The following is a 71,878-nucleotide window of genomic DNA, read 5'->3' on the forward strand; positions in this document are numbered from 1 at the left end:
GGAGTGCCATTATGATCAACTGTTGATGGTGGGAACCACAATGATTCCTAGTGTAGGAAATCAAGTTCCAATGACCAATACGATGATAGGGAGCTACCCACGAATGATTGCGCCTAGTATGGAAAATCCCAATTCTCAAGGAGTAGTTAATGCCACTCTTTTACAGGCGATACCACCCGTGGCAACTTATCCTTCGCCGATGGCATATCGACAATCTGAAGTACCGATGAATGCAACAATTAACGATTCTAACGAAGCTCTATTGTTAAATCTAATGAAGAAAATGGAAGAATTAGCCGTGCATATGACTAAAGATAAAGAGAAAAGGCATAAACCTTCTAATATGAGACCTAATGTATGGTATAACAACTGTAAAGGGCAAGGACACTTTGATATGGAATGCCCCTCCCCTCATCAGAAGATAGGACAGTGTATGTATTGTGGAGGAAAGGTTAACACTGCCAATTGTTGGTACTTACCAAGACAACAAACAATGATACAACCAACTGTATGGGATGTAAATCAAGTGCAAACAGGAAATATGGGTGGATGGAATGGAAATAGAAATAATAGAGTGAATCGTGGTTTCGGAAATTTCCAAAATCCTAACTATAATCAGCCCTACGGGACCAATATGCAGAATGGTGGCCAAAATCAAATGGGAAATCAACCATCGATGCCAATACAACAGACCAATTCAACAATGGCGACAACTAGTCAACCTGGATCCTTTACTGCACCAACATGGAACCGACCTGGAAGGTATGTCCCGACGGAGACTCCCAATGTACCTGACAGGACAGGAAGAAAACCAGTTCGTTGTTTTCGATGTCGCCAATTGGGTCATTATGCAAGTGATTGCAACAACCCAAGATTTGTCAAAGAATACGCACCTCTTTGTGCAAATTGTAAGCAATCTAGTCATTACCACTACCAATGTAATGTGCCTTTTAATCCAAATAGTAGGGAGCAGCACATGACATCAACAGTACAAATTATAGAAGAAACAAACAAACCACAGGAATCACCGGTACATCGGGTGGAAGCAATTCACGCAGTATTGACAAGAAATCAGCAAAAAAGCAAAGAACCAATTCAAATATTAGAGAAATTGATACCAGCCCCGGTCAACAGACCAATACCAAAATCTGCTCCATTATTGGATGAAGCGTCACCGTCACAACCCAATTCGACCAATATATTGGTGCGTCCACCAATTTCACAAGTACCAATATTACACCAATACAGTGGACAGTCGCACCAGTTAAAGGATCCAATTTTCAAGGAGCAGTTGCAACTAGAAATCGAAGAAGTACCAATTCCTGATATTGGAAGTACCAATATACGGGGACCGGGATCCGAAATCCGTAAGAAAAAAAAGACATTGGGAATCATGACCAATATGGAACCCTATGATATTCTGAAGGATTTAGGTTCAATTCAACTAACAATCACAATAAAGCAATTATTGGCAGTAGCACCAGAATGCCGTAACACCTTAAACTCTTCTTTGATTCGACAAAGAACTCGTCAAAAAGAAATTCGTGAAGTAAGTTTGAATCCGGATCCAGGCGCGCCGACTATTGATGTATCAATAGATGGAGTATTAGTTCAGGGTGTATAAGTAGATGGCGGGGCTAGCGTTAACCTCATGAATGTGGATACAATGGAAGAATTGGAATTGGATCAATTAATGCCAACTACGGTTGTTTTGCGAATGGCAGATTCAAGTCGAGTCCGACCTATGGGTACTTTACGAGGAATTGATACAGTTGTTGCGGGGATTACATACACAATTGATTATATTGTATTCCGATTACAAAGTAAAGTATTGTCATATCCAATTTTGTTTGGTCGATCGTGGCTATATCAAGCTGAAGCTTGGAACGATTGGGGTCATAGAACGCTAACAATTGGAAAGGGTAAGGATAAAATAGTGCTCCAAATGTATCCTGTCCAGTATCACGGAGAAACTCAAATTACCAATCCAGAATATACATCGGACTGCGAACAGGAGTATATGGAAGAAGAACTGGTTGTTTCCAAATCAAAGGCTGTCGAGGCACGGGAAGTTGCAGTACAAAATAGGAATATTTACCATTGTGGAGGACCAGGATTTTAAAGATTTGAAGGGTATTCCAGCTGAAGTTTGTGAGCATCGAATAAAATTGGAGGACACGGCTACACCAGTACGACAAAGGTAACATCGACTGAATCCTAAATATTCGTTGATGGTAAAGGAGGAATTAGATAAGCTTCTGGAGGCGGGATTTATATATCTTGTACCACATAGTGAATGGATTTTGCCGATAGTTATAGTTCTCAAGAAGAACAGGAAAGTCCGAATTTACCAAGATTTTCGAAAGTTGAATGCTGCTACAAAGAAGGATTACTTTCTTTTACCATTTACGGATAGTATCTTAGACGCAGTAGCAGTCCACGAATGTTATTCGTTTCTTGATGGTTTTTTCGGATATAATCAAGTACAAATTGTAAAGGAGGATCAATTAAAGACTACGTTTACTACGGATTGGGGAACTTTTGCTTATAAGGTCATGCCTTTCGGACTTTGTAATGCGCCAGCTACATTTCAGAGGGTGATGATGTAAGCATTCCAAGATGAGCTACGGGTTTCAATGGAAATCTTTTTAGATGATTTCTGCACATTCAGCATCAGAGAAGAACACTTAGACAAATTGGGCCGATGCTTAGGCAAATGTGCTAAATTTGGAATTTCTTTGAATTCAAAAAAATATAAATTTGGGGTACCCTCAGGAAAATTATTGGGTCATATCGTATCGGAAACAGGTATTGCCACCAATCCGGATAAAATAAAAATTATACTAGAACTCTAAATATCCGATACAGTGACAGGTTTTCGCACCTTTATTGGGCATGTTAGCTATTATCGACGTTTTATTTATCTATTTGTTGTTATCTGTATTCTATTGACAAATTTGTTAAAAAAGCAACTATCGGACAGTCTCGAACCAATTTGGACCAAGGAATGTACAGTTGCGTTTGAAACATTAAAACAGAAATTGGTTTCTACACCAATATTGGTTGCCCCTTGTTGGACAAAATCTTTTGAGGTTTATGTTGATGCCTCTAATATTATGATTGGTTCGGTATTGAGCGAGAAGGATGACAAGGGCCACGATCATCCTATTTATTATGCAAGCCGTCAGTTGGTGGCTACCGAACGGAATTACACTACAACTGAGCGAGAGGCTTTGGGAATGATTTATTCTGTCCAAAAGTTTCGGCATTATCTTCTTGGATATAAATTTGTCTTCCACGTGGATCATGACGCTTTAAAATATATGATTAACAAGCCCCAGTTGAGTGGCCGCATCGCAAGATGGATATTGCTTTTACAAGAATTTGATTTTACTATTAATGTACGGTCGGGGAAGTCGCATGCCAATGCGGACCATCTATCGCGAATGTCCAATATATTGGAAAATGAACCTATTCCTGATACATTACCTGACGCTGAGTTATTTCTTGTCGACCTAATTACGCCGGAATATAGCAAATTGATACAATATTTGACTTTTCAAACTTTTCCTTTCCATTTTACGGAGAAGCTTAAGAGAAGATTGGTTTTGAAAAGCGCACCTTATACTATGATTGGAGAAATTTTATATAAACAAGGGAAAGACGGTATTTTACGCCGTTGCGTTTATCAGAATGAAGCACGCATTATATTGGAAGGATGTCAGGCGACAGCACAGCATGCAAAGTTTTACAGGCGGGATATTGGTCGCCGATAATGTTTGCGGATGCTCACCAGTTTGCACGTCGTTATGACCCGTGCCAGCGAATTGGTCGTCCTACGGGTACATCCGCGATGCCGTTAGTTCCAATTCTGGCACAGGCACCTTTTGAAAAATGGGGTATTGATTTCGTGGACCCAATTGCACCTGCCTCTCGCCATGGATAAAAACAGTATATATTGGTTGCCACAAACTATGTTACCAAATGGGCCGAAGCGAAGGCAACAAAATCTGATAGTGCTAGTGATGTAGCCACATTCTTATATGAAAATATTATTACACGGTTTGGCTGTCCAAAGAATTGGTCAGTGATCGAGGAACCCATTTCATTAATAGTACAATTGAAGCATTGACTGCTAAATATGAGATTAAACACTGCAAGACAACACTGTATCATCCCAGAGCAAATGGCCAAACAGAAAAGACCAACGGCATATTATGTACAATTATCACCAAGACAATATCTGGTGCAGGCACGAATTGGGACACTAAATTGTTTGCCGCTTTGTGGGCATACTGTACTACATATAAAGTTATGACTAATGCCACACCCTTTCAATTAGTTTATGGTCAGGAAGCAATATTACCTATCGAATTCGAAGTTCAAAGTTTGCACATTGCACTGGAGGAACGATTGGGGGATACGGAGTCGTTACAAGTTCGTTTCGTACAATTGGAGCAGTTGGATGAAACTCGAACCAATGCCCTATTGAGACAGGAGGCCACTCAAAGGCGACGGAAAAGTTGTTATGATAGTAAATTAAAACCAAAATTTTTTATGCCCAATGATTTGGTACTGCTTTATGACAGTCGTTTTAAAAATTTTCTAGGAAAATTTCATATTCGGTGGCATGGGCCGTATAGAGTCATTGAGGGTTTTCCCAATGGCTCTGTCCAATTGGAAGACTTTATGGGTGCTAAATTTACCACGCGTATAAATGGGAATCGGCTACGTCTGTATGCTACATAAACCCGGGACGGGTTTTATATCGGTGGGGGGGAGAGAGAGAAAGCCAATTTAGTATTGAAGTGACAGCGCAAGAGTTGTGATGGGAAGAGAAGAGCGTGTGATGATGAGATTATGGACGGGTTGAGTGAAGGTGAGCCGTCAGGAAGACACTAATAGGATAGGTTGTTATAGGCCTGTTAGGTTAAGTCATATCAGGAGGAGAACCAGGATAGAAGTTAGGAGTGGGGCTCTTAGCTGGCATTGTTTATATTGTAATTTCTTGATTCATGTTGCTAAGCACAGGTTTTAGAGGATTATCGTGAGTAGTAAAGATGGTGATTGAGCGTAAGAAGAAGACAGCTACGAGAGAGGAATGACAGCGTAATGTCAAGACGAAGGGAGCATTGCCACCAATAGAGTACGTGATAGTGACCAGCATGGAGCCGGTCACTATGGACATTTTTTGGTCGCAAAGGAGATAGAGAGAGTTTTGCACAGCGCAGATGTATGGATTTCTGAAGTTTTCGCAGAGGCTACCACCAATAGATATAGCATTGTTAACGGAATATGTGACGAATTATGATCTGGAAGACGGGTCCAGTGTGGTTCATGGGAGAATTATTGGTATAGATGAGGTGACGTTGAACAAGGTTCTATATCTTCCCATGGATGAGCTACCGGTATCGGGAGACTTAGAGTCTGATTTTGTTCCAAGCAAGTACTTCAAGTCGGGAAACGAAGCGTTTGAGAAAAATCAAGGCTGGAAGACAACGGATGCGCTTACGCCGGAGCTGGGAGAATGGATGCGGTTTGTGCAGAAGCGATTAGGGCTAAACCGACATTCGACGTATATGGCAAGGAGGTTATTGTTTTCAGCAATTGCGACGCTAGAGGGGAGGGTCTTCAACTGGGCAGCGTATGTTGCGACCAGAATCCATGCGGAATTGGACGTGAAAAGAAGAACAGGGAAGGTTACCACGATGTTATGTTCCAACTACGTGTGTGAAGCAATTAGATATCAACTGAAGCAACCTTCAATGGTGGAGAGACTAGACGCTGTAGCAACAGAGACAAGAGTAGAGTCAACGCCATTGCCATCAAAACAAGTCGAGGAAGCGGCAAAAGTGAGTGTAGCCAAGCTAGAAATTGCGAACGGACCAATGTCAGCTCGTCAACTAGAGAATTGGATCGTCCGAGTACCAATATGGCCGTCACTCCACCAGTACTGGTAGAATATTATCAACGGGTGGGTTTATCGGGAGTTGGCCAGCAGGCAAGAGAACTCAAGGAGTTAATCTCGGCACAAATTACTCAATTACAGATGGCCGTTGAGAAAATGGGCAATGAGTTCAGCCTTAGACAGGTACTGGAGGAGAAAGACAAGATCATTGAGGATCAGAAGAAGGAGATTGGGGATTTATAACGTGCTTCAGTAACGGACGCTCTCAAATATTCAAGATTAGAGCACCAATTCAAGGAGACCCAAGCGGAATGGGCCAAGGAGAACAAGTTGGCAAAGAGTCTGATGGAGCTTACCAAGCAGGAGTGTATGGAGTTGCGGAACCAACACCAGGAGGAGAAGAATAGGGTGGCAGAATTCGAAGCCGGGAGATCCAAATTGGAGGACAATTTTCGGAGACAATCGGAGAGCTCGAAGACGGAGAACGAGCAATTGAAGAGAAGGATTGCCGAATCGGAGGCAGAAATGATTACAGTTACCACGCAGCAAGGAGAGGTCAATCCAGCAAGTACATCTTTACGGGAATTAGAGAAACAGGTGCATGCCGTGGAGGAGCAACTGTAAGAGCGAGACACCCAAATTGCGCTTTTGGAGTCTCAGGTTCAGGAATTGGGAGCACTTAACGAGGACTTGATAGCTTTATTGAACGGAGAGCAGGTGGGAGAGGGAGTTGGAGAAGAAGCTCAAGAAGTCGAAACCAATCTCACTTATAGAAATGATGAAACGGACCAAGGCAGATCAGAGGTTCAGACATTGGAGGAAGCCAATGATGTGGTGATATTGTAAAACGTAGTACGAGGTGATTTGCGAGGACGCTGCACAGTAAGGAGTGGGGCTATGTAGAATGTATAAATGACTTTTCTGGTTCGTTATCGGTTAAATAGTAGTAATGTTGGGATTTAGATGAATGGTTAGTTCGATTAGTTGTTAATAGTAGGAAGTTAGGAACATATGCGGTTAAGAAGCAAAAGTTTCACAACCTGTGGAATCTGCTGAATGCCGATTCATATTTTGGTAGGATATAGAGGTTGAAGAAGAAGGAATGGAGGCCAGACTGTCATAGTCATGAGCCAAAGTAAAGCTTGGAGCTACCCTTTTGTTTTCTTTGCTTTTGTATTTTTCTTTAGTATTGGATTTAAGAAAAGGATTGCTGAAACTGTGATTGAGATATTGAAAATTATGAATTCGAATTAATTAATTTGGAGAAAGAAAGTGTGATTGTGATAATAGAGATTATTACATTTTGATAGTAGTATTGGAAGATTGAGTAAAAGTAAAGGAATTGAGAATTGAAGTACTATGGAAAGAGATTAAGCATCGTGTAGATGTCAAGAATGTCAATGATATTGAGTAGCTGCAGGGCAATGAACGATTGTAGAGATTGTGAAGGGATTGAATTGAGATGAGGAAGAGAACTTTGGAAGTTTTAGATAATTAATACATAATCAATTGTGACATAACATATCCAATTCATACAACGAGTCTTTCCCCGAGATCGAACCCACCTATACTGATCAAATATCTTGGCATTTTGAGTTCCAGTCAAACGATGATTATAATTCTATTTTTAAATATATCTCAAAATTCACATATATGTTGAAAATTGAGTCTTATACCTATATACATAAATTTCACCTCCATCCAACTAACAGATTACTAAAAATCTTACATTTCCCACTCACCCTCAAAATCATGTATGTGTGTATATGTATATGAATTCATATATGAATGAATCCATTAAATAAACTTACCTCAAAAGTGATCATAGATTTGCTCACAGATACATATCTACATAAATATGTACGTACATCTCGATCCAAAAGAGGCTGTGAATGTAGTGAACTTGGAGTAGAACAAGAGTGGGAGAACATTGTCATGGTGGGTGGAGTGCCAGTTTGTGGTGCTCACCGACGCCGCGTCCGACGCCACTCTCGCTTGGATCGCAGAGCAAAATTTTGCAGTGCTGTTGCTCCCACACAGCTTACTTACTTGCTTCTTTTCCACAGCACCTTGCTTCTCCACTGCTCACATTTCCAACTATCTCTTGTAATTCTAGATTTTTACCATTGCTAATACATTTGTGGGCTGTCTTTTTGGGTATGACTAAGTTGAGTTGAGTCGAAATTCCTTTGAAAGTTTATTTTCTTTGCGCTTTTGCTTCATTTCTAAGTGCATTTAACTTGAAAAGCTAATGTTAAAGGGATAGAATCTTGGCGTGCAAGAAATTTGAGAGAAATTGAATGGTTGGATCAAGTGATATGAATTTTTGAAGTTTAAGAAGAAGAAATCTTTTAAGGAAAAAATATGTTTTGAAGAATTTTGCTACAATTTGGATATTTTATATAAAGTGAAGAGGTTTTGAGAGCCAAGACTTTATATTTAAGTTGAAGGTAGAATAAATCACTTATTGAAGCTTAGACAGTAAGTTAAAACTAAACTCTCTACAACTAAATATCTAGTGTATTCTCAGATTGTAAATCACCTCAAACGACACTATTTTGTTTGTCCATCAATTTGAGGATGAAAAGCCAAATAGAGCTTTATATCCACTTTTGAAATCTTAAAAAGGATTTTCCAAAATCTTGATATAAAATGAGTCTCCTTATCCAATATAATATCCTTGAATAATCCATTATAGTAATAGATGTTGTTAAAAAAAACCTTAGCCGTTTCTTCACTTGTGATAGATTTTGTACATAGTATAAAATGTGCCATCTTGATAAAATAATCTACTATCACAAATATAGAATCATATGAACCTAAGACAGAAAGATTTGTGATAAAATCCATAAAAATAAAAGACCATGGTTGTTTCGGAATAGGTAATGGCTAAAGAAGTTAATAAGTTTGATGATGAGGATTTTTAAATCTTGACCAAATATCACATGATTGTACAAAGTCTTTGACCGCCTTCTACATATGAAGCTACCAAAAATTTCTAGATATTAGCTCCAAAGTCTTATTACATCTAAAATATCCGATTGCTGGAAAGTCATGACAAACTTGAAGAACATGTAATTGTGCTCCACCTTTTGGAATATATAATTGTCCTTAAAAATAGATTCTTAAATTCAAACTTAGAAGTATCAAGAGACTCAAAAGGCTTATTTTTGATATCATAAACAAGAAGATTAGAAGACATACTTGATTGAATTTACTTAACAAATGTTGAATCAACAATCAATGTTGATTTATTGCTTAAAAGTGAAAATGCTCCCACTTCAAGAGAATCATTCTTTATTGATCAAAAGTTTTATCTCTTTCTTTTGGTGTAAGATAAGAACATCTAAAAAGGCATCTAATAAATCTTATTATTTTAGATGACTTTAAAATCAAAGCTTGATAAAGACATATTCCAACAGGCTTAGTAATAATTCAAAACACCTGCCAACATGAAGTACTTTAGGTTCTTATGATCCGTATACATACTAATTGGACTAAAATTACCTTCTAAATAATGATGCCATTCTTGAAATGAATCTACAATTGCAAGAAGCTCTTTGTTGTGGATCTTGTAGTTAATCTTGGCTGTTGAAAATTTCCTAGAATAAAAAACTACGAAATGGAACTTATCATCTATTTTTTTTGTGATAAAACAACATCCATAACAAAGTATAAAAGTGTTTATTTCTATGAAGAACGCCTTAGAAAAATTGATGTGATACAAAATTGGTGAAGAAATAAATGTTGTCTTCTAGACTTCAAAAGATGTTTCAACTTCTTTGCTCCACTCAAGTTTATTTTTACATGTGAAACATGTAAGAAGAGTTGCAATTTAAGAAAAGTTCTTGAAAAAGATTCAATAATAATTGGCAAATTCCAAAAAATATGAACTTCATATTCATCATGTGTTAGATGATTTTATTGTCTATTATTTAGATGACATTGTAATCTATTCTAAATTCTTATCAATATATTCTTTTAGTATAGCCAATTCATTTTCCAATAAGCTGTAGATCGGTCTGAATGGTTGTTGGGCTCCTTCTTATAGATAAATTGAACAATCATAGGATCAATGCTTTAGAAGAATATCTGCATTCTTCTTTTTGACAACATCTTAGAAATCTTAATATCGACTAGGAATATGACTTGTTGTCTTTCTACCATCAAAATTATGTCTGGTATATATAGCAAAAGTGTTAGGGACATAGTCCTTAGAACCTTCTAGAGACAAGTTTCTAGAAGCTTCCTAGTTAGTAGAAGTTGATTGAGAAGGTTCCTAAATAGGAGTATATATTGGAATCGAGGCTGAAGAGTTCTTTAGTCTCGACAACACATCTTTTGGAGCTCTAGCTCACCTCTCTGGTATTGTTCTTGTATTCATCTGATTAATCTAGTTCTTGTCAGTTCTTCTTGAACTTCTTGTTAGATCTCGAGCCTGTATTTCTGTGTCCGTGACAGTTTGTCGAGATTTCACTCACCTCAGATATCAAAGTTAGTTTCTTCCTTGTTAGAATGCGGATTATCCCTCTGCTTGGAAGTGTACTAGCATTTTAGAGGTTGCGAATTATCCTCCTCTAAATTGATACTTCTATTGTTACAATATTGGAGTCTTATTCTTCTTGGAGAGAGTGGATTACCCCTTTTTTTGAAGCTCTTAAGGCATTTTAGAGTTTGCAGAGTACCCTCCTCTAAACCAATATTGTATTCTTGTAGAGTCATTTCTGTCCTTCTCTTAGAATGGCCAGAGGCGAAGATATTAGTATGATGGAAAGTTTGGATTCCAAATTGGATGCTATCATGAATGCCCTCGCTATGTTGTTGCAAAGAATTGCAAAGATTGAAGGAGTCATGGCAAGGCTTCATAATGATGGAGCATCTGGGATGGCACAATCTAGGTTGCACCAGCCTCAAACTTCTACACTTAGAGAAGCAACTTTGCCTCAGGTTCGACAAGCACTGCTGGTTCTACAACATAAGGAGCTCCGAGTTAGCCTTCCGGACAAGTTCGATGGTACGCATTGTCATGTTGTAACACGAGTATACCGTGAAAATATAAAGAAAGGGGACTTTTATTAATATTCAGTTACCTCGAATATTGGGAGCAACGACCGATTCCAGTGCAAATACTGAGAGGCTAGGTTCAGTCACCCCGTTACAGTCAGCCAGGGCATACTGAAATGCTCCATTCGATTCCAATAACTGGAGTCAGCAGGAAGGGGAAGGACCAATTCAACGACGGGTGAGCCTGGTTTGAAGAGCCAATTGGATCCAATTTCAAGACATCCAATCCAAGTCCTCTTACACAATATGAGACCTGAATTGGTCGGGCAACCCAATGCAGTCTAATTACGAGAAAATCTAGGTCTTACTATGGGCCTCAGCCAATCTGACGTAAAGGACCAATTTTATCCAATTATGGGAACATTCGGGTCTTACTACTGGACTCTTACCCAATATGAGACCTGAATTGGTCGGGCGACTCAATGTGATCCTGATTACGGGGCGCCGATTCCGTTTCAGGCTGTTCCGTCCTTTGTGCCATTCCACGAACGTCCTTTCGGTAAAAGGATCTCTTAAAGGTAAAAACGGAGGAGAAAGCTCTGACGGCGAGAGCCAATTTCAGATCTAAGCTCTGACGGCAGGAGCCAATTTCGGATCCAAGATGGAAGATTGAAGAAATTCAGAATTAAGGTTAAGAAAGGAGAGAGGAGAGAATAAGTTTTTGGGGGATTTTTGAAGGATCGAGAGAGCTAATTTCATGCTTCGGGCAGGGAAAGAAGACAGAGAATTGGGTTTTTTTTCTTCATAGGGTTTTGGGAAGACTGAGGCAATCGTTGTTGAAGTCAGTGTTGTAATGGTGAATCAGGATTTTTAATGAAGTGGGTTTGATTACTCTTGATTGTTTTGTGAAATCGAGTTACGTCTGTGATGAAGAATTAAAAGGGTGTCTATAGGATTGAGTATGCGGAGTGAATGAAATTTATTGGATTAATCTAACGAGATAGTCAGTGGATACAAGATCGTGAGTATAAAGCGGTACGGAAGATTAGCAGTTTGGGTTATTCGGGAACATCTCCAATCCAAATTTTGACATCTGGATAAGCTCCATATAATTCGCCCCGTGTGTTATTAGCTGCTCGTATTGCCCATCCATGTTCCATATCAATTAGCCATTTTTCCTTCTTATAAAGATCTTTAGACATGAGATTTATTTCAGAACCATAGTCGATTAAAGCAACAATTGGTTCTTCTATATCTCCTACTTTCACCAATACCTCAGTAGTTGCCCTTGCTCAATGCTTTCGAGTATAATGACTCAAAGCTTCCATTTCCTTATCACTATAATCTTCGAAACATACTCGTTGATTATACCCATTCTTTTCATTTGTTGGTTGCTTGTAACCAATATCAACCTCTTCTTCATCTTTATATATTCTTGCATCAATAGCATGACTCATTCCAGTTTCACCCATTAATTGCCTCTTTCGCTTAATGCTGTCAATGATAACATCATGAAACTCCTTCTTTGCAATTCCCAAGACTTCTTTCAATGTGAATTCCACCTTAGCGTTTAATATATGTTCTTCTAACACCCCTTTCAAATTTATTGCCGCTTCAATGTCAGAAAGTAACTTATAAGCAATTGATTTGCCCTTATCTTTTGTCTCCTTTGTTTTTTTCTCCCAATGATGCTGAGGTATTCTTTACAGGCAATTCTTGTGAAGCTGCCTCCCGAGCCTTGTCTCCTCGAGTTTGCCTCTTAGAAGAATTTCCTTCTCTAGTATTATCAAAATTTCCTCGTCTCTTTTCTTCCATCAAAGCTTCATGTTGGCTCTTAGCAATATATGCATGAACTGAAAGAGATTCAACAGGATCCTCCGAACCTGTTCTACCTCATATTGTAGCTACAGTCCTCAATAACACTTCTCGAGGTAATTTTCCTTCTTGCATTGTAGAAACGACAGAAGTCCAAAACTCACTAGTTTTCGTTCTTCCACCAATTTCATCATCTACTCTAGCACCATAACTTGCACTTTCTCGTGCTGCTGTTTCATGCTCTTTTAGGTAATCTTGAACCAATGCTCTCATTCCTCCATTATCCAAATTGATTTGAAGAAGATCCTCCCTATCTTTTAATGCTATCTTCCCATCTTTCCAGCAAATAATTCCTTGCCGTATCATATTATTAAATTCATTGCAATCTTTTCTAGTGTGCAAAGCGTCATCACACCAAATGCATCTTTGTATATATCCTTGTTTTGAAACATTCTTCGAATTATTTGTAGAAGTATTCTCTTCAAGTCTGGCCAATTTAATTTGAAGATCTCGCATTCCTTCCATCATCAGACAGCCGGGGCTCACTGAAATGCTCCGTTCGATTCCAATAACGGGAGTCAGCAGAAAGGAAAAGGACCAATTCAACGACGGGTGAGCCTGGTTTGAAGAGCCAATTGGATCCAATTTCATGACATCCAATCCAGGTCTTATCCAATATGAGACCTGAATTGGTCGGGCAATCCAATGCGGTCTAATTGCGGGAACATCCAGGTCTTACTACGAGCCTCTTATCCAATATGAGACCTAAATTGGTTGAGCGACTCAATGTTGTCCCGATTACGGGGCTCCGATTCCGTTTCAGGCTGTTCTGTCCTTTGTGCCATTCCGGGAATGTCCTTTCGGTAAAAGGATTTCTTAAAGGTAGAAACGGAGGAGAAAGCTCTGACGGCGAGAGCCAGTTTCAAATCTAAGCTCTGACGGTGGGAGCCAATTTCGGATCCAAGACAAAAGATTGAAGAAATTCAGAATTAAGATCGAAGAAATGAGGGGAGAGAAGATAAGTTTTTGGGGGTTTTGAAGGATCAAAGAGCTAGCTTCATGCTTCGGGTGGGAAAAAAAGACAGAGAATTGGGTTTTTTTTTCTTCATAGGGTTTTGGGAAGACTGAGGCAATCGTTGCTGAAGTCAGTGTTGTAATGGTGAATCGAGATTTTTAATGAAGTGGGTTTGATTACTCTTGACTGTTTTGTGAAATCGAGTTACGTTTGTGATGAAGAATTAAAAGGATGTCTATAGGATTGAGTATGCGGAGTGAATGAAATTTATTGGGTAAATCTAACGAGATAGTCAGTGGATACAAGATCGTGAGTATAAAGCGGTACCGAAGAATAGCAGTTTGGGTTGTTCAGGGTTCTCTGTAACATCTAGAGACCTATCGACTGGGACAAAAAGGACTTCGGCGAGCAGTTGAAGGGCATCCGTATAGATTTACGGTGTATTCTTGCAGTTGTTTATATTCCAATAGTCAAAAATCGATAGACTATTTGAATATTAGCGAATCTCCATACTACCTTCTACAGCTAGACGCCCGGCGGGTTCTCGAGCGGGAAAGCACGTAATACGACAACGTTCCAAGTTTTGAGGATTTATCAATCAAATCAGGTTGATAACAGTATTACAGCCTCAACGCTATCCTATGGAGGAATCACGTGTTGAGCTTGTTGGAACCTTACTTATAGGACAAGCTCTATCATGGTTTGCTCCTTTGTTTGAGAAATGATCGTCTATACTAAACAACTTTGAAACCTTTTTAGAGGCATTTGTGGAAGCATTTGGTGAACACAACAAGGTTTGATGGGCTACAACAAAGATCCAGTCACTAAGACAAGGGATGCGCTCTATATCAGTCTATGCATCGAACTTCAGGCAATTAGCATGCGACATCAATTGAGACGAAGAAGCGTTGATGAGTCAATTCTATTAGAGTTTAAGGGATGATGTGAAGGATTTGCTGTTAACTCTTCCTGATCCACAAATGCTCAACGAAGCTATTAGCCAAGCTGTGAAGTACGATAATCGCCTATTCCAACGCCGCGAAGACCATCGTTCAAGACAACATACGGTTTGTCATGCCCCAACTATGTCGGCAAGCAGCGTGAATTCACATTCAGAGGTAGAAGATATGTAAATTGATGTGGTACGTGTCAAATCTCTTACTCTAGAAGAAAAAAAGTGGCGCTGTCGTATTACGTGCTTTTCTACTCGAGAACGCATCGGGCGTCTGGCTATAGAAGGTAACATGGAGATTCGCTAATATTCAAGCAGTCTATCGGTTTTTGATTGTTGAAATATAAACGACTACAAGAATATACCGTAAATCTATACAGATGTCCTTCGACTGCTCGCCGAAGTCCTTTTTGTCTCAACCGGTAGGTCTCTAGACGTTACATAGAACCTCGAACAACCCAATCTGCTAATCTCCGATACCGCTTTATATTCACGACCTTGTATCTACTGACTGTTTTGTTAGATTAACCCAAAAATTTTCATTCTCTGCATACTCAATGCTATAGACACCCTTTTAATCCTTCAATCACAGACGTAACCTCGATTTCACAAAATAGTCAAGAGTAATCACACCCACTTTATTAAAATCCCGATTCACTAGTACAACACTGACTTCAACAACGATTGCTTTAGTCTTCCCAAAACCCTATGAAAAAAAAAAAAAAAAAAAATCCAATTCTCTGTCTTTTTTCTCTGCCCGAAGCATGAAGCTAGTTCTCCGACCCTTCAAAAAAACTTATTCTCTCCTTTTCATTTCTTAACCTATCCTCCCCTTTGACCATAATTCTCCCCTCTTTAATCCTAATTCTCTCCTCTTTCAAACCCTAGCCTCTGAATTTCTTCAATCTTCCATCTTGGATCTAGAATTGGTTCCGTCGTCAGAGCTTTCTCCTCCGTTTTTACCTTTAAGAGATCTTTTTACCGAAAGGATGTTCCCGGAACAGCACAAACGACAGAATAGCCTGAAACTGAATCGGAGCCCCGTAATCGGGACCACATTGAGTCGCCCGACTAATTCAGGTCTCATATTCGCTAAGAGGCTCGTAGTAAGACCTGGATGTTCCCGTAATTGGACTGCATTGGATTGCCCAACCAAGTCAGGTCTCAAATTGGGTAAGAGGCCCGTAGTAAGACCTGGATTGGATGTCTTGAAATTGGATCCAATTGGCTCTTCGAACCAGGCTCACCTGTCGTTGAATTGGTCCTTTCTCTTTCTGTTGACTCTCGTTATTGGAATTGAACGGAGCATTTCAGTATGCCCCAGTTGACTGTAACGGGGTGATTGAACCTGACTTCTCAATATTTGCATTGGAATTGGTCGTTGCTCCCAATATTCGAGGTAACTGAACATTAATAAAAGTCTCCTTTCTTTATATTTTCACGGTATACTCGTGTAACAACACGACAACGCATGGAAGAAGGTCTATGCTTGTATTACGGTGAAGAAGGCCACAAAGTTGGAAACTCCCCCAAGAAGCAAAATCGACATATTGTCAGGACTAGGAGTACGTTTGTTCAAGAAAACGAGGATGCCCAGCCACAATAAGAACCGTGCGGCTAGACAAAGAAATATCGCAACAACAACCAGGTTCCTTTCTTTCCACTCAACCTGCTCTTTGCTTTACAATCCCTTTGCTTATTGGTCCTCAGAAACTGAGAACCTTAGCATTATTAGATTCAGGAGCATCTGCTTGTTTCTTAAACGAAGAATTTGCGAAGCGTCATAAGATCCCTTTAGTACAAAAATCCAAACATGTTCACGTTAAGGTCATAGATGGACGACCTTTATTGTCTAGTAGTATCACCCATGAATCAAAATCTATAGAAGTGACGTTTAAGGGCCATAGTAGTCATATTATTTTCAATATTATTAGAACTCCATCAAATCCTGTTATTCTTGGTCTTTCTTGGTTGGAAAAGCACAACCCATCCATAGATTAGAGGTTGCAAAAGATGACCTTTCCCACAAAACCACCTTAGAACAAGCCTAGTAGAAAACCCCGAATAGAGAAATCTTTATTCATTGAAGCAAGAGCGTTTATAAGATCGTCCAAGGAAGGCACACCGTTTGTCATTTATGCGGCTCTAACTACCGAGGAGAAGATCTCGACAGCAAGTATACCTGAGCAATATAAGGATTTTAAAGACGTGTTTCAAAAGAAGAATGCTGACATGCTACCAGAACACCGACCATATGATTGTGCCATAGACTTGCAGGAAGGAGCACAACCGCCTTTTGGCCCAATCTACAATCTATCGCAGATGGGGTTGGCGGAGTTGCGGAAGTACATCGACGAGAATCTAGCGAAGAACTTCATTTGTCATTCAAAATCGGCAACTAGAGCACCCATCTTATTTTTGAAGAAGAAAGATGGCTCATTGCAGATGTGCATGGACTATCAAGGCCTCAACAAGATAACAAAGAAGAATCATTATTCGTTATCCTTGATTTTTGGTCTCTTAGAATAACTTGAACGTGCAAGGATCTTTATAAAAATTGATCTAAGAAGAGCTTACAACCTCGTACGAATCAAGGAAGGAGATGAGAGGAAGACAGCGTTCCGTACAAGGTATGGCCATTTTGAGTATAATGTCCTGCCCTTTGGTCTTACCAATGCTCCAGCGGTCTTTCAACATATGATGAATTATATTTTTTGAGAGCACCTTGACGATTTTGTTGTCATCTATTTGGATGATATTTTGATATTCTCCAAAAACGAGGAAGAGCATGAAAAGCACGTTCATTTGGTCTTGGAGAAACTATGCGAGCGAGGACTATATGCCAAGTTGGAGAAGTGTTTATTTCACCAAATAGAGATGGAATTTGTGGGTTTTGTTGCAACTACGGAAGGCTTAAAGATGGACCCCAAGAAGGTGGAAGCAATCGTGTCCTGGGAGGTTTGGAAGACGATTAAAGACGTATAATGTTTTCTTGATTTTGTCAACTTCTATCGGATCTTCATCAAGAATTACTCTCAAGTTGCTGCTCCTCTCACTCAGTTGACATGCAAGGATAAGCTGGAATGGAGACCTCTAGCGGAGAAGGTGTTTCAAGACCTGAAGACCGCATTTACTACGGCTATAACCTTGGTACATCCAGACTTTATAAAGGCCTTTTATTTGGAAACTGATGCTTCGGATTTTGCTTTGGGAGCTGTACTTTCACAAATGGGAGAAGACAAGAAGCTCCATCCGGTTGCATTCTATTCTTGAAAGTTCTCTACTGCTGAAATCAATTATGAGATCCACGATAAGGAGCTTCTTGCTATAGTGGATTCTTTTCAAAAATGGCGTCACTTTCTTGAAGGAGCTGCACACCTAGTGATCGTATATATAGATCACAAGAATCTAGAGTATTTCATGTCGGCTCGAGTTCTAAATCGATGTCAAGCTCGGTGGAGTATGTTGCTATCTAGGTTCAATTTTGTTATCACTTATCGACCTGGAAAGCAGCAAGGACTATCTGATACCTTATCGAGGAGATCGTATCTTGTACCATAGGCTAGAGAAGCAGCGTTTGATCAACAATGTACGACATTATTGAAGCCAGAGCAATTTCAGCTTTATGCTACTATTATGCCAATTGATGCTGACTTCCTGAATCAGGTACGTGCCGTGACCATTGAAGATTCAGTAGCCATTGATATTAAGCAGTGTACCAATGACGACAAGTTCAAGGTGGAGGAAGATCTTTTATACTTTGAGGAGTGGTTGTATATTCCAAAAGGACCAGCACGACTCCGAGTTCTTCAATCTCGCCACGATTTTCCAGCTATTGGACATTTTGGATTCAACAAGACCTTGGAGCTTATTTCTCAAGATTTTTGGTGGCTCCAAATGTGAAAGGATGTGAAAGATTTTGTCCTATCTTGTGACATCTGTTCAAGATCTAAGAATCCTCGGCATCGCCCTTATGGACTCCTACAGCCATTGCCGATACCACATCAACCATGGTCTTCAGTTTCCATGGACTTCATCACGGACTTGCGATCATCAAACTCATTTGACAGCATCTTTGTCGTGGTAGATCGGCTTAGAAAGATGGCACACTTTGTCCCTTGCAAAAAGACATCGTCCAGTGAAGTCACAGCAAGGCTCTTTCTCGATAATATGTATCGATATCATGGACTACCAGATGATATCATATCAGATCGAGGAACCCAATTCGTATCAAAGTTTTGGAGATCTCTCTTTGAGATACTGAAGGTGGATATCAAGCTTTCTTCGGCTTTTCATCCTCAAACTGACGGCCAAATGGAATGGATGAACCAAGTCTTGGAACAATACTTACGATGCAGCATCAACTATTAGCAAGACGATTGGACTACATATCTGTCGCTAGCCGAGTTTGCATATAACAACACCCTCCATGCATCAATTCAATACACACCATTCTTTTCCAACTATGGATATCATCCGAAGCTTGATTTATTAAGTCCGTCAACAAATAACAATCCAGCAGCTGAAGGATTTGCGAAACAACTATCAGAGCTTTAAAATATGTTGAAGCTTCAATTACAATCCGCTCAAGAATCCTACAAGGCATCTGCATATAGATTTCGGAATCAAGCACCTACTTTCAAAATTAGAGATAAAGCATGGCTTCTTCGACGGAATATCAAGACCAAGTGATCATGTGATAAGTTGGACTATCGAAGATTGGGACCATTTATGATTCAGAAGCAAATCAATCCAGTGGCATACCATCTGGAATTACCGGCTTCTATGAAGATACATCCAGTCTTTCATGTTTCTCTGTTGGAGCCTTATCGAGAGTCGTCTTTTCCTGGAAGAGTGCAATGTCCACCACCTAGTATTGAGATCGAGAACCACGAGGAATACGAGGTTGAAAAGGTGCTGGATTCACGGCGAAAGTGGGGCAAGTTGGAGTATCTTGTTCATTGGAGCGGCTACGACATTAATGAACAAACGTGGGAGCCAGCTGAAAATCTTGTCAATGCACCGCAAAAGGTACATGAGTTTTATCAACAACATCCTCATAAACCTAAGCCGGTTCGACAATAGCTTCCTTCTAAAGCTTGCTCACCCAAGAATATAAGAAAGAAGGAGAGTACCACTAAAAATTCGAAGTCGATGTAGTTATTTTCTCTAAGATAAAGTAGAATTTTTTTCAGTAGCCATAGTTTGGTCTTTTGATATGGATAGCCAAGAGATAGATACTATACCAGTCAGATTATCTCAACCAACTAGCTCACGAAGGCGACCTCGAGATAAAGAATCGCCTATACTATGATGACGACGGAGGATACTGAGTAACCGATTACTGGTGATTGTATTTGAGTTCGAGCTTGCTTACGATGGTCAGCCAGAAGGCGTGTTTGCAGAATAATTTCACAATGAGGACACATAAGTCCATGCTTGGTCAGAAGTTGAAGGAGAGGGCTACTACTGTTGGCTTCAAGGGCCGATGAACCACTTGCCTCGTGAACAACAGTTGGAATTCATAGCAGATGTTATACGACAGATCTTCATTTTCTTGCGTTGATACTGATTAACAATAACATTGCTTCTTAGAGACCTCGAAGCTAAAGGAGGGGGTGATGTTAGGGACATAGTCCTTAGAACCTTCTAGAGACAAGTTTCTAGAATCTTCTAGAAGTAAGTCTCTGGAACCTTCTAGAAGCTTCTTAGTTGGTAGAAGATGTTAGGAACATAGTCCTTAGAACCTTCTAGAGACAAGTTTCTAGAACCTTCTAGAAGCAAGTCTTTGGGACCTTCTAGAAGCTTCCTAGTTAGTAGAAGTTGCTTAAGAAGCTTCCTAAATAAGAGTATTTATAGGAATCGAGGCTGAAGAGTTCTTCAGTCTTGACAACACATCTCTTGGAGCTCTAGCTCACTTCTCTGGTATTGTTCTTGTATTCATTTGATTAATCTAGTTCTTGTCAGTTCTTCTTGAATTTCTTGTTAGATCTCGAGTCTGTATTTCTGTGTCCGTGACAAAAAGATGATCTTTTTTTTGCCGCACGCATGAAAACTCTTCTACCTACCAATAAGAGTTTGGATGTATTAAGCTTATCTATTTCTACTTTATTATCAAAATTTTGGATTAAACTATAAAAAAATTTAAGGTTACAAAAAATCCAATCTATTTGAGGGTTATATTTTTTTAACTATAATAATCCTAAAATAACTAGATTGGAGGGAGATCTTATCACATTAAATATTACTACACTATTATAATCTTTAATTGCTACATCTAAAGGAATAGTCTCAAGAGTAACGTCTCTAGAAGTCAACGAACAACCATCTATGACTTTTATATGTATAGGTTTAGTTTTCTTGACTAAAGGTATTTCTTATTTTTTAACAAAGTCTTCATTTATAAAACTATTGAAAAAAAAATATAGGAGGCACTCTCCATAATATTTACTATAGACTCCAATAATTACCATAGCTATAGTATTTAGAGTCTAGTGGAGAAGTACTGTTTATCTTCTCCTCTTTTTTCTTCTTATATACGAGATACAACCAAATGAATAGATTTTGTGTGTGTGAAGCTCTCTCTCCTCAGAAACCCTCTTGTGTATATGACTTACTACTACTCTTGTGTGTGTGTATGACTTATTATTACTCTTGTGTCTTTCTAAACATTCTCAACACATTATCAGTACGACTCTCTTCTACACACTATCACAATTTTTTGCTCTAGTCTTTGACTCTTCAAACCAGTTGCTACCCTTGCTCAGTGTCTGCCTCATGATCTTGTTCTTCTTGCTGGCCCCTCACACATTAGCTGCTTGCTTAGAGCACTTGTTCCACTCTCTGCCTTGCTTGCTTAGAATACTTGATCCAGTCCAACTCCACCCCAATTTGCTCCCTGCTGCCTACTGCGCCCCGCGCCTGCCGTTGAACAGCCATCGAGTTGTCGCCAAATCTGCCACTACAGCTGCTGACGCTGCCACCCGCCATTGTCGCCGCCGTAACGCCGCTGTCACCCGGCGTTGCCCACCGCCACTCACCACTGTTGTCCGCTGCTACCAACCGCTGCCACCTTACAGTCCTATCGCTGCCTGCTACTACCATCTTATTGCTCTTTTGCTGCCTTAATCTACAATCTCCTAAATATATATATATATATATATATATATATATATATATATATATATATATATATATATATTTTTTCAAGTTCAAGTTTATCATTTTATTTGACTTTATATTTTAAGGTATGTTTTACTCAATTTTTTTACTTGATCTTGTATTTTTTTTACAGATTTATTTATAATGAGTGCTTCAACATCTTCAACTCCTTCTACTATGGTTCCAACTATTACTAGTACATCCCAATATTTTTAAGCTCTTTTATTTCCACCATTAAATATGGAGGGAATCAATTATCTATTATGGGTAAAAATGGCAAAAGTAAATTTATTTGTAGAACAACTCTTGGATGCCATTATGTTTGAAGAATCTCCTACAACAAGTATTTCTATATTTCCTACTATTCGTTGGAAAGCACTTCTTTTCCTTCATCGTCATCTTGTACTTATATTACAACATCAATATTTGAAAATGGAAGATCCTGTAAAACTTTGGAAGAATCTTAAATCTAGGTTTGATCATCAAAAGACCATTTTTCTTCCACGTGTGCATCATAATTGGATACATTTATGTGTCTTGGATTTTCCAAATTTAAATGCTTTCAATAGTAGAATGTATAGTATTGTCTCACAATTACAATTATGTAGACAAAGCATTTCTGAAGAAGAAATGATTGAGAAAACTCTCTCTACATTTTCTCTTGTATCTGCTATGCTTGCACAACAATACAGGAACATGAAATTTCAGTCATTCTGATCTCATGTCCTATCTACTTCTTGTAGAGAAGCAAAATGAGCTACTCTTGCACAATGTGGAAGCTCATCCTATTAGAACTACAGTTCCAAAATCTCATGCATTTAATATTTCAAAGTCTAAGAAGAAATTATATAAACATGGAAAACGTGCTCATAAGTATCAAAGTAGTCATAGTCAAGACCATTTCTATCCATATGGAAAGAATAAACATTCTACTATTAATTATAGTAAAAAACAAAAATCAGAGATGCATTCTTGCCATAAGTGTGGAATGATTGGACATTTAGCACATGCATGCTGTACTTCAAAATATTTTATTAAAATGTTCCTAGAAAATAAGAAATTATGAGCTGAGGCTCGTGAAATTCATACCATGGATGCGTCCATGGATTCAATTGGTGTTGATGACTTAGAGGCTTATATAAATGATAGAACCTCTAATGATGAATCAAATGATGCGTCCATGGATTCGATTGGTGTTGATGACTTAGAGGCTTATATGAATGATAGAACCTCTAATGATAAATCAAATGATGCACTCATTGATTCTACAACAACACATACTATCTTGCAAGATAGATGATTTTTTATTAAAAAATCTTCAACTTGGCAAACTAAAAATATGATAACCATGGCTGGAGCAAATACGTTTTGTTTCTAAGAGGGCACAACAATGATAAAATTACCTACACGTTCCATCATAAAATGTAAACATGCGATGTTTGTACCCTCAGCACCTTGGAGTCTATTCAGCTATCGACATGTTCGTATTCATAGTTATCATCTCTTGACTGCCACTTTAAATAGAAAAGAGATTTTGGTTCTTGCAAAGAACCATAAAGTTGTTGAAAAAGCTTTTGCTATAAAAAATGGTTTATATCAAATTGTGATTCGGCCTCCCATTATATTTAATTTTGCATCATCTATCTCAGAGAGTCGTGTTTCTCTCTGGCGTGGACAATTGGGACATCTAGGATCCACATTATTTAGAAAGATTATTCCATGTATAACTGGACACATTTTAAAGCCTACAGATGTAGACTCTATGAAATTATGTCGTACATGCATATAAGGTAAAATGATTACTCGGCCTTCAATATGGAAACTTCCATTAGAATTACCACCAATGCTTGAAAAATTGCATGGTGATATTTGTGGTCCTATTAATCTAATATTAGGACCATTTCATTAGTTTTTGGTCCTTGTTAATGCATCAGATAAACAATCACATGTTTCATTATTATCAACTCAAAACATGGTGTTTGTCAATCTTATATCTATACTTATTCGCTTTCGGGCATATTTTCGTGATTATCCTATAAAAACATTGCATATGGATAATGCAAAAGAATTCACATCAAAGTCTTTTGAAGACTATTGTACTGCAATAGAAATAGAATTGACATATTAAGTTCTATATAAACATGCTCAAAATGGACTTGCAGAGTCATTTATAAAGCATATACAATTCATTACCCGACCACTCCTCCTTCACGCAAATCTACCTGCATCTGTGTGGAATCATGCAGTTTTACATGTTGCAGCATTAATACGCCTCCGTCCTTCTTCTCTTGAAATTATTTCACCACATGAGCTCATTTTGGGTCGTGTTCCAAATGTATCTCACTTACAAGTATTTGGTTGCCGTGCTTGGATTCCAGTACGAGAACCTCAATGGTGTACTATTGGAGCTCATCGACAAAAAGGCATATATGTTGGTTTTGATTCACCAAGCATTATTTGTATTATTGATCCATCAACTGGCACATTATTACGTGCACATTTGTAAAATTGCCGTTTTGAAGAAAATGTATTCTCATCTCTTCAAGGAGGAGTATCCAATCAACAAAGAAATAAAGTACTCATATTTGAAGCACCAAAAATGTTTACAATGAATCCCGATCCTAAGACATCTTTGGCAAAAACTGAAGTTGCTAAGATTTTGTAATTAAAACGGATTGCGGATGAAATACTTGATGGCTTCAATGATGCACCTAAAATTACAAGAGTTCCTATTAATGAGGCTTAGAATGCACCTGCTTAGATTGCAATGCCATTGACTATAATACCTCAAATTATAACAACAACAACTAAAAGAACTTATGGACCAGATAAACAACCACGTAAGAAGAAAGCTATAAAATTAACTAATTTTGGTATTATTTTTCAAGAAATTGCCACTCATCTTGCAGGACTATCAATTCATGATGATATATCCATGCATAATGTACCTTCAATTCCTATGAAAAATAATCTTGGAATTGGAAGGAATAAGAACAAGTTGAATAAAGAATTATCTATTATGTATTGTGCTATAGATGATATTTGGGACAGACCATCTATTACGGTAGATGAATCATTTGCATATATGATTATAGAAGCCCTTTCTTGTGAGGAAGATGATCCTAAACTTCAAACCATCGAAGAGGCAATGCATCGCTCAGATTGGTCAAAATGAAAAACTGCTATTGAGGAGGAGTATGCATCTTTGCGTAAGAGGAAAGTCTTTGGTCCAATTGTAGACACTCTTACATCTCGCCCTATGGGATATAAAATGGTATTAATATGCAAGCGAGATGCTCAAGGCCAAATAATCCGCTATAAAACTCGTCTTGTTGCTCAACGATTTGGCATTGATTATGAATCCACATATTCTCCAATCATGGATTCAATTACATTTCAATATATTATTGGAATGACAATTCACGCCACCCTTGAGATGCATCTGATGGATGTAGTAACTGCATATCTATATGGTTCTCTTGATGCAAATATTTATATGAAAGTTCCACCTGGCTTAGAAACAGGAACTCCAAATCAACCCGCTCCAGAAAAATATTGTGGTATTAAATTATGTAAGGCCTTGTATGGTTTAAAACAATCCGGACGCATGTGGTATCAATGTCTTCGAGATTATTTAATTTCAAATAATTTTATAAGTGATTCACTAATCCCTTGTTTGTTTATCAAACGAGATAAAACTGGTTTTGTCATCATCGTTGTATATGTTGATGATCTTAACCTAGTGGGCACTACATCTGCATGTGTTATAGCTACAAACCTACTTATACATGAATTTGAGATGAAAATGCTAGGAAAAATAACTTTCTACATTGGTCTTCAGATTATGCATCTAACAGATGGTACCATTTTTTTCTACCAACTGACGTATATTAGACGAATCTTGCGAAGATTTAATATGATTGATTCTTATTCATTGTCCACACCAATGGTTGGATGTGGTCGAGATGGTCATAATCCATACCGTCCATATGAGGAGGAGGAGGAAATATTGGGAGACCAATATCCATACCTCGCAGCAGTTGGAGCACTTTTGTATTTAACTACATCTACAAGACCAGATATTGCATTTGCATTTAGTATTCTTACAAGACATAATGCACGGCCAATACTATGACATTGGAATGGCATCAAATATTTATTACATTATTTAAAAGGTACTGAAGACTTGGGATTATACTATACACAATCCACAGATCCAAAATTGGTTGGATATTGTGATGCAGGATATAAATCTGATATTGCAATAGCTAAATCTCAAACAGGATATGTATTCTTAAGACATGGAGCTGCAATATCATAGAAATCAATGAAACAAACAATAATTGGAACTTCATCCAACCATGCAGAAATTATTGCCTTATATGAAGCATCTCGAGAATGTATTTGGTTACAATCAATTAATAAATTCATTCAAACAACCTGTGGATTTTCATATGATGATCCTCCAACTATCTTGCATGAAGATAATAGTGCTTGTATTGCACAGATACAAGTTGGTTTCATTAAAGGTGACAAGACAAAGCATATTGATCCAAAGTATTTTAGTTATACTCATGACTTGATTACTGATCAAGCACTTATAATTAAGAAAATTGAATCTACAAATAACCTTGTTGATCGCTTCACCAAAGCTCTCCCATTAAGTAACCATCGTCAACTTACTTATGGCATTGGTATGCGGCGACTTGCTTTTCTTGAATAAGAAAGTTAATGAGCTCTTTAAATAATTAAAGAAAATGATGTTATACTCTTTTTCCTTCATCTATGGTTTTGTCCTTAAATAAAATAAGTTTTCCTTAGATAAGGTTTTAATGAGGCAATAATTGTTGATCTTGCAAGATCACAGAAAAGTATAGATCATAATTCTATACAAATTTTATATTATGTAAATATTATGATGAGCGAGGAGGAGTATTGAGATCATTAAATGTAGTTGGCACTCTCCATAATATTTACTGTAGACTACAATAATTACTGTAGCTACAGTATGTAGAGTCTAGTGAAGAAGTATTGTTTATCCTCTTCTCTTTTCTCTTCTTGTATACGAGACACAACCAGATGAATAGATTCAGTGTGTGTGAAGCTCTCTTTCCTTGAAAACCCTCTTGTGTATATGACTTACTACTATTCTTGTGTGTGTGTATGACTTACTATTACTCTTGTGTCTTTCTAAACATTCTCAACATGCCCAACCATGTTCTACAACCATTCATTGTGGGAGTGCATTGTATGTGTGCTGTTAAGTAATGTATCTGAAATGAAGCTTTGAGATGAACATCCTATTATTCTTGTTCTTGAAGCAGGGGTACAACTAGTGGTTCTATTAAAAAAAAATTGTGCCATGTCATTAAATACGCAAGGTTTGTATGGTAAAATGTATAAAGATAGCATTGGATGAGGGTATAAGCAGCATTCAAAGCATAATTTGCATCGTGTTTCTCAATTTGTTTTTGTGTGAGAATATTCCTGAAACTGCAGTCTTTGTGAATATGTTTACATGTCTATGTTTCAAAATTTTAGTGCAAACGAATGAAAGTTAGTATTACTTAAAACATAGATACAGAAAATCGACAACAATTGTGTGTCAGAAAGTGAGTAGTTTTGATACATTTGCTTCATTTGTAGGTACTTGTAGGCAGAATCGTTTTTAAAAGTTGTGTGTTGTCCCTTTACATTGAAGAGTAAAATATACATCTCATTTCTATGCTGAATGACCTTGCAATGTGTCTTCGTGTACATGTCTTATTTAGCCTCTTCACTTTTCTTTTGCATCTTGTTTCATTTTCTTTTGTTATATTTATTCTATCTATGTGCTGAACACAATATTGCGTGGGGGAAGTTAGGAATTTTACGATAGAATTAAGTAGTAAAGTGAGAACTAATGGTCAAGTGTTGCAAAAAGGGGCTTGTTGACAAACTAACAACTAACAACTAACGAACATGGACAAATTAAATCTAGAATCACAGTATACGAAGTAGTTGAAGAATCCCACTTACCATGTTTCTTACGAGATTATTCACATTCTGTAATGATTAAAAACGAAGTTTCAAATGCCAAAGCGGCATTGATTGGGGTATTGGGAGAATCGAACTTCTTGCCTCTCGCACCCAAAGCGAGAATCATACCTTTAAGGATTCCTGCCGGATTTAATACTTGTAATTTCAATGTGCATCGGAGCGCGGCATCAGGCCGGGGTGCTGGAGAAGCGAGAATCACACCAGTGGACCAGATACCCAGTAGTTGTTCTGTATGTTTGTTTAAACTCAATGTCGTGATAAATATATATTTTTTTACAAACATATTCTTAGCCACCAGCCTGCTGTATCCGTTTGATTAGTTCCGATAACAACCGATAACTCATTCGATACTGTTGAAGCTTCAGTGTATACAATTTGAAATTCTTAGGTACTGTTTTGTTAACATTTATCGATATATTTTAAAAGCTTTGGTGCAATAATAAAGTTGTGCTTAAAACTATTTTCAATTTCTATGTCAACTCTTTGATTCTATAAATCTTCATCTACAAGTACTTGACATACATATATACATATATATATATATATAAATACATGTATGTGTGTATATGTATACGAATTTATATACGAATGAATCCATTAAATAAACTTACCTCGAAAGTGATCATAGATTCGCTCACAGATACATACATACATAAATATGTACGTACATCTCGATCCGAAAGAGGCTGTGAATGTGGTGAACTTGGAGCGGAACAAGAGTGGGGGAACATTGTCCTGGTGGGTGGGGTGCCAGTTTGTGGTGCTCACCGACGCCGCGTCTGACGCCGCTCTCGCTTGGATCGCAGAGCAGAATTCCGCAGTGCTGCTGCTCCCCCACACCTTGCTTGCTTGCTTCTTCTCCACAGCGCCTTGCTTCTCCGCTGCTCGCATTTCCAACTATCTCTTGCAATTCTGGGTTTTCACCGTTGCTAGTACATTTGTGGGCTGTCTTTCTGGGTATGACTGCGTTGAGTTGAGTCGAAATCCCTTTGAAAGTTCGTTTTCTTTGCGCTTTTGCTTCATTTCTGAGTGCGAGTAACTTGAAAAGCTAATGTTAAAGGGATAGAATCCTGGCGTGCGAGAAATTGGGTTCTTGACTCAATTCTGTGGTGAGACGGTCGAATTTCGTTAGAGGGACGCTTAGTTTTTTCGAGAGAAAGGGGTTCTAATCTCTTGAAGCTTTGAATTGTTGGAAGTGAACCCTCCTCTAGATACTAGTTAGTAGTCTCAGCTCTTGTGTCCTATGAATGTGTGTTGACCCACTTAAAGGAGCGCGAATAGATATACTTATATGCACGCCGTTATGGTTTACCGTAAGCTGTTTGATTTAAGCGAACGGAATGTGAATGTATTTGAAGAGGACAATGAGATGCTCCACGAGACAGCAGTTTGTGTCGGTTTCCGCTTACGTACATTCCAATTTTATCGGTGAAATAATGTAGTAAATCTAGAAAATCGATACTGAACAATCTATTCGGGTACTCCAGTTGTCCTCATGTAATCGCTGTGGGTGGTTTGTAATGACAAAAATTAACTATGCTTAATGTTGTTAGATTGTAGTGGCACGGCTAATGGCACACTTGGAGAGTTCGAGAGGTCGCTCTGGAATTGTTGCTAGCGTAGGATTCGATAGCAGCTCGGAATTTGTGATATTTTTAATTTTGTAATTCATTTATTTTGTGAATCTTTGCATTACACGTGCAGTGTGGGGAAATTGACGACTGGAGTGAAGGGTTTGTTACTTCGGTTCGCTTTTCTGTTGGTCTCTCTCCGTCTCCAACGGCGTGTACAAAATGGCAGCTCAAATGGTTATGAATTCAGTTGCTACGGGTAGTCCTCATTCCTGGAGCTTGAACACTTCAAAGGTCAGTAGGTCAAGGCCCGTTGTTTCTCCTGCTGCATGGTCCATCCAGCCTGCATTCAGACAGGCTTGGCGAGCCCGACCTTTCACTGTTGCTGCAACTTCAAACGGAGAGGATGAGAAGAATGACTCAGTTGCGTCAAGCACATCTACTTCCACCACTGAAAGTACGACTTCTCCTCCAGCAGAGCAAACAACTGTCAGCGACAGAAGAGCTATAGGTGTAACCCTTACTTCAATGAGCTCAACCCTTCTACTTTTCCTAATTCCGAAAATGTAAGAATCTAAATGGATTCTCTTAACCTTGCCATCGAAGGCTTTTAAACGGTTCAGTGGTTATTTGGTGGGTGCAGCTGAGGCAGAGGTGAAGAAGGGTCAGAGAACAGCAATTATAACTGGTGCCATCTCTGTTTTGCTGGGAGTGGGATACCTAGTGCTCATTCAATTGCTTGACACGAGGGGGGTCATCCTGGTGCCACCCCCACCTGAAGCATTCAATCCTTGAGTCACTGGCGACACCATTTGTGAGTTCCTTCTTCTTTTCCTATTTTGGAATGGTTGGAGTGCAGATCATGGATACTGTTGGTTGCTGTTGTCTTTCAGACTGCGTTGGGCAATTTTGAGTTTTCATACTCTAGCCAGAAACTGTGTAATTGAGATGAAATTGGCGGCAAGTTGATGCACCCGTTCGTCGAGTTCAAGAATAAAAATTAGGAAGCGTCTTCTAATGTGTCAATGGCTTCTTACTTGCTGTGTTCAGCCTTGTTGTGGATCTGGAATCCCACATAGCCTTTTCTTGTTGACATCTGTTTTGTCTACAAGCATCATGAACTCTGGCGATGTGGGAAAAGTCTGAATCGGTTTTGAGTCCACAGAATTAAAGAATTCTTCACTGTATTCTGTTATTGAATCAAAATTAGGCATGTTTTAGCACAAGAAACTCTTCAGGTTCCTTCATTTTATAAGAGTCTAGAACTTTTTACTGTTTTATTGAACACATCTACAGTCTTGACAATTATGACGTAACCATATGATGAATATTTTATAATTGTTTTACTTATAGCTTGTGTTGATCAATTTTCTTATCCCGTCTTTTATGAAAGAACCCAAAAAGAGATATTATTTTATGTTGCCTTATTAAACATGAATTCAAATACTTACACACAAATACATGATGAATTCTCTTTTGCATGCCCCCTGCCTCGTCAAAGAATAGAGTCCCTTCAATAAATAATAAATATATTGCCACAAAGAAGTTGAATAATTAAAGTGGAGCATTTTTGGTGTTGTAGAAAAATCCAATTCTACTTGGATAGATGGCAACAATTATGATGTATGCCAATTGTATGAAAATTGATCATACATCAAGAAAAACATGTAATATTTATTTTTTCCACATTTAAAGCATAGATGACCATCTTAAATTAAAACCAACTTTGAATGCATGACTTTCTTGACAAAAAGTAATATGAAAAACAACTCTTTAAATTCTTCTGATATCTTTGTCCATCTTTACCATCAAATAGTATAAAATATGTTGACAGGAACATGTGAATGAATAAGAATTATAGCAAAGAATAACTATCAGGCATGATGCTATACTATCATTGTAAACTGTGCAGAAAAAACACAATCCGTGACTTTAGTTTCATGGCTTAAATAAGTCCATGATATTCGTATCCTATTAATAGACATCTTAATTCCCATCAACACTCCAGAATTATTTAAGAACTACTCTTTTGACATGCTCCATTCATTTTGGAAGACAATAGCCATGTTAGCTTTGGCTCCAGAAAATCAACATTCCCAGGAATCAACAAAATGGTATGAGACTGATTTCCCACTTTTCAATGAAACTTCAGGTTAACTATCATGAGTTGACCACTGAACATTCTATTATTTGCATCCCATGTTCACAGAATTCTATATTTGACTTTCTTTTCTATTTTAATCACTTTACCTCGAAGATTATGCACCAATGCTCATTCCTCAGTGAGCATTGTGGTGATCACAAGATTATCAAAAAAATTGCAAAAAGTGTAGGCATACCCTGCTATGGATGGCCACCAGCAGCAAGCAGTCAAGATCAAGTTGTAACCACAGCAGCCTCCTTGTGGAGATGCTCCTCCATCATCTACCGCTACCAAGCTCAATATGCACTGAGTTGCTTCCACTGGGAACCCTGGGCTGCAGCACGGAAATAAAATCAAAATTATTTCACAATTTATATAATTTTAGATCTTATTATGCAGTTACTATACAACCTAGTGAGAAAGATTTCATGAATACATGCATGATCTTTCTATAGTGTATCTGCCAAGTCCAATAGATAGCCAGTAAGCCGTTCAGGAAGCTCATTCCCTGCCAGTTATCTTCCTAAATCAAGAGTTTCTTCATATCATTTCCATTGAGCTGAGAGTAGAATAGTCATAAATATTAGCCTATAGACACTCTGAATCATAGTGATCACCGAACCAGGTCGAAATCGCAAAGCAAACGAAAGCAATCTGAAGCCTACAGTATTGTTACAAAGCATATGCCAGTGACACAAGATCCCAAAGAGAGCTGAATTACACTTGACAAAAAACTGCAGTCTAAACAAGACAGAAAGACGGATGCAAAAAAGGTCTTGCAATTGGTCGAAATACATGCCTTGACTCCCATTTCCTGCAGCACAAACACAAGGAAGCACCATCAATGGAACACTGTCACAACCCAGAGCAACCAGAGAGTAGTCTTACCTCAGGGTCACCACGCTCCGCTTGTGGAGCTGCACCAGAATCGGCAACATCTGCCGGACGAACCACCTTTGGGTCGACGAAAGCCACCCATCTTTTGGCTTTCGCATGCTGCAAGGTAGGATAGGTCATCATACCAAGAAGGAAAAGTCCAACGCTTACAACTATAGTTTTCCATGACGCATAACACATAACGAGGATTATTAGTCCGATTGCTGGTATTGACATGACTGTGACGCCAACAGTGCCAAATGGTATCTTGTATGGCCGCACTAGGTTAGGTTGTGACAATCGCAGATAGATGAAGGCAGCAAACTCAATGAGCATGGCGATGCAATACAGAAAGTTGAGAAATTCCACAATCTCTTGAAAGCTCATGAAAGACAATAGAAGCACCCCGGATGCAGAGAAGAGGATGCCAAGTAAGGGTGTTCCATGCTTGGACCGTTTTGCAAACACTTTGGGCAGCATTCCCATCTCTCCCATTCCCAGCAGCTGAAAAGAGTCGCTGCTCATTTCAGCCTCAAACAATCCCATGTTGGACAGGAGAGCCGCGATTTCAATCCACCATTTGAGGAAAGGCCCTCCAATTGCTTTCCCAACATCTGCGAAGTATCCACTCTCCCACAAAGCATCGTTTGGCGTGATGGCCCCGGTGCCGGCCAGTAATGGCACGACGTAACCCACAATGACTATCAACACTGCCCACATGAGAGCCTTCGGAAAGGTTCGCTGAGGCTTTTCGACTTCACCTGCCAATGTGCTTGCAGAATCCCAATAATTTAAGTTCCAGAACAAAGTGTTCAAGTATGTCCCCCAATTCACCCTATTAAGGTTAACAGCCCCCCACCTCTTCGGGCGTATCTTGGGAATTGACATGAACGACAGAACTACAAATGGCAGCAGCGAAAAGCCTGTGAGAAACACTGCCGTCATGCCCACAATCGTCAATCCTCGGTAATTAAGGTAAGTAAGCAAGATTGTAATGACTATGAGGGCGATGTAACGCGCAGGTCCATCTGCAAATAGTGGAACTACACGCTTGAAGTAGTCCAGAAACAGAACAGGGTACAATGCATTGTCTGCAACTCCACTGATCCATTTACACCAACCCTCCTGAAAACCCCAAAATTCTCCGAATGCAGCTGAGATCCACACCACATACCCTCCATTCTCGGGAAATGCTGTGGCCAGCTCTGCAGTTATCAATGCCTCTGGAATGCTCCATACAAAGGGGAATACCAGGAAACCCACAATAGCGAGCAAAGGTCCACCTGCCTTGACAGAATCTTCCACTCCAAACGGTCCACCTGAGACCTCGTAAAATATAAGAGCAACTAATGGTACCAATCCAAGCTTTGGCCTTGTCCTTTTCACATGCAAATCGCTTATCACCGATTCGAGAGCCTTCGGAGACCCTGGCTCCATCTCCTGTACAGAGCCATTAGAGTCTCCCATCAAGCTTCCTCGACTACACAAGCTAGATAGATGGTCCACAGACCAAAAACTCCCCGTCTTCTACACAACTAACTCTGCGTCCCGGCGCCATTCTTAAGAGAATCACTCAACCCTGATGAACTCTCTGAGCAAAGCCATGGAATGAAGACGCGCAACCTGCAGGCACAACAGTGGGCGAACAGTCTCCTAAAGTACAGTTTCTAGCACCAAAATCCACTGGAGAAAGACTGCTGGACGAGGTAAATTTCAGCAGTCCAACACCTTACGTCTCGCAAGAGTCACGCCACCTCCTCGCGAACGGTATGGACCCATCCGTCTCACCCTCACGTAGCCACAACCACGACCACCACCACCACCACCACGAGTGCAAAATAGCCTGTGAAGCCTACGTAACCTCATCGAACTGCAGAAACAACTCCGCCTCGTGGATGCCTCTGCCTCCCCCTGGTCAAAGGTTTGAATTCCTCGCTACCTGCCCCGTGAGCCGTGGGCTTGAGTGACCCCAGGTCGGGGCCGGATATAGAGTGGTGCCTTTCCACGCCACAGGCGGACTAGAACTCCTCCCCCTCTCACGATCACAACTGAAAGCAAAATAATAAGTTATTGGTCTGGAGGACACGGAGTGTTTGAAAAAAAGGATGACAATAGCGGATGGTTGAAAAATGGCTTTCTTAATTTAGTCATACACTGATAACAATTTGAAACTGATTTCTTCTCCTTACATAGATGAAAAACTTGACTACTAGCCATATGCTGCGAATGGAGGAGTCCTCCATATTGAGCTCCTGGGTATAAACCTTACGACCTCATCTGAGGTAAAGAATGAATTATATCTAACCAATTGTTGATGTTAATTCTGTACAATATACACAGCCAAATGTAGAACGCCCATGCCTTTGTCATCAAACAAGGACGTCCAAATCATCTCCTCATTACAGACCAGCAACGCTTGCACTTCGCTCCCACCAGGTGGTGTTCGTATCTTCATTGGAGCTTCCTCCATCAAGGTATAGGCGCTTCAGCTGCTCCCGCTAGAATTCTAAAGCTACCTTACCGCAGGGTTTCTTTACAGTGCTCATAACCTCTACAAAGTCGCCCATTTTTAATTTCGGTTCCATTGTGTCGACAAATTCGTGATTTACTTTAACGCGCAAACCATTATCGTTGGCAGATCTTGAATCCACCACAAGAGAATTCATATCCGAGTGCTTCGATCGCACAAGGTCTCCAACCGTAGAACCTGGAGGAAGCTCTCGCACTAGAATATGTTCGTTCTCCATTTTTATAACATACACTGGGTCATTCTCCCTCATCACTGGCTCGCAGCAAGATCCAGCGTAAGGGCACTCTTTGTTGTGCACAGGGAAAGGGCATGGCGGTTTCAAATCTGCTGCCAACGGTGATACTCTCAGCTTAGTATCCATGATCTCACTTTGCCACGTCAACACCCAGCGAGCCCACTCCACACGTTCAGAACTGAAAGCAGAATGTTCACTGTTGTCTTCCTTATATCTCCAGTGAGCTGCTAACCCATATTCAGCCTGATGATGCATTTTCATTGTCCGAATTTGCACCTCCAGCGGATATCCGTCACTTCCAATCACAACAGTGTGTAAGGACTTGCATCTGCAAAGAAATAAAAGACCAATCAACACCCAATCACAAATCGTGTGCCGAGGCAAACTGAAATACAGGAAGAAAGAAATGTCCCATACGATTACAAAAAAAGAAATGCACTCATGGTGTAGAATCCCCCGTTAGATTGAATGCCGTACCCATTCGGCTTCGAATCAACAATGTAATCCTTCGTCTTTCCAGGAATACATCGCCAAAGTTGGTGGACGACCTCCAAAGCCTGGTAACAACTTTCCTCATCTGTCACGATCAGACGCAATCCTCTTACATCAAGAATTTCATCGGGGCTTCTCTTTTTTCTGCACAGAATCATCCCAAAAATGGCTTAGTGACGTATCCGCAGATGCATTGAACCAGCCACTCATAGCATTTCAACTTCTACATTCACAAATGGGATGCCCAACATCGTATGAATAACCAAATATGCATCATGAGCTCTTACTTCATCATTTTCTTGTAAACGCTGTACAGATTCTTAGGTCGTCCACACAGATCAATAAACTGCACCCCACCAACTCTCAATGCTTCGTCCAGGTATCTGATGGAAGACATTACTAGTCCCTCTCGACATCGCTCTGACAGCCTTATGGACAAATTTTCATGATCTACAGGCTTCAAGCACTTGAAGCAAAGATCTTCCATTTCAGCCTTCCAACTCCAAATACCCAGGCGATTCGCCAAGGGAGCGAAAATCTCCAGCGTCTCCTTGGCAATACCTATCTGTTTGTGGGAAGGCAAGGCCTCTAAAGTCCTCAAATTATGCAATCGATCAGCTATTTTTATAAGCACCACCCGAACATCAACCATAGCCAGAATCATTGTCCGCAGCCTGTCAGCCTCTGTTGTATCACAAACGGTTATGAGCAGAACGTGTGGCCTAAAGCAAGTGCATATGGTAGAGGGGAGAAGGTTTTAATGATAATACATGTGGTAGAAAGAAATTGTGGACAATGTAGGGTGACATTGATGCGAAGTTTTGCATGGCTGTGGAACATACCTTCACATGCGTGCAATCATACGTGTAATACTTGCCTTCTAAACTATTTCAATGTATGTGCAGTTGAGAGAATGGAGATTAGAGTTTCAGCGTGTCGTTATCATTTTGTGAAACCCGTACACTGCGAGAATGAAGAAACTGTTCAGAAATGGATGCCTGTGTACCACGACTGCGTCATCGTAACCTTGTCAGGAGCATGGAACACACACTGAGGAGGTGGAGACGAGAGATGAGGTGGAATGGTATCGTGCTTAATGCTAGTCGCTCATGGGAACGGTCAATATTGGAATTCAAGCTTGGACCTGAAACAAATAAGCATGATGGGGGTAGTCTAGTCATTCACGCAATTTACCACCTGGGCAGGGGCTTCTAGAGATTTTCTAAGTCACAATTGACCTTGCGAACACGGTCTGCCTTTATTTGAAAAAATTGGTATAAGTTGAATCAATCAGACACTGAAGCTGCAATGGAGTTACTACACCTGAAAAGATCTAAACGGTTGCTGTGCATAGTCTAGTCACAACATCCGCAGCTTTAGCACGACCGACGATCCGAAAAACGCAACTCATCTTACCATCTAAGAGTTTCCTAATCCCGGCTAGATGTGGCTGTAGGTAGAGTCCGCTTCGGTACTTTAGAACTCGCACATATTTTCAAGAATTACATTTGCCGCACGTTGGCGAGACGAGAAGGAAGATCCCTGCATGCGTTACAATAATCCGGAAGCAACATCGGCATTCCAGATACAACATGATCAAAGCGCTTCGAAGATTGGAAGGCGATAACGAGGAACTCATGGTTTATTTTGGTGAATTGCATCCGTGGAATTGTGCAGAGCCCTTGTTGAAAGTGGCCTTCCCTTCCTTGGCTTGGGCTAGGAGTTGCAAATGGGGCACTTGGGTCCGAGGCAGTAATGGTTGTGCGTCTTCGACCCATCTACAAACGAGCTGATTTTGTTTTTCTTCGAGTTGTAATATCCACAGTTTCCTCCTCGACAACGATGCTCTGGAGGATTGGGTTCGGCTTTAAGAATGAAGTAGCCGCAGGCGTTAACTGCAGCATTGAACAAAGAGATTCGGAGTTCATGATTCAGTCCGAGTTGTATGGACAGTTTGTTTTTGTTTTTACTATCTGGAGAGGGCAAGGAAAATAGAAAGATTAAAGAGTTCAACAGCTCTTTGGTGGAGATAACAGCAGCGCAAGGGAGCTGAAAGCTGAACAAGGAATGCTTGGAAGGTCGAAGCGCGTCGAATGTTTTAGGCAGATTAGAATGTGTCGTTCGACGAAATCACTTTTTATCAAGTCATGTTGTTAGAGCCTATTTTATTGCGATGCATGAGGAACTCAATTTTGTTGCAATCGGCCATTGTATTTGCATTTACGAAACAACTTTTTTTTGAAATGTATTCACATACTCCATTCACATTCATTTGTGTTCTACATTGCGTATAATGTAGGACAAGTAGGACAATATATATATATATATATAGAGAGAGAGAGAGAGAGAGAGAATATTCTTAGCAGAAATTCTGAAACAGAAGAAATTAGTAGAAATTTTATAAATAATAGTCATTTTTTAATAATTTTAATTTGTATTAGGGTACAAATTATAATCAATATTTGTAAGTGTCATGGAATACTTTTTGGCAATGATTGTGGCCACATCCATTTTTACTCTAACCACACATATTTGTATTGTTGGAGTAAAGATAGAAGGAATGGTTTTTCCAAGAGTACAATACTATCAACATTGCAACCCTAATTCCTTATCATTGGTTCATTCTTTTTGTTGTTGCTTACATTGATGTCACTGCCACCAATACCAAAAGAGCATCACCAATATACATTTTTTCTTCATACCACTTCAACTACCTTAATAAGCCTTCATAAGAGCAAGGTATAACTCAAGAATAGAAATAAAGAGAGATTTCAACAATTTGTTGCAACCAAAAGCTTAAGAATTGTAGTGAAGACATACAAGCAACATCAACTTTTTGAGCTTTAGAATATTTATTTCAAATGCAATCAAGTTGGGAAAGATTTTAACCACCAAAAGTTGATAGAAGAGACCAAGAGAGTTAAGACCTCTAGTATTCTCATTTGTTGCTTCTCTAAGACAATTCAAATAGAAGAATAATTCTTTCTATATTACAACCTTCTAAAATTATAAATAAAATATTTTAAAGAATCAAAAATTCTAAAATATTAGAATCAAAACAACAACAAAAATTAACATGAAAATATTTTTTAAAATCAATATAAATAGTATCAATTAAGAATATTATGCAAAAGTATCAATTTGAGTACGTTTCATTAGAAAGAGTAGGAATGATGTTGGTTGAGCAAAAGATTGCAATAGCAATAGCAAGTATACATAAACAAAAGTAAAAAAATCATAAATATGGTATGTATTTTCTTTTCAATGAGGTATATAAGTACATAGAGAGTTGTGTGCATGGAGCAAAATTGAACAAAGAAAAGAATAATTCAAAATAGCAAAATTGTACGTCTAATTTAATTTTTTTAATTTTAAAAATTATAATTGTTTTACTTTAAAAACTATTACTAACAAAAATGGATATCTTTTTATTAAAAGATATAATAAAAACCAAAAATTACTATTACCCAAATATAATAGGAGTTGGTTATTTAATCCAAGTTAGAATTTAGTAATAATATAATACAAGAAATAAATAGAATTAAGGTTAAACAAATATTATATTTATGAGTTTTATGCAACATGATATAAAATGAATATACCAAATTTAAACAACTTTACTATAGCATTGATGTATAATCTTCTATAATAACAAATATAATGTATACTTATGACATATGTGTGAGTTGTACAAAGACAAACAAGAATGTAACATAATAAGCAAAGGAGTAGATATAAATAAAGTTTTAAAATATCGGTATATACCACAGCTACTACACAAAGAGATCTTGAATTCCTACCAAAGGGCATTTATATAAATATATATATATATATATATATATACAGATGAATTTAAGTTTTTTAAATAATTTTAATGTAATCATAAATATAAAATTAGTTATATATAAACTATTATGCAAACAATGTTTTAAGTCATTTTTAGATAATTTATATATATTAATAAATATTAAATTTATAATTGAATAATATAAATATATATTCAATTAATTCAAAAGTAGTAAACTCAGAGATTGATGACAATTTTATGACATTAAAAAAGAATGTATATATATATATATATATATATATATATAATTAATAAGAATTTTTTTAAAAATTACATATTATCATGCATTTATAACTTTAAAAAATGAATTTTTTTATTTAATAAAAATAAATTAATAGGTATGATAATTTTTAATAATTATTTTTTATTATTAAATTATTTTTTATTAATAACTATAAATTAAAGATTATTATTAATAATTATTTTTTATTTTTAAAGTAATTTTATTTATAAAAATAATGAATAAATATTATTTTTACTGATCCTCTAATACATTTACTTAAAATGACATTTAAACACTTCTTGAAGTAAATGCAATTATTTAAAATTAAATTTGTATTTTACAAAATAATATATAAAGACAAATTTTATTTTATTTCAAAAAAATTAATAATGATCATAATTTTTTTATATAAATCTGAATGTAAAAATAATAATAATAGTTTATTGAACCATTCTATAAAAAATATTATAAAAAAACGTAACTATTTTCTTTTTTTTTAGTAATTTGAACCATTAATTCAATTTTAAACTGTTTCATGACTTGATTGGTAGATTTATGTATATATACATATATATATATATATATATATATATATATACAGATATAAACACATACACATGTATATCAAATTTGAAATCTATTTTTAAAAAATAGTTATAGTTTTACAGTTAAAACACAAGTCAATTTTTTTTAATATAATTAAAAAGATACATTTATAAAGTTATAATTAATTTTTTTTATCATAATAATACATTTAAATGATTAATTTTTTAGTTATGCATTTATTTAATTATGTAGAAAATAAATAAAAAATTATTGAGTAAGCTAAAAGATTTCTAAATTCAAAATATTTCCATACTAATATACTTGTAACTATTAAATAATTACTACTTTTAATCATCCATGTATACTTTGAGTTTCTATTACAGCATTTCATTCTACAATGTTGTAAAAAGGCATCATGATAGTCAATCCAGTTGAAACATAATATATGTTATAAGAAAACCTCGAAAACATTTATGCCAGTTTCACCTATCTATTCCAAGAAAAACTATTTAATATCAAGGATTTTATTATTGCATTATAATGATATTACTTTTGTGATTCTAAAAATAGAGTAACTTTGAAAAGCATCTAGCTTGCTAAGTGGATTTCCACTTGTATATTTATAATTTTATTGAAATATTATGACTTTTTTGTATATGAAATTAAAATATGAATGTTGGTTATTTAATATTCAATATTTGACAATATAATGGTATAATATCAGCAAAAAGTTGTAAGTATATGAAAAAGTTTTTGCAAAATAGTGAATTTAATTTAATTTTTTTTATTTTATAGAAATTTCTGTTTGTATATCTCAGTGAATTAGAATTCAAAATAAAATTTAAGAAATGACAACCTTGCAATACATATTCTTAAGTAAATTTTCATTTTTAGAAAGAATATTCTTGATTTTTTGGAATTTTACACGTAAATTATACTAAATTATTTTAAATAATTTAAAAAATATGCCAAATTTATATAACAGACACCAATTTTATTTACTTTAATGACATATTCCAAATTTTTAAAAATAAAATCAATGCACTTTTTTTTAATAATTCAATAAAAATAAAAAATAAAATATTAAAATAATATATAATTAATTATGTTTCCAATTAAAGTAAAATATTTCATTGGTATTTATTTTTAACTTAGTTATATGTGTTTAATAAATTTAAGTCCACACTATAAATTCATGTTACCTTTGAATAATGTTATAACATTATATATATATATATATATATATATGTTCACATGAAATAGTAGTTATGATTTTGTGGATATTTTTAATAAGAATATCACACAAACAGCAGCAATCTGTGAAAAGAAAACCATTGATTTTAGGATAAAAGTTTCAGTTAGATTTTAAAGAGTAACTCTATCAAACTTTGACTAAAATCAGAATGATAAGGAGAGTGCTTAAGCGTTGATTAATTAATATATATCATATATTAATAAATGTTTTAAAATTTAAACCTGACATGTAACAGGTTGATATGCAAAAAGGGTTGTATCAAAAAAATTCAAGAAAATATCATATTTATAATTACTAAATATTTTATTAAACTTGAATAAATTTTAATATGTAGATTGTTTTTTCACAAAGTTAAAAATGAAAACATATCACAGACAACAATGGATACATTACAAATATTTTAACAATTCTAATCTACACAGTTGCCTCTATACTAAAAATATCTTTAAACAACTATTTGAATAAATAATATATATAATTATATTTTTGGCTGCATAAAAAATTAAAATTTCAAAATTTTATCTGCTAATCATATTATAAGTTAAAACAATGTAAGAATTTTAAGAACATTTTCAATTATGCTTTTTAAATATGTTCCTTTAATATATTTTTAGATTTTCTTATAAACTCAAATATAGTGATAGGTAGTTATTAGAATTTTGAAGCAAGTAAATAAAATTGTAGTCTCAAATAGATCAAGATAATTAAAATTGTATTCCCAAACGGAAAAGTTCATGATGATTTCTTTAAATGTAACAAAGTTTTATAAGGAATGAATAAGATTATATTTTTTCCATTATATTCTAGATATATTAAAAATAAATAAATTGAATGATGATGTCCCACACAAAGTAACATTCTAAAATGTTCATAACAAGGCAGGTTTATTTTATTTTATTTTATTATTATTTTCACTGTACATTCTGTAGTCAAATTTTAATCTCAGTTTCTAATAAGCATATATATATATATATATATATACACATTGACAGCAGTTAAACTTTATGCAGATTTGGGTATGTGCTTGAATATCAAACCTAAAATGCTTAAGTATATGATGAAGCCAAAAAAATCTAATTATAGAAATTTCAAACATAAACATGTAGAGATTCTTCCAAGTTTGTATAGAAATTTACATAATAACAAATAGAGTACAAAAGCAATGACTTTTAAAATCTGATTTAAGTTAGATAAAGAACTCACTATCTGTTTGAATATGCAAGCTGTTCCTGTTTAAAATATATTGTTGACATCATCTTTTATTCATACTTGTGTGAACAAAATTTGAAAGTATCCTTAACAAATCACAAACAAACAAACAAAATAAATAAACAAAATAAAATAAAAAAACATAATTAAGAAAAATAAATACTCAGATTGAAAAAATATTTAACATGTTACATTAACAAATTAAATCAATTAATATATATATATATATATATATATATTTGTGTGTGTGGAACAAGGAGATCTTCAATCAAAGGAGAAATAGCAATACGGAACAAAAACATGCTAAAACCGAAACCCTTCAAAACCGTGGTTTAATCCTCATTGGTAACATTAGCTCAGTCATATAACTCACTAAGACGTGAAAGATTTGCACCTCCGCTTTCAGCCATTCCATCCACACACACCACATAATTATCAAAATGAAAACGGATGCTACCTGTTGGTGCTGCATTTTCAGCAACCATCCATCCACGTCCTAGAGTCAACCTCTACTACTAACTGGTGTGGTGATTTTCAGACCTAGCAATCAGTCTCACAATGCCGAAAACCTCCTCATGAAACCCTACAAAAAAACCCAAAATGACATGCCATGCTAACATAAGGAATCTACCTAGATGTGCTAGCTCTATAGTTAGCAATAAAAAATAAAAAACAAAAACAATGAAACCATAGCAACCTTCTCATCAGCCTCCAGTGCGCTTCAGCTCATGTGCGGTGGGACAATGTTTTGTCTTCGTATGTTCCCACTTCCAAGGTTTTGCAATGCCTTTGATGCTGTTCAATCCTTTGAGGGATCTGGGAAAGGAAGGAATCAGTTTGGGGTCCACGAAAGTCTTTCAAAGCTTCAGATTGTAGGGACCCATGTCTCATTGAATTTAATTCAGGTAGTTCACAAGCCAGAGACACGATCGATGGCAGATCCAGTTAGGTTTTCCAGCTGCCGTTAACTACTGCATGGCGCCTGGATTTTCAAACCGCTCCGTAAACCTCCCTCTCACACCTCCTTGATTCCACTGCCACCTTCGACCGATTTACAATTTTAGTTGACAGCCGAAAGATCTATTCTGTAAAATTCTTTCAGGATTCAAGGAAGCACAAAAATAACCCAGAAAATGTTTACGCGGCGGGTCGAATGTAAGTTATGCACCACCGTCGATGAAAGCAGTTGTGTCAATCGTAGCCGTATGCGAAATCCTACGCGGCCACCAGAAGTCGCTGCTACAGTTTTTATACCGATGATGAGCTAGTAGCCGTCGATCGACAGCGTTCAAGCGAAGGATACCGTTGATAGGAGTGTATGCGGCATCCATGAGGACGTATGAATATCCGGTGGTTTTTTGGGGGGTTTTGTCGATGGTGGGTGAGGTTCGCGATCTTGATTTTGGGGTTTACTTTTTTTGAGCTTGTGAGTAGACTGTTTCTGATGGCAACTTGGGGCCTGCAGCAGCCAATGGTATGGCTCGGGTTGGAACTGGGGAGGTGACTATTACAACAATCTAGACTTGATGAACCCCCTCCTGGTTGGAGTTGCAGAGGACTCCTTCAGTAGAAAATTCGCAAAGGGTTTCAGATGGTGGACACGGACATGGGTGCGTAAACTGATGCGTTATGAGTTTCAGTGTTTAGAAAGAAATGTTTCTTATTCGAACAGGACTTGAGAGAAGCATATCCAAATTCAAATTTGGATATGCTGATAAAGCGCTGAATTTGGGAGGGATATGGATGAAGAAATTATATAAATCTTATGTTCTGTAACTTCGGTTCCAAGTTGCTCGGGTATCGAACTCCAAACAGGACAGTAACATGAAATGCGAGGTTTCAACTCTTGTCAATCAGCTGATCATTGACATAATTCAATCGGCTACCACAGTTCTTGTTGTAATGATTCTGTTGAATGTTTAATCGAAGGGAAGTTTAATATCCTCATGGGAAAGGAATCAAATTAAACGCAAGGCTCTCGTCACCTTTACTCTGTTACTCGCTGACACATAGTTCTCGACAATATTCTTGCAGAATCCAAATCTTTTATTTCATGCATGTAGACCACTATTTAAGTTACATAGAATAGGAATCAGAACAATGCACAGTTGAACCTTTGATGTCGGTCTCCTCAATGATGCACAAGGAATTTTCTGAACAAAGATTTAAGTTCTCCACGTATATTGGATTGACTTCGAACATCGGCGTGGATTGGTGGGCTTTTTATAAGTTAAGAGTCTGCTGTCACTTCATTTTCGGCGACTTGGTAAATACTGTACATACATGTGTCCAGAGCTGAAAGCATGTGCTAATGGATTACTAAAACGAGGTTTGGTATCTAAGAGGAAAAAGTTCCGGAGGCGTTTGCGACACTCTCTTATGGTTACCTACGCCGACGAAGCTCTCTGCTTTAACGCCAGCTCTTTTGTTGCAATTTGTCTTGGTCGAGTTAACTTAGTGCTTGAGAAGACAGCCCGGAAAGTGACGACAGCAGAAAGGCTCTCTAGGGCTTCTCGTTTAGTTTGAAGATCAGTAGGTGTCGACAAGTCTACAAGTTTGTCGTGGGAGCGTCCTGATGCAGACCATGGGTTCACAAGATCCTTGTGAGCAGGCGAGTTTCTGGGGCATCGCAACATGGTAAGCGAACACTCCACCTGCGACAGCCAGCTTCACAACGATGATGAGTTTTCACCAGATGTAGTCTGACATTTAGGTTGAAACAATCTGAAAAGGAACCCCACATCAGCAGTCTAGCCTGATCATCTCTGTCATTGCTGCGTTAGAGGTTCACGAACATGCTTTTTGATGGATCACACTACAATGTTCGGAAAGTATGCCTTCGAGATAGAGTCGATAACAAAAAGAAACGCAGCTACATCGCGAATTACATTTCTGAGTCATTTCTGTGTGGACCAAAGTTCTGCGAAAATTAGTGATCCTGTCCTGAATGAAATGACTGTGGTCGAAGAACTTCCATATTTGATTTTCGTGAGTTGTACTGACTCTGGGAGGTGAATGCTCTGGTTGCATTAAACAGACTGCTTTGAAGACGGTGTTCATATTTGGCGAGTCTTGGTAGAACTCAAGGTTGGACATCTGGACTGAAAGTGACGACAAGACAGCGCTGAATCCAAACTTTCCGGCACTCAACCCAAACAGTTCGGTGCATTATGGCTTTGCCACACCGCATGGCTGTTGAATCCATTAATCCTGTTCCCTCTGCATACATGAATACGGGAGAAGTCTTACCCGACTGGCTCAACAAGGGTGACAACGCATGGCAGTTGACAGCGGTTACGTTTGTAGGACTCCAATCTATGCCCGGACTGGTCATTCTCTTCGGCAGCATTGTGAAGAAAAAATGGGCAGTCAATTCTGCATTCATGTCGCTGTACGCGTTCGCTGCAACGTTGTTGTGCTGGGTTACATGGGCGTACAAGATGTCATTCGGAGAGTGGCTGCTGCCGATGTGGGGGAAAGCCGGTACTACTCTCGGTTACGAATTCTTGCTGGAGCAGGCGAAGATGCCGTCCACAGTTCATTTTTACAAAAACGGGACGGTAGAGTCAGATGCAGTGGAAGCAATGTATGGTATGGCGGACTTTGTGCTGTTCCAGTTCTTCTTCGCCGCTATCACTCTCATCCTTTTGGGCGGGTCCGTCCTCGGGAGGATGAGCTTCCGAGCGTGGATGCTGTTTGTGCCCTTGTGGCTCGCACTATCGTACACCGTAGGAGCGTTCAGCTTGTGGGGCGGGGGGTTTCTGTGGCAGTGGGGGGTGATTGACTACGCTGGAGGATATGTCATCCATGTCTCGTCCGGCGTTGCTGGCTTCGTCGCTGCGTTCTGGGTATGAATTCATCTCTTGCCAAACTCCAGGCCCAGTCTTGTCCGATACCTTGAATGCGAGATTCTGGCGTTGCATCGTGGTCAAGTTGAATGGAAACATCGGCACCCTGACTTGTTGCAATGCAGGTAGGACCACGGCTGCCGAAAGATCGAGAGAGGTTTCCACCGAATAACATGCTGCTCATGCTCACTGGAGCTGGGCTCCTCTGGATGGGATGGTCAGGGTTCAATGGTGGCGCTCCTTTCAGTGCCAATATAATCTCGGGGTTGGCTGTTCTCAACACACATGTGTGCGCTGCAACAAGCCTCTTGACGTGGACTACCCTGGACGTAATTTTCTTTGGAAAACCATCGGTTATCGGAGCTGTTCAGGGCATGATGACAGGACTTGTGACCATTACGCCTGCCGCTGGTGAGAAATTGAACACACTTCTAGTTTCAACTTCACCTCTTTCTGGAATCTAAGGCTGGCAAAGTGTCTATGAGGTGGAAGTCCCTTGTGTGTTGAACGGATTTCGAATTTTGTTTGTGCAGGGTTTGTGCCAGGGTGGGCTGCTTTGATTATGGGAGTTCTGGCCAGGAGTGTTCCATGGTGGTCCATGATGTGGTTGCACAAGCACTGGTCGCTGCTGCAGGATGTAGACGACACGCTAGGTGTGTTCCATACGCACGCAGTGGCGGGGTGCTTGGGTGGGGTATGTGTGGGGCTTCTCGCGGATCCGACGCTGTGCGCGTACATGGATGTGCCGGTGACGAACTCCAACGGGCTCTTGTACGGTGGGAATGGCGGGGTTCAAGTGCTGAAGCAGATTGTGGGAGCTCTTTTCATCATCGGCTGGAACATTGTGGTGACCACTTTGATCATCTTCGCTATTGGCATGGTCATGCCTCTCCGCATGTCGGAGGAGCACTTGCTGGTAGGCGACGATGCCGAGCACGGCGAGGAAGCATACGCTTTGTGGGGAGATGGCGAGAAATTTGATGTCGGCAGGCACGCTCCTTCAACGGACAGCTGCGAAATGGATCAGAGCCACCACGGTCCGCGACCTGGCCTCAGCGTCATCTTGCATATCTAAAACTTGGCTAATCGCGCGTCCGTCGTTGATTTTCAGGATTGTGAAAATCGACACATTGCCGTGACTCTTGTCACGAATAATTCTTTTCCTGCAGATGGTAATATTGAGTTCCTAAATTTCTGACACCACTGCAGGATTTACCGACGAGTTCATTCCAAGCTGCGACCATCATACTCTGCGCTCGAATCCGAAACGTAGCAGATCATCATCAGTGTCGTCACCTTTGCAAATGAAATTTAGTTGCTGTCAAAGCCAATTTGCAATATTGCAAGCTGTTTTCATTTGTTTCAAGGAAACAACCACGATTCGCGGCGACCTTGATTGCACGTGCCTGTTGGCACCTTGTAATCCTAGTTAGTATCAGTTACTTCATCAGCGCAGGGTTTCTGAACCGCCCACACTGAATCTATCGGCTTGCCCATCTCGGAGGGCATTAAAACTTAGTGAACTATTCTTTCTAGCTTAATTTAGATAAAAACCGCTCCTGACTTCGATCACAGCAGCGAAGAGTCTAAATGATTTGATTTTCATTCCTGTGGCATTCAAATTAATACTTTTTCGTGAAGCCTCTCATCCTGATGGCACCACCATGGCGGTTCTGACTATCAACTGTCCGTGCAACGGAACCCAATTCAAAACATCAATGAACTATCAACCATTCAGAGCATGAAAAATAATGACCATCTGATCCACTAATGAGGTGCCACACAAGATTATGGAAACGATTGTTGTGCAAAATCTGAAGTTTTCATCACTTGAAAGAACAGCGCGGTGAAAAAACAGCAGATAAACTTGCGTAAATATCAAAATAACCTGTAATTCGTGATAAAATGATAGATGAAGAGCAGCACCTCTGATTGCAAGTTCATTTTCAGGACATAAATGAGGACCTCCACCAAATGGAAGTCCGTTGCCATAAAAAAATTGCTTATGTAATCATTCAAAGCGTGTCCAACAAATCTCATTCTCATAGTGAAAGTCAAATTGATAGAATTATTCAGGGGGGGGGGGGGATTATGCGTGAGGAACACATCTTCAAAATCTTGTGATAGACGAAACCAGAGAGATTGGTGGGTGCACCACTAAAATCCCTCAAAAGTGAGCTAAACTTAATTCTGATTTACCAGACTCCCTTTGGACTCCGCTACACCATTTTCCAACGCGACCTGCATCAGCATTGTTAACATTAGCACACAAAGCTAGTAGGAATGACAATCTGCAACGTGTCTCCAGTGAATGTCTTCGGTGCAAATATATTGTTGCAAGTATCATTGACGTTATCACAAGCCTTGACCCCGATAATGCCATCTCGGATGACCTTTCTCGAATCTGCATCTATTCAGGATTATCAACTATCTTTGAAGTGATAACCTCCTGCATGCGCTTCAAAATTTAATGCTTATGCTTTCTATGCAAGAGCTTGCGGAAAAACTAGCAAAAGGCAGCCGAAAAAATACCATTTTCACTTAAAGAATATGAAGGATGACAGTCGTTCGGTGCCTGGCATCTGCCAGCTCCGACACAAGCGGTATCTTGCCCTCAACGTAACAGAAAGTGTCACGTGATTTAGATAGTTGATAGGGATTGATGGCATTTTGTCATTACCAATCAGATGCTCGGTCAAGTTTGGATGGAGTAAAAAAAAAATTTAGACGCTCAAACGCTGTTCCTGAGGTGATCTATAAAATCTAGAGCGATATTCTCAGTACTCATTCTCGGTATTATATTGATGGTATATTTGCAACTGTTTAAAACAGAAAAAACAATGCATTGAAAGTTCTCTGGTGGCAACACATTTTAAGAGAGCTCACTCAAAGGTGGAATCTCCCAAGACAAATCTCATTTGTCGGTTCCAATTGTTGGATTGCCATGGTTTCTTGACTTTGTTGCAAGGCGAGCGTTTGACCTATAATGAACTTGCGCAGCATTCTCGACCTCTTTTTGTGCTACCTTTGAGGAAAACCTCATCAGCTAGCTTAATATCAGCGACTCCAGCTTTTTGTTCCAGTGCCCATCTGGTTGAAAGTTTCACCTCTGCAAAGCTAAAAGATTAGTCTCTGAAGAATTTTAAGCAATATGATTGATCCTGTAAGCTTCTTTCTTTGGGAGGAAATAGATGAGCGTGTGAGTGCAGCAACGGAATGAAAGTTGCTCATGATTTAGATCAAAAACCAAATATTTTCCATCTCGCACATTTGCACACCAATTGCTGAAGGTCGCAGGAAAAACAATAATATTGTCATTCCAGAAAGGAAATGTGGTGTCAATACGTTGCGTTTAGCCCTCGGGAGAAAAGTGTGTAAGCTGATCTGATTGACTGACAAGGTCAAACTTCAAATGTGAAGATTTGCAGAAGGCATTTACTACAGCAAGAGTAAGCGGCAGCAAATTTCAGTGCAGGACTTGTCCCTCAACACTTACCGACGCTAGGAACAGGTGATGTCTACATCGGAAAATAATCTTGTGGTTCAACACTTATGAGCTAATTGTACATGGGCGACCGAGAGGAGAAAAAGAATCCGGCTGTAATGTCATAATATGATTTCACGGATTCCAGCTTTCCCTTACAGCCAACAATTACAAGAACAACGCGGGGTCGAAGCATGACCTCCGCGGTATAGCATCCACACTACTTCAATTGTCTCCTCCATGAGCGCCATGGGCCCCTTGAAAATGTGATTCATCAAAATAGTCATCATAGCCTCTAGGCCATCTTCACGTTAAACTTATGATGCAAAATTGACGCAGTTTGAAAGATCAAAAATCACAAAACTTTCGTGACCCAATTCATCAGCTCCAGAGACTCAGGAAGAGAATAACTGTTACTAGCAACCCGATAAGCAAAGATTTCTGTTTTGATTATTCACTGCATGCAAAGCTAACATCTCACCTCTTCGAGAAGATATGTAGAGTGAAAGGAATCGACTGCAGGGTGCCCGAAAGGACATCACACAGCAGTCGTCACCTGCACTGCCTAAGCCAGAACTAGACATCGAAAAATATACCCAAAACTGGAAGAAATATGTAGTTAGAAGTGCTATATCCAAATCAAGTTCTAGACAGAGGGCAACAAGTGAAGATCTAAAAGAATGGATTTCTTAATTTAGTCATACACTGATAACAATTTGAAACTGATTTCTTCTCCTTACATAGATGAAAAACTTGACTACTAGCCATATTCTGCGAATGGAGGAGTCCTCCATATTGAGCTCCTGGGTATAAACCTTATAACCCCATCTGAGGTAAAGAATGAATTATATCTAACCAATTGTTGATGTTAATTCTGTACAATATACACAGCCAAATGTAGAACGCCCATGCCTTTGTCCTCAAACAAGGACGTCCAAATCATCTCCTCATTACAGACCAGCAACGCTTGCACTTCGCTCCCACCAGGTGGTGTTCGTATCTTCATTGGAGCTTCCTCCATCAAGGTATAGGCGCTTCAGCTGCTCCCGCTGGAATTCTAAAGCTACCTTACCGCAGGGTTTCTTTACAGTGCTCATAACCTCTACAAAGTCGCCCATTTTTAATTTCTGTTCCATTGTGTCGACAAATTCGTGATTCACTTTAACGCGCAAACCATTATCGTTGGCAGATCTTGAATCCACCACAAGAGAATTCATATCCGAGTGCTTCGATCGCACAAGGTCTCCAACCGTAGAACCTGGAGGAAGCTCTCGCACTAGAATATGTTCGTTCTCCATTTTTATAACATACACTGGGTCATTCTCCCTCATCACTGGCTCGCAGCAAGATCCCGCGTAAGGGCACTCTTTGATGTGCACAGGGAAAGGGCATGGCGGTTTCAAATCTGCTGCCAACGGTGATACTCTCAGCTTAGTATCCATGATCTCACTTTGCCACGTCAACACCCAGCGAGCCCACTCCACACGTTCAGAACTGAAAGCAGAATGTTCACTGTTGTCTTCCTTATATCTCCAGTGAGCTGCTAACCCATATTCAGCCTGATGATGCATTTTCATTGTCCGAATTTGCACCTCCAGCGGATATCCGTCACTTCCAATCACAACAGTGTGTAAGGACTTGTATCTGCAAAGAAATAAAAGACCAATCAACACCCAATCACAAGTCGTGTGCCGAGGCAAACTGAAATACAGGAAGAAAGAAATGTCCCATACGATTACAAAAAAAGAAATGCACTCATGGTGTAGAATCCCCCGTTAGATTGAATGCCGTACCCATTCGGCTTCGAATCAACAATGTAATCCTTCGTCTTTCCAGGAATACATCGCCAAAGTTGGTGGACGACCTCCAAAGCCTGGTAACAACTTTCCTCATCTGTCACGATCAGACGCAATCCTCTTACATCAAGAATTTCATCGGGGCTTCTCTTTTTTCTGCACAGAATCATCCCAAAAATGGCTTAGTGACGCATCCGCAGAAGCATTGAACCAGCCACTCATAGCATTACAACTTCTACATTCACAAATGGGATGCCCAACATCGTATGAATAACCAAATATGCATCATGAGCTCTTACTTCATCATTTTCTTGTAAACGCTGTACAGATTCTTAGGTCGTCCACACAGATCAATAAACTGCACCCCACCAACTCTCAATGCTTCGTCCAGGTCTCTGATGGAAGACATTACTAGTCCCTCTCGACATCGCTCTGACAGCCTTATGGACAAATTTTCATGATCTACAGGCTTCAAGCACTTGAAGCAAAGATCTTCCATTTCAGCCTTCCAACTCCAAATACCCAGGCGATTCGCCAAGGGAGCGAAAATCTCCAGCGTCTCCTTGGCAATACCTATCTGTTTGTGGGAAGGCAAGGCCTCTAAAGTCCTCAAATTATGCAATCGATCAGCTATTTTTATAAGCACCACCCGAACATCAACCATAGCCAGAATCATTGTCCGCAGCCTGTCAGCCTCTAATGTATCACAAACGGTGTTGCAATCCCTAGCAAGCTGACTAAATTCACTCAATTTCGAAACCTGTCAACAACAACAGCAATATATAAATGATAAATAACAACAATAATAATAATCATTAAAAACAGTAATATTCAAATACGGTAGGAACACAGAATCGACCAAAACAGTACAATATTACATTAAATTAAAATTTGATATCCATCTCAACCTCCTCAACAAAATGTCTCAACACTGTTTCACCAAACAGTACCAAAAAGCATTTGTCTACCCGCAATGAAAAACAAGAATATTTTTTGGCATACCCCTATGACCAAGCTCGCAACATTCTCTCCCAAAGAACACCGCAACAGTTCCAAACTCAAGTTAGAGTCGTCAATGGCATCGTGTAGTAATCCAGCTGCAACCACTATATTGCCAACTCCAGTTGCCGCCAAAATCAAAGCCGTCTCCACACAGTGAGCCAAGAACATGTCTCCATTTCGCCGAAACTGTCCAATAAAACCATGAGAACGATTCATTAATGACATGTACACATGTTACGTCGTTGACAAGATAAACAAAAGAACAAAAACAAAACAAAAAGCGTCCTTCAAACCAAGGAGCAGGACTGGGAGCCCTGGAGCGATCTTATAAACACAAGCATATCAACGGCAATGACCATACCCAAGTGCCTGAGTTTAAGGAGACTTACTTGTCCTTTATGCGCTTCTTCTGCCATCCTGAAAGCCTTGACAACGATAGGATCATAGAAGGCCTTGTATCTAGCTTGTGCACTTCTCAGAAGCTCATCCGCAGTTGGCGAGGCAGATTTATTCACCTTTGTTAAATCTTCAGTGCCTACCGAGGGCAAGTTGATGACCTGTTCTGCTAACCTCACAATCTTCTCTCTTGCTTCAAGGATATCTGGAGCTGCGTCACGTTGAGAAGTGCTCAAACAATTCCTCCCACTAGAGTATAGCGGAAGTGAAAGAGTAACACGAGACGAGTTTCCATGAACCGAAGCACCTGAACTAAAACCTTCCACTCGAAAAGATTCAGAAGACGTGTATACAGCCTTTCCAGACTCTGTTGGTTGGTTCAAGCTCGCGAGGGCTCGTTGATAATCAGGGGAAGCGTCAGTATTACCAATCTTAAATCCCACACTACTTGCAACGATCGGACTGCCCCTCTCACCCGAGTGAGGAGACCTACGCGACAATTCTCGCTCTACATGCGGATCCAAGTGAGGAATCCCCCCGCAACTAACACTTCCCAAGGCAGAGTGAATAAGTAAAGCACATCCGTTGCGAGAGATCGGCCCGCGCAACACAAGAACTGGACTGCGCTCTCTCATTCTCGAAGAAATAGGGGAGGAAAGATTCCCAGAACCAGATCGAGGATCGTCACTTTCCCATGCCATCATAGAGTGTATGGCTTCACCTCGACTGATGCTCCTGTGAGACCCTACAGAACATGAGTTGCTAGATGAAACGTCTAATACGTCACTTGAAGAGTGTGAGGTATGGTGTGAAAACCTACTTGCATTGCTGTGAGACAAACTGGGCACAGATCCTAAAATTGTAGATCTCGACAACTGCTGATGGTGTGTTTGCGGCCCCAGACGGATCGCCTCAATTTCAGTTGCTGTATATGAATTCTTACTTCTAATAGAACCCTGTGTACCCAAAGTGCCTGGAGGGGAACGAGAACACAGCGCCATAATGCCGATCGCATGTACAAACAAACCACAGACCTGACACAACAAAACCAATTCTGAATGACACTCTTCAGATCCGAAATTCGTCAACCCGGCTTTGCGCAAGCTCCATATACCCTCTTCTACCACCTCAAAGGTTCCCGCTACCTCGGCAACAAATCCATGCATGCATCTTCCATCTTCAATTTCATCACCTCCTACTGCACTCACAGCCACCATCTACTCTCTTATTCGAAAAGTGCCCCTCCTCCTCCTCCTCCTCCTCCTCCACTAATCTCAACATTTCGCCAATTCCTTCAAGACGAGATTCTTCTCGTCTACTCCAGCTCCCTCCACATTTATAGAAACTCACTCACTCAGCACAACCAAACCCTTCGGTCTAGACGCCTCGACACTTCCCTTCAAACACACGCTTCAGAGCCCTCACTACTCCAAATTCCCCAATGAAGAGTGGATTGCAAAGCTCCCTGGCTTTGATTGCGCTGTGACGTGCTACGGAAGGAGGCCGTGGAGTCCGAGCGCAAGATTTCTCCGCGGTTATGGCGTCTTCATAACGAAGCAAATTGGCTGCGCGCTGCAGAAGAAGCTGCTGTGTCCGACAGGCGACCCGATCCGGGGCTTCTTTACCTTCCTTCCGACCTTCCCCTCTCACCACCTCCCGAGCCTACTTTCCGACCCAGCTGTCTGGCTTACCAACCCTCCTTTTCTCCAATTTCTTCGACAGGCCACGCACCATAGGCGCCTCAGACCTACCAGAAATTCAAATGTTTGTTCAAATTCAGAACAGACCGTGTCACATGCTGTTGCTGTTGAGTTTCCAGGGCTGGAGATGAAATTAGCTTGGAACTTACCCAGTTGCAGACACAGTGAGATTTGGGTATTTTGACATACCAAGGAATCAGACCCCGCTTCTGAGTTTAATATTACAAATGTAGATTCATTTACTTCGTTTTGTGAACCACGTGGGATCAATAAACACACCATAAAAGCCGAGGTGGTCGATCCAATGTTGGAGTTCCAGGTGGTGGTCATTGGGACCCAATTTCAATTCCTTGGGACTCATCATAAGCGGAAGTTCACAGAGTTGTAATAGAGAATGGCATGATAGTGAAGTGAAGGTCCATACTGTCCAGTGATGAGATTTAGTAATTTTTATTGTTTTTTTTTTTTTTTTTCATTTTTGTCTTTCGAGCCGCCCAAGCACTTTGATTTACATTCTGCCACCAAGAAAGTGCAGCCTTAATTAGCATTCAGGCACATGCCACGTATCAAGCATTCAGCATTTTATTCAATCAAAGAGGACACTTTTGTAGGCAGTCATCAACTCTTCAATTACACTTTATACATGTGTGCTTTAACACACACACACACGTTTTAAAATACTGTAGAAGGCAGTTTATTGAAACAAACAAATCAAGAATAAAAAAAAGTCCGACATAATTCCATGTTGCACTCATTGGCAGAATAAGTATAAATATACATATATATATATATATATATATATTCACACACACACACACAAGTAGAGGAAGAAGAAGAAGACGAAGAAACAGGTTATGTTACTTATTTTGATGATGTTGTTGAAATACATGCAAAAATGATAATAATCTTCTCCAGTAATGCTGCAACATAATTCCACAACATTTTCACCCACCATACAACACCATTTATCACACAAACTTACTATTAAAGTTAAATTGGATGAAATATATACACAGACGATTAGAAGTAATCACCCACTTCTTTTATAGAGGGAAAAAAACTCCTACCTATATCAAACGTCAGGTTGTGCGATTCAGAAAAAAGAGAAAGAAAAGAAAGAATAATGATAGAGATAAAGGTAATGAAATGGGTGGAACGTGTGTAATAGGAGCGACACGGTGGCAAGAATAGGGGCGGGGGGACTCCCCACCGGCGCGGAGGAGGAGGAGGAGCATGTCGACGCAACCACGACAACGCATGGTGGGCGAGCGTGCGGGCCAGTTGAAGTGTGCCCGCAGCCAAAAACGAAGTTGGACCAAGGAATTCTACTTACTACTTCTGCAGAAGGTCCACCGCTGGCGCCTGGCCACAGGAATCGGGAAGGCTGCTGACAAATGGCCTCCGATCGACGGCGGTGCTTCTGCTAGGTGCTTGCGAGGCGTCCTGCCAAATCGCTGCAGACAAAAGCGCTGCACTGATCTCGTGATGCTCTCCAGGGTTGCGTTAATCCCCCCCCCCCCCCATAAAACCTCTCGCATCTCCCTCTCCCTGCCCGTCCCTGAACTTTCATCCTTCCTTAACCTCTGTTCCACGCCCCTCAGCTCGGTGGTGAAGCTCGCCACCACTCGTGTTCTTCGCTGTCCTTGCTGCTTTCTGTGCTTTCGGTGTGCTTGTGTGATTTCTGCCTCTACACAGCCTCCAATTTGTCCCAATGCAAGGACTCGTGTTTGTGTGCTCCACTGCACACATTCATGTAGCAAGTAAGCTGTCTTGAGAACGGAGCTAAGAGAAGAGGAAGGATGAACGTTCATGGACGGGCAGAAGTGGGCAGGGCTCCCCGAGAGGGTTAACGCATCTCTGGGCTTAGGGCCGAATCAGAAAGGGCGCCGAGAACGATTGGCATGGGCAGCGGGGGTCATCGGTTGCTGTCCCCACCTTTCATTCTCTGGAATGGAGGGCACCGAGCAATTGGTGCTACTGGGCGGGCAGAGAGCATGTCCGTGGCAGGACGAGGCACGACATGAGGGGGGCTTGTGGGTGGGTGGGTGAGGGAGTGAGGTGGTCCACGGCGTCATGCTGCCCTTGCACGATCAAGGCACGAAGAAGAAGAACTTTGCCGTGAGTCGTCGCGAGAGATCGCGTGCTGGACTCGCCTCCTCGCTCGTCCGCCCGGCAGCCCGCGCTTGCCTAAGCGGGCACTCCACCCTTTCCACCTCGTGAAGCTATTGCCGAACCTTTCTCCCGGCTATTCTGTTCATCAGATATTTTTCATTTTCCCATTGTGTCCCTCGACCTTGACTGACACGATGGCAGATTCATGCACCACGACGACTGTGACTTACCTCGCAATCGGATTCCCGGTGATCCCCATCTTTTACATTTGCAAGGTATCTTCGTGAAATGCCCCTTCTTTATTTCCTTCTTTCCTTAATTCCTCAAGCTGAAGTCGGCTAGAAGACTTATCGACTTTAGGGCGATGACTTAGATGAAATCATGCGAACAAATAATTCCGGGAGCTTTGTAGTACCGAATTGATTATTTGCTACACCTAATTTAGAGAAAGGCTAGAAATGAATTGTAATTGTCACTTGTACATTGTTTAGAGAAAATAACGTGGTCAAAGAGACATAAGAAGTTTATGATATAAATCAACTATTAAGAAGATAGACTCAAAAAATGAGTCTCTCTTATTGCACAATGTAGGATGTTGGCTAAAAGTGTTGTTGCATAGCTCACCTTCTAAGTTGTGGAATATTTTTACTATCAAACTAATGCAACTCATTAGTGCTACTACCTAAACAAAGAAAAAATTAATAAGAATATACAAATTTTTAAAAATCATAAATACTAATATTATAATTTATAAATATTGAAATATTTATTATAATTATCAAATACAAATTAAAATTTATATATAGTAATCATATATTGTTTTGATATTTTATGATTTTTTATTTTTATTTACATATAAAAAAATCAAATAATATAACATGTATTAAAATAATAATAATAAATTTAATATAATAATAATTTCTTATCTAATGGCTTTATCAAGTGAAATCTAAATATTTTTTTTGGTATCCTTTTGTAAATATATGTAGCATAAAAAAATCTAAAAGAAAAAATGTGCCAAATTAAGATTGTAGAATTCATTTGCTTTAGTAATCTAAATCTAACAAGTACTATTAAACACAACAATAAAATAGTTGTTCACTAAGTCTTCTTTATTAATATTTTAATGTATTTTTTTATTTATTTTTTATTTTTTTTATTGAGTTTAATTGTTCTTCTCTTGTCTTATATAGAATAAAATCAAATTATATTTTTTTAGGATAAAGACAATTATTTCGCTAAAACCTCTCTCTTTGGATTTCAATAACACATTAATAATATAAAGAATTGACAAAAATTATTCCAAAGAAAAACCTCAAGTAACTCTAATTTCTTATATTTCTACAATTGATATGATCTTTCAATAAAGATGCCATAAATAGTCTTAGCTTGCTTGCAACTATTTCATGTTATCTTAAATATAATTTTATAGATAATATATATATATATATATATATACTTTTAAAAAATAATTATAAAAGAATTTATCAACTACTATAAAATAGATAAGATATAGATCTATTTATGCCTTTAATATTTATAATACATTATTAATTTAATTTTTTTGGATTTTGCAATAGTAAGTAAAAGGTAGAATTGTAGTATTAATTATTGTGGTACTAAACTATTTGTGCTACATTTGATTATAAGCCACTTATTCTAAGATTAATAAATGTGGATTATGAAAAATTTCCTTCATTACAAATTGGCTTAAAATGCTAATTGATTATGGTTCAAACAAAAGGTCTTTGTAATTAGAAGTTTTGATTATTCAACTAGTTTTTAAATAATTAGTATTTACACTATTCTATTCTCTTATTTTTGTAAAAAAACAACACGTTGATAGCTTAATATAATTTTAATACTTCAATATTAGACTTAAGTTAAATAAAAACAAATTTATTTAATTTAATTCTAATTTAAATTAAAATTGCAATTATTGTATTTTTCTAACAATTTTTTTTCTTCTACATGGTAGTAGCTTAAGACAAACAACATCTGTGATAAATTAATAGAGACCTAGCATTTTTTTTTAAAAAAAAATATTTTTAATTTTAAATTGATATTATCATATACTCTTCTTATAACAAATTAAAATTTAGTACTTGAACCTATTCTACCTTATTGATTGCTCTTTAGACTCCAAGCTTTAAATTCCTATTGGTTTTTTTTTTTAGTCTTTGATTATATTTGAGAAATTTCCTTCACCTTTATTTTTTTTTATTAAAAACCACAACTAATTGATTGTAGGTGTGTAATCTATAACTGTCCTTATTGGCCTATTCCTAGAAGGTAAAACTCATTCTTCTTTCCATCTATTGACCTTATTCAACTTGATTCCCAACTTCCTTTCTAACTCTAACTTCTCTTACATACTTATATATATATATATATATATATATATATTTTTAATTTTTATTCTCCTACACATTTCTATTTTTTTATTTTTATTTTTATTAATAAGATAAAATACCATTCATTTGGCAACAACATTTACAACAACATTTACACAACAAATTAACAAAAATAAATAAATAAATAAATAAATAAAATCTCTCAAACCAATTTGAGATTATATTTGCAATAAACAACCACCTAAATGGATTCACTTCTTACTAGACTAATTTCTTTCTAATTTGATAACACTCTTTTATAATCTTGCTAAATTAGTTACAACTGTTTTGTAACCATCTACTGATAATTTTTGATTCTAACTACGCCATATAGGCTCACAAACTCCGCTGATGCCAAACTAGTATTAGATGATAATTATTAGATCCATGTATTCAAAGAAATTGAAAAACAAAACGAATAAAAACAAAACAAAAACTAACAAACGACCTATTGTCTGCCTACAAATGGGGAGAATGCTCTCGAAGAGGCTGGCATTGATTTGTTAACGGGCACCAAACTTCAGAGACATCATGTAGGAATGCTAGTAAGTCTCGGTTCACAGTCATGTGGTATTTCGCTTGTTGTCTGGTTTGCATGTGGGATCCAATTTCAAAGTTGAAGGAAGTTTGCAGGTTACTCTACTATCATCACCATGAAATGTTACACTGGTCCAATGGATATTGTCGCAACCTGAAGCACAGTATCGTCAAGAGAGGAGACAAGTTCTGTGGACATCGTGATTCAAGTGCAGGATTTGTCGACGGACATTCAATCCAGATTCATTGCAGGTGAACTTGAGAGAATGCCATCTTCCTCAATACAAAGGAGCGTTCTCTGCTCGAGCTTCCCTGCATTTGGTGAGACTGAGATTCGTGATTTGTGCAGCCAACTTATCCTGACCAATTTTCTATGGACTCTACCAACTCAAAGATATGCAGAGAAGTTTGACGAGTTTCCATCAGCATGCAAGGGATGCCGCAGATCAGTTTCGGAAAGGTTTTTTTTCTACTGTAAACGTGGTGAAGGGTAATCGATCAGTGATGATCAAGGATGTGAGAATCCAAGGATTAGTGCATCATTTGAGATGAGTTTTTAGGACCCAGCATTAAAGTCTTCTGATACAAATGCAATCCGGCTTCTCCTCAGACAGTGGAGTTAGTATTTGTGATTTGGTGAAAAAATATTTCTTATTATTTGACAAAGCAAGTTAGGACCACTGCTTATATCCAGTAGGGTCAAGCCACTCTTTCAAGTTCTACGATTGTCAACCAGCGGGGTGATGCAGAGACAGGTTTCTTAATCTAATGTAAATAGCTCCATCATCTGGATTATTTGTTTCCACGGAATTACAATCGATATCATGGTTTCATCAAATCAATAGATTGGATCGAGACTTCCAATGAGTCGTGGAGATCCGAGAATTAGACTTGAATTTACTTATGCGCTATCACTACCTGGGTTACTTTGCTTCGTGGATTCTGAACTGACGCATGATATCAGTGATAATATGTTGCAATGTTCATGCAGAACTGTTAAAATGCATCTCCTTCGATGTGTCCTAGCGAGGCTTCCGCTCCAGATTGTATTCCCAAATGCTCAAGCATATGAAGTTTCTTGCTTTGTAACAGGGAGTGTGATTTCGGGCTTTCTCTGCACCACTACGGGTTCGATATTTTTTTAAAGTTTTCTTTACTATCTGCATTTCTATTCAGTTTATTTAGGTTTGTTTATTTGTCCTTTTCATTTCATTAGCATCAGAAATATGTCTGATGAAGTTATCAGTCTAACACTTGATACGCGTTTACAATAGATGTGATTTCAAAAACAAAGATGATGATGTAACATCTTGCGAGAATGGGGTCAAATAAGAGAGCCACCAGAGAACTGTGAGCCAGAGCCAGAGCCATAGCCAGAGTTCTTGTGTTTGGATCAAGTGTGAGTGACGGCGGGGGGTTTTACTTGTGTGATTGCGAAAGTGAGGGGCTCGTTGCTGATGTTTGAACTTTTGATTGTCATCCCTGAGGAAAATGACATACACCGAAGCCAAGGACGCGGGGTGTGTGAAGCGACAATGGTTCAAGCCTTCTCAGCTCGGCCGCTGCCTCCTCCCACAGCTTCTATTGAGCCCTGCGTTTGGGGAATGCGTGACTTATCATACAGCAGAACGTACGCTTCTGCTAGTTGTTCTATCATATTCTGTGTTTGTGGTGCATTTCTCTATTGTACCCATAAAAACTCTCGAAACAATTCAGTGTTGAGAATAGTATAAAATTTGCTTCTGTATGGCATGTTCCAAACACTGTGGGCAGTATGGAATACGAGAACTACGACAGGTAACCTCCAAGGTTGGATCATAACACCAGGATTGTCCTAGCGAAAGTTCCTTTCTCTGGAGTGGCGTGGAGTGACTTGCACAGCAGTTCTATCTGATGCACTACCAACCACGCCAACCGGGGAAAAAGATCATTTTATATCATTGGGTTGTAAGAATCCATACTTTTCTTTGTTATGCGAAGCTAGTTTTGTGCATTTCGCCCAAATAATCAGAGAAAGCATCAAACTGTAGTCCTGTTTTTAGTGCGATCTTATTAACTGCAGCGTGTTCTAGAGCTTGATTTTGTGTTTATGGGAGACTCACATGTAACTGGTTTGGATATAGCTTTGAAGTTGTTGCATGGTTGTTTCAAGTGATAGAAGTAAGTTGATTGTACTATACAATAGACTAACTTGAGTTGATGTTGATTAAGCTAGATGTTGAAATTCAAGATTGAGAAATTTGTATAAGTTTTTGGCTAAATTGTAACATTGGCAAAGAATTTGATTAAAAAATATTCCTGTATACAAAACTGACAAGAAAACTAGGATTAATTGGAACTTTCCTAGAATGAATCAATGTAACGTGGTTATTAAGTTTGTAAGTTGTATAAATAAAACACATATCTTTTTGTACAGATCAAATGGTACAACTAAGAAAAAAATGAGTCTAAAAGAATTATTAATGTATGGAATTTAGAATTTTTTAAAAATTGCTTAAAAAAATTAATTAATTATTATAAAAAATTAATGATTATAAAAAATTTATATTAACTTTTCTTATTTTGTAAAGACTTTTATATAAATGGTTTTAATAGAAGTATTCCTAAAATTAAATTTTCTAAACAACTTTGAGAATTATATATATTTTTTTTTATAAATCTTGAAAATTACTCTCATATTTGAGTTTATAATAATGTCATGTAAACCTTTTGTTGACCTAGCTATTAAAAACAAACGTATACAATAAGAAAATTTATTAAAATTAGGAAAAAAATATTTTTTTCTATTAATAAGTCAACTTAGACAAAATGATCCATAAATGTATAAAAAAATCCTTGCACTTTTAGTACAAGAAACTTTGGAAGAAAAATAAAGATGCTAAGAACATACAAGAACCTGAGACTAAATATTGTATTATCCAAAGGTAGTGGTTTTCTTTTCAAGCTACTATAGATAAAAAACTTATAGAAGTTTTTTTAGTGGTTGAAATTTTGGTACTTCTATTTTAACATTAAAATAAATACATACTATTTTTAAGTCTAAATTTTTATTTATTTTTACTTTTTAATCCTATATCCTTTTATTTCTTTGTTTTAGTTATATTTTACAATCATGGTAGCATCTCTATTTTAAAGAAGTATTAGAAATGTCATTATATAATTTGATTAAAATTTCTAATATTAAGTGGTTTTAGAAATATAAAAATAAAATAACTTATTTCTACAAAGTAATTTTAGATGACTTGATTTGGGCCTTCATAGAAATCACCAACTACTACACTTACTTAAAAGATAGATATGGAAGAAAATCATATAATAATATTTCTAAAATTAAAGATAGTAATTCATTTCAAATATTTTAAATTTATTGTAATGACAATAAATTATTTCTTGAAGCAAAATACTTCAACAACAAATCTATTGCTTTTGAAGATTAAAAAATATTTAGATTAAAAAAGAAGAAATTAGATTTATTTTCTAAATTCAAATTTGACTTCTATTATTCCATAAAATAAACATTCTCTATTCTTTGTCCTAAAATTGGATCTACTAAGGCACATATTAAAGTTTCTTTAAATTAAATTAATCATAATATTTTTTAAACCACATGTATCATAGAAATATAAATTTATTCTTTATAATGAAAAATTACTTACTTATCTTTTAAGTATATAAAAAAGTGCAAAATACTACAAACCTAATTTTTTTTTTTATGCAATATTAAATTAAAAAAAATATCTTCAACACTCTAACCTGAATCTATTGTCAAGGATATAAATCTAGAAGAAAAAAATCCTCAATACACTCTTGTGATACTCAAAAAGACTAGGAAATCATTCAAAGATCGTAATATATTGAATTAGAATGGCTATTGCCAAAGATAAGAAGATTAAAAAGTCTTGGAACAAGACTAATAATTAGAAAGGCATTGATAAGAGTAAAAAAAGCTTTACTCTTGCCTCCATATATACTCTCTAATTAGGAGTTGTGGAAATATTCTAAAGAATTTCAAACATGTATTGACTTTGCTAGATACATGTTTTATCTTCCAAGGCAAGTTATCTATATGTATGCCACATAGTTAGCTTGTTCTACAAGCTACTAATATGTGTGACACGTGGCTAATTTTTTGACCAAGTTTCTAGCCTATCAATTAACTATAAACATGTATAAAGTCAAAGAGTATCTATAAAGCTTATATGAAGCTTTTCTAGAAGATATTATGAAATTAATCTACTTTTATTTACTCTATTCAATCATATAGGTAATTATTGAAATAAATATGTGTGTTTGTGACATTATCCTTCATTCTATGGATGATTTTAAGGAGGAACAATTATCATACATTGAAAAAATCTAAGATGCAATGAATTATATTTGTCACATAATTTATTTATTTTTTTTCTTTGAAGATGGTTGATAGGACCTTTCAACTATTGACAGTATTCTATATTAGGATAGAAAGACCACCCTATTATTTGATCATTATTGAAGTTTTCATAACTCCCTTCAAATAAAATATTTGAAGTATCATCAATAGTCGTCTTTATTTCTAATAAAATTACCAAACATCAAAAATTTCTTCTAATGTTGTGCTATCAAACACATTGTATCTTACCATCTATTCAACAAAAGATATATTGTTCTTAAGAATCTTCATTTCAATTATATCATCTTAAAGATTGTGGAAATGACAATGTCTTATACAATAAGTCAACAAATGATAGCTATTGAGTTAAATCTACTTGTTATTGGTTCTCTATTTCTTTAGCACTATTAATATACAAAAGCTACAAACAATAGTAGAAGTATCAAGGATAAGAACTTGATGAAAGAAAATAATTAAATAAAACTTTTTCAAAGAAGTATGACAAAATAAAAATAAAGAAGTATATATATTAAATAAAAACTATAATAGTTATTGCTAATAGACTAGAGACACTCAAAACTTGATTAAGAATAAGAAAGAAATTAACAAAAATGAAGAAGGCTTCAGTCTTACCTCTATATATACTATCCACTTAGAAGTTATATGGCAACATCATATAAGACCTCCAATGTATATTAACTTTGTAAGCCACAAGTCTTAAATTGTAATTATTTTTTCTATGTATGCACTACATAGTTAGCTTGTTCTATAAGCTATTTATATATATGACACAATACTAACTTATTGATCAAGTTTCTAACCTAAAATCAATTATAAATACATGTAAAATCAAAATTGTATCTATAAAGCTTCTGAGAAGTTTTTTAGAAGATATTATAAAATTAATTTTACTTTTATTTAATTTAATTTATATTTATCTAATTTTACCTAATCAAATATATAATTATTAGAATAGATAATTATTAGAATAGATATGTATGTTCCTGATATTACCTCTTCTTTTAGGAATGAGTTCCACATGGTGCGGTCATCATAAGTTGAAAATATCTAAGGTGCAATGAATTACATTTATTACATATTTTGATCTTTTTTTTTCTTTAAAGATGGTTGATAGGTCTTCTTAGCCATCAATAATGTTTCATATCAAGGCAAAAAGACTACCCTATTATTTCATCATTGTTCAGGCCTTTATAACTTTCTTTAAATAAAATATTTTGAACATAGTTAGGAATTGTTCATATGTCTAATAGAATCTCCAAAAATCAAGAGTCTCTTCTAAGGTTGTAATACCAAATATGTAGTATCTTGCCATCGATTCAAAGAAAAAATATCATTCTTGAAGATCTCCTTTTTGATTTTGTTGTCTTAAAGGTTGAGACAATCACAATGTCTTAGACAACAAGTCAGCAAATGATAGCTCTTGAGTTGAATCCATTGATTATTTATTCTCCATCTCCTTAGTACTAAAATATATAAAAAAGCTAAAAAAAAAGATAAAAAACAAAATATTATCTTCTTTGACATTATTTCTTTTATAGCAAAGATTTTTTATTCTTTATCTAGATTTTCATAAATGTCATTGATAAAAAAATTTCCACCTTCTTTGTTACATTTACAAGATTTTTTGTTGGCTCCTATGAGCATTTATTAATATCATATCTATACCAATGAATAAGACATTCCAACCTATTTTGGTGCCACTTTGAGTCCAAGACTTCTTCTACTTCAAATTCTTCATTATTATCTACTTCTATAAGAAGAGGTGGCATCTATTTTCTTCTTGGTACATTTATCATCTTGTATGATTCAAGAAGAGACATATTGAACACATAATAGATCTTTATTGACTTCAATAAGTATAATCAATAAGCGACTAAATTGATTTGTTTGCAAATAGGAAAAAATCCAAGCTTAGAATAGTCCAATTTGTCACAAAGGCAAGTAGACTTGATATTACAACAAAGTAATCATATCTTATCACTTAGGTTGAATTATGGTTTTTTTTTGTGATAGGCATTTACATTTCTCTTTTATCATTCTTGAACTTCTTTTAATCACGCCTTCATTGTTGCATGTAGCTTTGATAAAAAATTTACCAAATCTTTTGTCGTAAGAATATTAACTCTTGAAAAGTCAAAAGTATCAAAATATAGATGATAATTATAATTAATAAATAATTTTTTTAATAAATAGAAAAATATCATCTATTATAAGCAGAGTTTGTTAATGGCAAAAGAGTTGTTCAATCATCTTATTAATAGTTGATGGTATATTTCAAATATAGCTCCAAAATTTAATTAACATACTCTATCTATCTATCAGTTTGAGGATGAAAGTTCAAAGATAACTTTACATCTATCTTTAAAATCTTAAAAAGAGTTCTTCAAAATCTTTATACAAATTGAATCTTCTTATCCAATAAAATATCCTTGGATAATCTATGATAGCGATAGATGTTTTGAAGAAAAAACTTAACTATTTTTTTTATCCATGATAGATTTTATACATGGTAAAAAATGTGCCATCTAGGTAAAACGACCTACTATTACAAATATAGAATCATACAAACTTAAGACTGAAAGATATGTAATAAAATCCAAAGAAATAGAAGACCATGGTTGTTTGAATATGGAAAATGGTTAGAAAAGTCCATAGGCTCAATGATAAGGGATTTTTGACCTTAAATAAATGTCACATGATTGAACAAAGTCTTTCACTGCCTTCTATATTTGCAACCACCAAAAATTTTTAGATATAAGATCTAAAATCTTATTGTATCCAAAATGTCCAGCCACTAGAAAGTCATGATGTGCTTGAAGAACACATAAAGATGATTCTCCTTCTAAAATATATAGGTATCTTTCAAAATAGAGTAGGTTATTTTTGATCTCAAACTTGGAAGCATCATGAGATTTAGAAGAAGGATTCTTGATATCATGAATAAGAGGATCAAAAGACGTACTTAATTGAATTTGTTTGACGAAGGTTGATTCAACATCCAATGTTGATTTTATTGCTCAAAGATAAAAAGAAAATGCTTTGGCTTCAAAAGAATTAATCTTTGTTGATCAAAATATGCATCTTTTTCTTTTATTATAAGATAAAAATATTCTAAAAAGGCATCTGACAAATCTTATCATTTTTCAAGTCAATATGTGATTTTGAAATTGAATCTTTACAAAGACATGCTCTAATAAGTTTGGCGATAATTTAAAACATGTGTTGACATAAAAAATTTAAGATTCTTATGATTCATATAAATAGTCATTGGATTAAAAGCATCTTCTAGATTAAGGCACCATTCTTGAAACAAATTCACAATTATAAGAAGTTCTTTGTCATGAATCTCATAGTTGATCTTAGCTACTAAAAATTTTATTGAATAAAAATCTACTAAGTGAAGTTTAAATTTTTTTTCTATTTGTAACAATACAACATTTAATGTAATATCTGATGTATTTATTTTCATAAAAAATATCTTAGAAAAGTCAATGCAATACAAGATTGATACAAAAATAAAGGCTTTTTTCAAAGCTTCAAATACTGCTTCTATTTCTTGATTCCATTGAAGTTTGACTTTATAAGTCAATCTTGTAAGTAGAGTTGCAACTTGAGAGAAGTCCTTAAAAAAGATCCAATAGTAGTTGGCAAATTCCAAAAAGCATTAAACATCTCTTACCGTTTTTGAGATCTTCCAACCTATAATCGTTTGAAATTTCTTAAAATCTATCATAAGTTTATTATTTGAAATAATATATCCTAAAAATTTGACTTGAGTAATGTGAAATACTCACTTTTTTTTCTTGGTATAGAATGTCGCATCTTTTAGTTTTTGTAATATATCACAAATATAATTTTTTTTATTTTTTTTATTTTTTTATTTTTATTTTTATATTCTTAGAATAGATTAAGATGTATTTTAGATAACAAACAACAAAACCATTTAAAAACTCTTGAAAGACATCATGCATTAGATGTTGGAAAGTTGTTGGTGCATTTGTAAGTCCAAAAGGTATGATGTTGTATTCGAAATGTTCATACTTAGTTTAAAATATAGTCTTCTATTTATCTCCTTTTATAATGCGTATGAGATTGTATATTCCTTGTAGATCTATTTTTGTATAGATCTTACCTTAATTCAACTGATCAAAAATTTTACATATCATAGGTAGCGGATATTTGTTCTTGATGGTGATTTTATTGAACCCTTGATAATTAATATACATCTACAATGATCTATCATTTTTCTTCACAAACGAATTTGAGTTTTTGCTTAAAATTTAGAATGGTATTGTTGTATAACATGATTTGTTATTTATGAATATACTATATATCTAGATATAGAAAATTTAGTTTTTACCTATTGGCTAAGATCGAATAAGTGATTTATTCCATCTTTAACTTATATACAAAGTCTTGGCTTTCAAAACCTCATCACTTTATATAAAGTATCCAAATTATAGCAAAATCCCTCAAAACTTATTTTTCTTGCAAAACATTTCTTCTTCTCAAACTTTAGAAATTCATATCACTTGATCCAACTATTCAATTTTTTTTGAATTTTTAAACAACGTAGCACTTATTCTAAAGCTTTACTACAAAAAAAAATAAATCCTAACTTTGCTACCAATCTTCTGGAATCTTAGAAATTTCACATGGTAGCCGAACTACAATACAATATTGTATATATAGTGATTAGACTTGAGGTGCCTTTTAGATAATAATGCCATTCTTAAAATGAATCAAAGATTGTAAAAAACTCTTTGTTATAGATCTCATAGTCAATTTTAATTGGTGAAAATTTCTTGTAATGAAAAGCCACTAGATAGAACTTATCATCCACTTCCATTTGTAACAAAACCATATCCATAGCAAAATTAGAAGTGTTTGTTGCAATGAAGAATGCCTTAAAAAAATTGACATTATAAAAAATTGGTATAAAAAGAAATATTTTTTTTTAATGCTTCAAAAGATACTTCTTTTTTATTGCTTAATTAAATTTTTTCTATACATATCAGACATATAAGAGGAACCACAGCTTGAAAATTGTTTTTGACGAAGATTCTATATGAATTGGCTACTCTCAAAAAACATCACATCTTTGATTGTTTTTGGAATCTTCCAATCCATGATAGTTTGGACTTTTTTAGAATCCATTATAAGACCATCATTTGAAATAATGTATCCTAAGAAGTCAACTTAAGTAATGTAAAATACTTACTTTTCTATCTTGGCATATAAACTTTTATCACTTAGTTTTTATAATACACAACAAATATGAATTTCATACTCTTTTGTATTCTTTGAGTAGATAATAATGTCATCTAAATAAAAAAAAAACAACAAAATCATCAAGACACTCACAAAAGACATCATTCATTAGATGTTAAAAAATAGCTAGGGCATTCATGAGTCTAAAAGACATGAAATTATATTTGAAATGTCCATACTTTGTTCAAAACATAGTTTTTTATTCATTTCTTTCTTTAATGCATACCAAATTATATGCTCTTTATAGATCTATTATATATATATAAATCTTTCCTTAATTCAGTTGTTCAAAAACTCTTGAAATCAAAGATAGTAGATACTTATTCTTGATGGTGATCTTGTTGACCCTTCGATAGTCCACACACATTTGCAAAGATCTATCATTTTTCTTCACAAATAAGATAGGAGCTCCAATTGGAGATTTGGAATGGTATATGAAGTTTTTAGCCAAATTTTCATCAATGTAATCCTTAAGTGAAACCAACTTGTTTTGCGATAGGATATAGATTGGTCTAAATGGTGGTTAAGCTCCTTCTTGAAGATTGATGGAACAATCAAGAATGATACTTTGGAAGAATATCTACATTTTTTTTTAAAAAAACATCTTGACAATCTTGATATTAGCTTAGAATGCCACTTAAATTTTTTTTTCCATCAACAATAGATATGATGTATATATCAAAAGATGACACTTTTTTTGCAACATGCATGAAAGTTCTCGCATCTATCAATAATGGTTTCGATGTATTGATCTTATGGATTTCTACTTGCCTAGTAGTACCTTAGGCTAAACTATCCAAAAATCAAGGTTATGAGAAATCCAATCTATCTGGGGATTATTCTTTTTAATCACAATAATCTTAAAATAATTGGATTAGAAGGAGATCTAATCACATTAAATATTATTAAATTATTATAACCACTAATTGCTACATCTAAAGGAATAGTTTCATATGTAACATCTCTAAAAGACAATGAATGACCATCTATTACTTTTACATGCATAGGATTGGTTTTCTTAACTAAGGATATATCTTGTTTTTTGACAAAGTCATTGTCTATAAAACAAGTTGAAGCTCTTGAATCTAACAAAGCTAAGACTTTGTGATTTTTTGGTCCTAAACAAACTTCTATTGTAAAAACAATGTAAGGAATTTGAATAAAGAATATGATCTTTACTACGAATTACGCAAGCTTCCAACTTATTATATTTCATCTTTGAAATGTATAATTCTTATACCTTAAATATTTAATAATTTCTTATTCATAGTAAAAAGATATAATATTTTATAAATTCACTTTTAATCATTTAAAAAAGAAACTTTTAAAATAATAAATATAATAAAAAATAGCATACATCATGTTGTTGTAACAATAATTAATATGAAGTAGATTTATATATTACATAATAATAAATTAAATAACTATATCATACTTATTACATTAAAAAAAATCTTATAAATAAATATGTATGAAATGTAACAAACATAGTTCTTAATGATGTGCAAATATATCTATATATATATATATATATATAAATGATGAAAAATACCACAAACTATTATACTTATCTTCAGTCAAAGAATACAGTCTTAAAGAAAAGAAAGCTGAAGTGGCAGTGCCGGTGACTCTGCTGGTGTTTGTACAAATAGCTCCGACCCACTCTACTCTTTCAAGTTAGATCCTGAATAGTTTCATGTTTTTGAACGAGTGACGACTGTTTGGACCATTATAAAATTAATGATACTTGAAACCATGTAATGTTTGTGTGAGCACAGATGTACTGTATGAAACAATCTAGCTGATGGCTATGTATTCTTCAAAAAATAATCACAATAGTCATTACTGGACGCTGGCAGCTGCCATTGTTGAGTCACCCGTAAGTAACCTTTTTTACGCTCTTTTCTGCTTGTATTTATTGCTGCTCGTGGTGTCGAGACACAACCACCACAAAGGCAGCTACGTCGTGTAAAATCCTATGGTTCAGTCACCTAAAAAAAATTTGTATAATAACATAATGGTTTACTATTGTGCAGCTTGGTGTTACTGTACAAATGAATCCACAACTTTCGAGATTGAATTCATCACCGATTCTGCACCAGGTACCAAGAGAAAGCAACGATTAGAT

At 36.9% G+C, this 71,878-nt stretch overlaps 6 protein-coding genes across 14 annotated transcripts in view; 2 read left to right on the forward strand and 4 right to left on the reverse strand.

Annotated features, from left to right (window-relative positions):
* Window positions 1-28,636: 28,636 nt before the first annotated feature.
* Window positions 28,637-30,815, forward strand: LOC112283734 (uncharacterized). 7 transcript variants are annotated; one of them, XM_090251294.1, is made up of 4 exons: window positions 28,637-28,889; window positions 29,599-29,976; window positions 30,109-30,279; window positions 30,516-30,815. In XM_090251294.1, the coding sequence occupies exons 2-3, from the start codon at window positions 29,688-29,690 to the stop codon at window positions 30,258-30,260; spliced, it is 441 nt and encodes a 146-aa protein (XP_090107420.1). In that variant the 5' UTR covers window positions 28,637-28,889; window positions 29,599-29,687; the 3' UTR covers window positions 30,261-30,279; window positions 30,516-30,815. The 7 variants fall into 7 exon arrangements, with proteins under 7 accessions (XP_090107420.1, XP_024378562.1, XP_090107421.1 ...); XM_024522794.3 differs by having other exon boundaries at window positions 28,637-28,851; XM_090251295.1 differs by having other exon boundaries at window positions 28,637-28,714.
* A 776-nt stretch (window positions 30,816-31,591) lies between these two features.
* LOC112283733 (putative polyamine transporter At3g19553) lies at window positions 31,592-34,367 on the reverse strand. The gene is made up of 3 exons (XM_024522792.3): window positions 34,213-34,367; window positions 32,497-33,924; window positions 31,592-31,942 (listed from the first exon to the last, which is right to left on the reverse strand). The coding sequence occupies exons 1-3, from the start codon at window positions 34,348-34,350 to the stop codon at window positions 31,886-31,888; spliced, it is 1,623 nt and encodes a 540-aa protein (XP_024378560.1). The 5' UTR covers window positions 34,351-34,367; the 3' UTR covers window positions 31,592-31,885.
* A 482-nt stretch (window positions 34,368-34,849) lies between these two features.
* On the reverse strand, window positions 34,850-37,519 carry LOC112283700 (putative GTP diphosphokinase RSH2, chloroplastic). Its single transcript, XM_090251570.1, has 5 exons — window positions 37,248-37,519; window positions 36,698-36,752; window positions 36,029-36,486; window positions 35,727-35,885; window positions 34,850-35,577 (listed from the first exon to the last, which is right to left on the reverse strand). Exons 1-5 carry the CDS (start codon window positions 37,517-37,519, stop codon window positions 34,983-34,985), a joined length of 1,539 nt encoding a protein of 512 aa, XP_090107696.1. The 3' UTR covers window positions 34,850-34,982.
* A 7,613-nt stretch (window positions 37,520-45,132) lies between these two features.
* Window positions 45,133-48,309, forward strand: LOC112283417 (ammonium transporter 3 member 2). Of its 2 annotated transcripts, XM_024522048.3 has the most exons (5): window positions 45,133-45,458; window positions 45,859-46,669; window positions 46,795-47,080; window positions 47,203-47,706; window positions 47,879-48,309. In XM_024522048.3, the coding sequence occupies exons 2-5, from the start codon at window positions 45,992-45,994 to the stop codon at window positions 48,100-48,102; spliced, it is 1,692 nt and encodes a 563-aa protein (XP_024377816.1). In that variant the 5' UTR covers window positions 45,133-45,458; window positions 45,859-45,991; the 3' UTR covers window positions 48,103-48,309. The 2 variants fall into 2 exon arrangements, with proteins under 2 accessions (XP_024377816.1, XP_090107422.1); XM_090251296.1 differs by lacking the exon at window positions 45,133-45,458 and having other exon boundaries at window positions 45,844-46,669.
* Window positions 48,310-50,818: 2,509 nt separating this feature from the next.
* LOC112283869 (putative GTP diphosphokinase RSH2, chloroplastic) lies at window positions 50,819-56,522 on the reverse strand. The gene is made up of 8 exons (XM_024523144.3): window positions 56,381-56,522; window positions 55,909-55,967; window positions 55,327-55,562; window positions 53,341-55,094; window positions 52,952-53,137; window positions 52,249-52,709; window positions 51,947-52,105; window positions 50,819-51,797 (listed from the first exon to the last, which is right to left on the reverse strand). Exons 4-8 carry the CDS (start codon window positions 54,562-54,564, stop codon window positions 51,104-51,106), a joined length of 2,724 nt encoding a protein of 907 aa, XP_024378912.1. The 5' UTR covers window positions 54,565-55,094; window positions 55,327-55,562; window positions 55,909-55,967; window positions 56,381-56,522; the 3' UTR covers window positions 50,819-51,103.
* Window positions 56,523-71,531: 15,009 nt separating this feature from the next.
* LOC112284087 (uncharacterized) overlaps window positions 71,532-71,878 on the reverse strand; it is a 3,101-nt gene continuing 2,754 nt past the window's right edge. For both annotated transcript variants that reach the window (XM_024523612.3, XM_090251297.1), the window contains one exon: window positions 71,532-71,843. In XM_024523612.3, the coding sequence (XP_024379380.1) occupies window positions 71,835-71,843 (9 nt within the window). In that variant the 3' untranslated portion in view covers window positions 71,532-71,834. The remainder of the gene's footprint in view (window positions 71,844-71,878) is intronic.

This window comes from Physcomitrium patens, chromosome 6 (assembly GCF_059467195.1).
Source record: "Physcomitrium patens ecotype Gransden chromosome 6, ASM5946719v1, whole genome shotgun sequence".
In the NCBI taxonomy this organism is placed as follows: domain Eukaryota; kingdom Viridiplantae; phylum Streptophyta; class Bryopsida; order Funariales; family Funariaceae; genus Physcomitrium; species Physcomitrium patens.

Excerpts from the sequence above, each read along its gene's own strand:
- LOC112283734 (XM_090251294.1), top strand. The coding sequence starts at position 29,688 with ATGGCAGCTCAAATGGTTATGAATTCAGTTGCTACGGGTAGTCCTCAT. Across the intron at positions 29,977-30,108 it reads CAGCGACAGAAGAGCTATAG|CTGAGGCAGAGGTGAAGAAG; the intron begins GTGTAACCCTTA and ends TGGTGGGTGCAG.
- LOC112283733 (XM_024522792.3), bottom strand. The coding sequence starts at position 34,350 with ATGAGGTTACGTAGGCTTCACAGGCTATTTTGCACTCGTGGTGGTGGT. Across the intron at positions 33,925-34,212 it reads TGACTCTTGCGAGACGTAAG|GAGATGGAGCCAGGGTCTCC; the intron begins GTGTTGGACTGC and ends GGCTCTGTACAG. Across the intron at positions 31,943-32,496 it reads CGGAGCGTGGTGACCCTGAG|CCCAGGGTTCCCAGTGGAAG; the intron begins GTAAGACTACTC and ends TCCGTGCTGCAG.
- LOC112283700 (XM_090251570.1), bottom strand. The coding sequence starts at position 37,519 with ATGGGTCGAAGACGCACAACCATTACTGCCTCGGACCCAAGTGCCCCA. Across the intron at positions 36,753-37,247 it reads CTCGCCAACGTGCGGCAAAT|TCGTGGTACACAGGCATCCA; the intron begins GTAATTCTTGAA and ends ACGATGACGCAG. Across the intron at positions 35,886-36,028 it reads GTTTACAAGAAAATGATGAA|AAAAAAGAGAAGCCCCGATG; the intron begins GTAAGAGCTCAT and ends GATTCTGTGCAG.
- LOC112283417 (XM_024522048.3), top strand. The coding sequence starts at position 45,992 with ATGGCTTTGCCACACCGCATGGCTGTTGAATCCATTAATCCTGTTCCC. Across the intron at positions 47,081-47,202 it reads GACCATTACGCCTGCCGCTG|GGTTTGTGCCAGGGTGGGCT; the intron begins GTGAGAAATTGA and ends TTGTTTGTGCAG. Across the intron at positions 47,707-47,878 it reads AATGGATCAGAGCCACCACG|GATTTACCGACGAGTTCATT; the intron begins GTCCGCGACCTG and ends ACACCACTGCAG.
- LOC112283869 (XM_024523144.3), bottom strand. The coding sequence starts at position 54,564 with ATGGTGGCTGTGAGTGCAGTAGGAGGTGATGAAATTGAAGATGGAAGA. Across the intron at positions 52,710-52,951 it reads TTGCGAGCTTGGTCATAGGG|GTTTCGAAATTGAGTGAATT; the intron begins GTATGCCAAAAA and ends TGTTGTTGACAG. Across the intron at positions 51,798-51,946 it reads GTTGATTCGAAGCCGAATGG|ATACAAGTCCTTACACACTG; the intron begins GTACGGCATTCA and ends ATTTCTTTGCAG.